General features: G+C 33.3%; 4 protein-coding genes and 1 pseudogene across 4 annotated transcripts; 4 read left to right on the top strand and 1 right to left on the bottom strand.

Moving 5' to 3' along the window:
* The first annotated feature begins 5,573 nt into the window (after positions 1 to 5,573).
* On the top strand, positions 5,574 to 10,980 carry LOC116116501 (probable disease resistance protein At4g27220). The gene is made up of 4 exons (XM_031402566.1): positions 5,574 to 6,998; positions 7,371 to 7,704; positions 9,264 to 10,573; positions 10,871 to 10,980. The coding sequence occupies exons 1-4, from the start codon at positions 5,730 to 5,732 to the stop codon at positions 10,901 to 10,903; spliced, it is 2,946 nt and encodes a 981-aa protein (XP_031258426.1). The 5' UTR covers positions 5,574 to 5,729; the 3' UTR covers positions 10,904 to 10,980.
* On the top strand, positions 10,950 to 22,504 carry LOC116116502. Its single transcript, XM_031402567.1, has 20 exons — positions 10,950 to 11,330; positions 12,484 to 13,176; positions 13,530 to 13,997; positions 15,693 to 16,400; positions 16,722 to 17,532; positions 17,875 to 17,990; positions 18,856 to 18,976; positions 19,062 to 19,219; positions 19,504 to 19,652; positions 19,762 to 19,846; positions 19,962 to 20,081; positions 20,208 to 20,346; positions 20,460 to 20,567; positions 20,822 to 20,890; positions 20,983 to 21,056; positions 21,139 to 21,251; positions 21,365 to 21,460; positions 21,605 to 21,732; positions 21,994 to 22,211; positions 22,316 to 22,504. Exons 1-6 carry the CDS (start codon positions 11,217 to 11,219, stop codon positions 17,931 to 17,933), a joined length of 2,853 nt encoding a protein of 950 aa, XP_031258427.1. The 5' UTR covers positions 10,950 to 11,216; the 3' UTR covers positions 17,934 to 17,990; positions 18,856 to 18,976; positions 19,062 to 19,219; positions 19,504 to 19,652; positions 19,762 to 19,846; positions 19,962 to 20,081; positions 20,208 to 20,346; positions 20,460 to 20,567; positions 20,822 to 20,890; positions 20,983 to 21,056; positions 21,139 to 21,251; positions 21,365 to 21,460; positions 21,605 to 21,732; positions 21,994 to 22,211; positions 22,316 to 22,504.
* A 29,315-nt stretch (positions 22,505 to 51,819) lies between these two features.
* LOC116116495 (probable disease resistance protein At1g61190) lies at positions 51,820 to 53,007 on the top strand. The gene is made up of 2 exons (XM_031402560.1): positions 51,820 to 52,882; positions 52,967 to 53,007. Exons 1-2 carry the CDS (start codon positions 51,820 to 51,822, stop codon positions 53,005 to 53,007), a joined length of 1,104 nt encoding a protein of 367 aa, XP_031258420.1.
* Positions 53,008 to 63,066: 10,059 nt separating this feature from the next.
* Positions 63,067 to 63,489, bottom strand: LOC116116494 (probable serine/threonine-protein kinase PIX13). Its single transcript, XM_031402559.1, has one exon. The coding sequence runs from the start codon at positions 63,487 to 63,489 to the stop codon at positions 63,067 to 63,069; it is 423 nt and encodes a 140-aa protein (XP_031258419.1).
* A 4,551-nt stretch (positions 63,490 to 68,040) lies between these two features.
* LOC116116504 lies at positions 68,041 to 71,815 on the top strand (annotated as a pseudogene).
* Positions 71,816 to 72,089: the final 274 nt, after the last annotated feature.

Genomic DNA, 72,089 nt, shown 5'->3' with positions numbered 1-72,089 from the left:
CTCCATAGTCCATCAAATATTCTCAATAATGAAATCATGGGGTCTCATGAACAGTAAATAAAGAGACATTGATGGAGTATAAAATAAAGTAAACAATTATATAAGAATGTTTTTTTTCTACAAACCATGAAACACGTTTTTTACAACTTATAAGAATATAATTTTACAATTCACTAAACACGTTCGATTATTAAAAATAATTATACTAGAGCCATTGATCACGTTATTAAAATAAAAAACTCATATTGATATTTTCAAGTATTAAAATTATATTAATCACTTCTGAGCAATCGAATGATTAGATAAAGACTTTTGAATATATTATTCAAAAAATTAAGTTATATCCAATCTCGATCACCAAAAATTGATCCCCAAAAAAAACAAAAATAAAAAAAAAAATCAACTTTAAAATAACTTTCAACTTTTAATTTGTGTACTTGAAGGTAAGTATAGGTGTATTTAAACTCTAGTAATATGTATAAGTAAGGTAAAAAGGAATAATAGTAAATGACATGTGCTTACACTTATTTTTCAGAACAAATCCAAGGTTGGTTACTGCATCAACAATCTGATCCATATATTCTTGGGATGCATTTTCTTTATTTACTTTGCACGTCAATTTTAAAATTGAAGATTTATTCACTACTCTCATGATCCCATCTAAGCTAATTCAATAATTATATTTCTTTTAAAGTTAATAACATTAATCTCATAAGGTTTGATTATATAATAAACTTTTGTTGAGATTTATAAAATTAAAACATTCTTTTATACTAAAGTTTATATTTTAAAATATAATTTAATAAATATTTATTAATTCATAATAATTTAAATTCTAACCATTTATATTTAATTAATGGTTGATAATACAATTTTTGTGATTAATTTTTTTTTGTTAATACAAGGTCTTTCTCTCGTTGTAAGTCCTCCTCTCCTTCTCCTTTTGGTTTGTCCGAACAATGTCTTGTCAAATTCTCTGGCCTCATAGCTCACTCCAGCTGGAAAGCAGTCAGCTAGCCTAAAAGAACCATACTATACTTACTCACCATCTTACTAATCATCTTACTATTCTTTGTAAATATAACGCATAGTACTGGTACTATACGCATAGTACGGGTACCATGTAAAATTTTAACAAAGGTTGTATGGCAGTTAGTACAAGTGGTGAGTAAGCATAGTGTTTTTCAGCCTAAAATGCCTTCACGTGGTGGGTCGCCATCGTCATCAATTATTCACTTACAATCAATTGATTGATGTTCACTGTATTTCTGATTTCTTCTACCATCCATCTCTTCAACTTCAGTTTTCTTCTCCCTCAATCTTTTAGAAACCACTCAAAAATACTTCTCACTCAGAAACTTCTCTACTCACCCCTTCAGATACCCACCAAAAATACTTTTACTTTCAGAATAATACTTTGGGTACTAATGGATGAGTACTAATATGTGTACTAACTAAATCATAGTACCCGTACTATGCGCATAGTACGGGTACTATGCTTTAGTTAGTACACATATTAGTACTCATCCATTAGTACCCATAGCATCACTCTTACTGTCAAACCAGACCGCTTTTGAATATAAATATTATAAGTTCTAATAATTTGATATAAAAAACTATAATTAGATAATGTAGCTGGTGGTATTACTGAAATTAATAACTGTAGAATTTTAAGCATGTGTCCTGTAAGTCTATGCATTTGATGATTATTTGATTGTTTACTTGACTGCACTATAAATGGTACGAATGAACGTAAAAACTTGTGTGCGTGTGTGTGATGAAAGGGAGAACGACTTATACATACCCAAGATTTATCGTAACGACAAGTTGGTACCCAAAAGGTTTTGAAATGACAAATAGGTACTTTCCGTCATGTTCTGTTAGTGATTTCTGTTTATTACTGTTTATTAATAGTGAAAAGACTAAAATACCCTTAAAAGTTTGAATTTTAGTTTTTTATAAATTTAAAAATTTCAAAAAACCCCCTAAGTTTACAAATTTCACTAAATACCCCAATATATAAAAGTTTTATAAAATAACAAAAACACCCCCCACCGGCAAGTGCCAGATTCCGGCCACCACCGCCGGAATCTGGCCGGAAAGTTGCGTTACGACACAGACCCGTCGGATCTGTGTCGTAACGCGCCGATCTGGCCTTTTCCGGCCAGATCCGTGGCTGATCTGGCCGGAAAAGGCCAGATCTACGGCTAGATCTGGCCGTCGACGCCGCAAAACTCCATCTGCGGCGTCGACGGCCAGATCTGGCAGTAGATCTGGCCTTTTCCGGCCAGATCAGCCACGGATCTGGCCGGAAAAGGCCAGATCTGGCTGCTGCTTCGACGGCCAGATCTGGCCTTTTCCGGCCAGATCCGTGGCGGATCTGGCCTGAAAAGGCCACATCGACACTTTACGACACAGATCCGATGGGGATCTGTGTCGTAATGCAGTTTTCCGGCCAGATTCCGGCGATGGTGGCCGGAATCTGGCATTGGGGTGGTGGGGGTGTTTTTGTCATTTAATAAACTTTTTATATATGGGGGTGTTTAATTAAATTAGCAAACCTAGGGGGTTTTTTAGAAATTTTTAAATTTATAAAAAACAAAAATTGAAACTTGGAAGGGCATTTTAGTATTTTCACTATTAATAAACAAAACTCACTAACAGAATATGACGGAAGGTACCTATTTGTCGTTTCAAAACCTTTTGGGTATCAACTTGTCATTACAGTAAACTTTGGGTATGTACATGTCGTTCGCCCGTGATGAAAATTAAAACTTATAAAAGTTTAGCTATGGCTAGGGCACTTAAAAAAGCTATTGGTAACTTTAATCTTCTCTTTTCACCACAAAGAATAATAAAATAATTAATTTTGAAGCACAAGATCGATATTCAAAGTCAGCAGCCCAAATAGTGGAACTTAAAAATAAAAGTTGATGGAAAATGAATAAGAAAATGCTTTTACAGAGACGTCCAGGAAACACGTTCTGCTCGATTGAACTTTGAAATAATCTTTACTTGGAAACTATATATGCTGAATTGATTTCTACAAATGGTGTCTGTTTGAGCATTATTTTCTCCAAATTCATTCATTGGGCCAAATTTTTCAAGAGGAAGAGATAGGGCATGGTCTCCATCATCAGAATTATTACCTATTTCTCTTATAGTTTTGAAACGTAGGGCACCATCACCATGTTTAAAAGCTAATTTTATGTGAAAATCTAATAATAGGAGTTGCTTAAATGACAATTCTTCTCCCTCAAGTATAAAATCCGCCTATCTGATCGTGTCATTTTCAGCATTTTATCAAGTCATTTCCAATTCTACAAAAGTGTCATTCACCACCTTATTGATATCTTGAATTACATTACCAATGATCAAGTTTTTTCTGTAATCTTTAAGCATTTTTAGATGTCACCTTCATATACTCCATTAAAAAAACCTCAAAACAATTCAAAATTTTATCATTCATAAGACAAAGCGGATCACCAAGATATCACAGTAGAGTCAATATGAAACTCTTGAAATGCAGTACGATATGTCAAAATATAATAATCTATATTTCAAAATCCATATCTAAACTAATATGATAACAAAACAAAACAAAAAACTACCATTGCTTTAACAGAACAAAAATGAGGAGAATATAAAATATGAACAATATTAAAGCATTTTGAATTGATCTTAATAAATTAGAGCAATACTATATATATAATATTTTTATATAACATTATGTGGCAAAATATAATTGATTGATTTTAAATTAAAATTAAATTTTCATCTAATTATTTTTTGCCCCATAATGTTTCATGAAAAATGTTGGATGAATGTGTTGTATACGTAGTATTATTTAAAAATTTTATTAGGTTTCTTAATCCTTGTAACAGTTGAAGTCAAATATTATAAAATGAATAATGATGTGCTTACTCATCATTTTACTAACCATCTTATTATCCTTTGTAAATATAACGCATAGTACGGGTACCATATGCATAGTATGGGTACCATACGCATAGTACGGATACTATATATAATTTTAACAAAGGTAGTAAGACGGTTAGTAAAAATCGTGAATAAGCATAGTATTTCTGTAAATTTTATTTTCTTTTGAACTAGGTGTCTCGATAATGACAATTTTACTTTTATCAAACTTTTTCTTACTTTATTAGTATAAATCTGTTCACACAGTAAGTTTCCATTGTCAATCAATTATTTTCAATAATCAAAACATCAAGTCCCGTAAACAGTAACTAAAGAGATATGCGTGGAGAATAATGATACAGATAGAACAATTATATAAGATTTCCTTTTTCACAAACCATGAAACAAGTTTTGGACAATTTTATAAGAAAATGATTTTTTAATCCACTAAATGCGTTCGATTATTAAAAATAATCATGCTAGAGCCATTGAACACATTATTAAAATAAAGCCCAAATTGATGTTTTCAGGAATTAACATCATACTAATCAACTTTGAGTGGTTAAACAAAAATTTTTGAATGTATTACTTAAAAGGTCAAAATATATCTGATCCCTTTCCATTCATGTCCACTTAAATTTGAGACCATTATATATATTCATTTCATTTATTTGATAGAAAAATAATTAAAAATCATGGAAAAGTCTCTTTTTCTTTTTTTCTTAAAGTACATGACACTGTGATTATACTTATTATTTTCAGAACAAATCCAAGGTTGGTTACTGCATCAACAATTTGATGATATTCCTGGGATGCATTTTTTTATCTCCTTTGCACATAAATTTCAAAATTGAAGATTTATTCAGTACTCCCAGTCTAAGCTAATTCAATATTTATATTTCTTTTACAGTTAATAACATTAATCTCATAAAGTTTCATTAAATAATAAACTTTTTTTTGAGATTTATAAAATAAAAAAATTTCTTTTATATTAGATTTTATATATTTAAAATATAATTTAATAAATATTTATTAATTTATAATAATTTAAATTCTAACCATTTATTTTTAATTAATGGTTGATAATAAACTTTTCCTGACTAAAAGTCACTCCAGCTGAAAAGCAGTCAGCCAGCCTAAAATGCCTTCACGTGGTGGGTCTCCATCGTCATCAATTATTGACAGTAAAGTTAAGATCAATTGATTGATGTTCACTGTATTTCTGATTTCTCCTACCATCCATCTCTTCAACTTCAGTTTTCTTCTCTCTTAATCTTTTAGAAACCGCTCAAAAATACTCCTCACTCAGAAACTTCTCTCACTCACGGACTCACCCCTTCAGATTCCCACCAAAAATACTTTTACTCTCAAACCAGATCGCTTTTTCATAAATCACGAAAACATATTCTCTCTCACTCTCAGTCTTTCATAAATCACGAAAACATATTCTCACTCAGAAACCTCTCTCCCCACTTCAGGTGCCACTACAAAAGTTTTTTTTTTTTTTCACTTCTCTCTTGTTCCTTTACTTCTCTTTTAAAGAAAAAAATCCCTTTTTCTTATTACTTCTTAAAAAAAAAAAAAAAAAAAATTTTGTATCAGTATTTGAGTTTCCATTCGCTTATATCTTGTTTAAAAAAAAAAAAAATTCATCTCTTATTTCTTTTTATCCAAAATTCCTCTTGTATTTTTCAAATTTGAAAGTTTGCGCCCTAGTTGTCCTGTTTTTAACTCTGTTTTACTTTCTTTCTCTTATTTTTTTCAATCTTAAAAAAAAATACAAGTGAAGGAGAAAGTAGAAAGTTTTGAAAATGGTCGAAATCGCGAGTTTTGTTCTCGATGTTGTCAAGTGCTTGGCTGCTCCGATTGGGCGTCCACTTATGTACCTGTACAACTACAAGAAGAACATTGACAATCTCCAAGATGAAGTTAAGAACCTGAAGAATACAAGAGACGAAGTGCAGGTTAAGGTTGAGGTTGCTGAACTGAACGGGGAAGAGATCAAACAGAGAGTTAAGGAGTGGCAGACTAAGGTGAACAATACCATTACGGAAGCAGAGAGGTTGATTGAAGAGAAAGAAGAAAACGCTCGATGTTTCAAGGGATTGCGCCCCAACTGTATCAACCGCTACAAACATAGCAAGAAGGCATTCAAATTAAAGCGGGATAATATTGGTCCACTCCTGCTGCAAGAGGAAAGATTCGGTGAAGTTTTCGATTGGTGTATACAACAATCCAAGTACGAGAAGAACTTTGTCAAATTCCTAGATGATGTTTTGAAGCTGAAGAATGCAAGACGCAAAGTGCAGCATAAGGTTGAGGAGGCTAAAATCAATGGGGAAGAGATTGAAGAGGATGTGAAGAAGTGGCTAGAGGATGTTGACTCTGTCATTGTTAAAGCAGAGGAGTTGATTGAAAACCAAAGTTCGATTGGCACTGACTGGCAGACGCGCTACCAAAATAGCAAGGCAGCATCCGAATTAATGGTGGATGATATTGGTCCACTCCTGCAGCAAGAAGAGAAATTCGACAGAGTTTCCTATCCTACTATTCCACTAGAGAAGAACTTTGACAAGCTCCGAGATGATGTTTCGAAGCTGAAGAATGCAAGACTCAAAGTGCAGCGTAAGGTTGAGGTGGCTGAAAAAAATGTGGAAGAGATTGAAGAGGATGTGAAGAAGTGGCTAGAGGAAGTTGACTCTATCATTATTAAAGCAGGGGAGTTGATTGAAAACCAAAGTTCAATTGGCACTGACTGGCAGACGCGGTACCAATATAGCAAGGCAGCATCCGAATTAATGGTGGATGATATTGGTCCACTCCTGCAGCAAGAAGAAAGATTCGAAAAAGTTTCCCATCCTACTATTCACAAGGAGATATGGCTTAGATCTGATGAAGATTATTTGGTTTTCGAATCAAGAAACTCCACTGAGAAGAATGTATGGGAGGCATTAAAAGATGAGAATATCTACATGATCGGTGTTTATGGGATGGGTGGTCTGGGCAAGACCACTCTTGTGCAGGAAATTGGTAGGAATGCTGAGAATAATAAGCTCTTTAATGAGATTGTTTTTGTTGAGGTAATGTTTAAAACAAGGGGTTTCACTTTTAATTAGCATATTTATTTTGAGTGATAATTATTAGTATTTAAATTTATATCAGTAATTTTATTTGAGTGAAATTAATTAGATTTTACTCTTCTATATAAGGATGTTTATAATTTACGAGAAAAAAGTATTCAACCGAATATTTTTTTCTTCGTTGTTTATGAAGAAATCCTTGTTTTTGTTATTTTATTTATAATTTTATATATCTTAATTCAGTTTATCTCTTAAGGTTTACTTTGTTGTTAGATTATTTTTTTAATAGATGAATATATATTTTTTTAAAGGCATAGTTATTCATTTAAGATTTTTTTTTCTTATTATATTTTGTGGTTCTTTGTCTTGCAGGTAACAGAAACTCCTGATACAACAAAGATTCAAACAGCAATTGCAAAGAAGCTAGGTCTTAGATTCGAAGATGAAAAGGAAGATGAGAGTGAAAGGGCAAGTAAGTTATATTCTAGAATGATGGAGAAGAATATTCTTTTGATTTTAGATAATATTTGGAAAGAGTTAGAGTTGAAGACAGTTGGAATTCCTTTCGGAGCTGATCGAGGAAGAAGTAAAATATTGATGACAACAAGAAATGTAGATGTGTTGGAGAAGATGGGTTCCACAAATAATTTCGGGATGTGCATTTTAAATGAAAAAGAAGCTTGGAGGCTATTCAAGAAAATGGCAGGTAATTGTTATAACTTATTATAATTTGATAACACATAAAATTTGTGGTATGGTTTGATGTGAATAAATAAAAAGTTAAAAGCAGTAATAACATGGAATATTTTCAAAATCTATATAATTACTCCATTGATAGAATAGTAGTGCCGGCTTAGGGGCAAAATTAACTGATCTCCGTAACATCACATTAAGAACAAGAAATCTAATTTAATTTTTTTTTTTTTTAAATTCCTTTGACATAAGTTTTATATATTCTCTAATTAAATATTCTGAAAATTAAATGTCTATGTTTAATTTCTATGGTTATCATACAAATCACCTACACTCTTTGGGTAGGGATTTGGTTGCGTAGAGGTTGGAGCTGATGGGGGGTTTGTAACTCATTTATATTTTAATCTGTTTTTTTTTTTTTTTTTTTTTTAAATATAATAAGTAATAACCATATTTTTTTTCTTTTTATTCAAATTCTTTAATCTGATTTTTTTTAAACTAATTTTATAACAGTAATTTTTTTCTTTTAAATTCGTAACCTATTATTATTTTTTTCTCTCTTTTTATTCATTTTTTTGATCTGATTCGTAACCACCACCGCACCTCCAAATTATTGCCATCTCCTCCATTGCATCCATGCTAGAGCTATCGCCATTGCATCCATAACACAACCATCGCCATTGTACCCACACCACAGCCTACCCTTTAGACCACCACCACAACAACCACAGCAAATCAGATGACGACCATTGCCGCACCCATTGGCCTCCAGCGCACCACCACAACACGCAAAGTGCAGGACACTTCCATTACACCCACACCACATCATATCTCCATTGCACCCACACCACAACACACCCCCATTGCAGCCACACCACAGAAAACCACCCCTTAAACAACCACCACCACCACATCAGCCACAACAAAACCAGATCACCAATCAAATCAACTTCACAAGATCAACAACAACACCATCCAGGTTTAAAACAACCTCCCTAGCCCAAATTGATGAATAAAAAAACCACCCAAGGTGTCGCTGTTTGGGTTTGAAGGTGAGGCGGCCAGGAAGAAGAAAAGGGGATTTGTTGCCCCTTGCTTGAGTTTTCTCGAGGCAGAGTGACGAAATTTAAAGAACATGGGTTTAATGGGAATGGGGTGGGGGTGTGGCGGTAAGAAAGAGTGAATGGGTTAGGAATAAGATTTTTAGGGTTATTTATCTTAATTAATACATCGTGTAAATACTTCTCTGCCGTTCACTCTAGTTTTTCAGGGTTTTATAATGGCTGTCTATCAACAGGGAATAATTGTTATTTCTAAAAACTCAAAGGGCTTGAGTGTTAACAAAAATCTCAGGGAATAATAGATATGGACCTAAACATTATTTTCTGACTTAAATTTAAAGTATATTCATTAATATTTGAATTAGTTTAATTAGATGGCGTTAGTTAATTATTTTCAGCCTCAGTTCACAGTAATGAGAATTGACTTGGAACACTTGGAACTTTTCTTGTTTCTAAACCAAAAGCATATGAATAGTAAATGCAATTAGTATAATCATAGCTTCTTGTGCAGGCAATGTTATTCAAACACCTGAATTGAATTTTTTACCAAAGAAGGTATGCAAAGAATGTGGAGATTTGCCGATTGTCATTTGTACTATAGCAAAGGCATTGAGGAATAGAAGAAAAAAATCTCAATGGGAAGATGCTTTGCGAATACTAAGAATGCCTTCCCCGGCAAAGTTCACAAGACTTTTAGAAAAGGAGTATTTAAAGATTAAGTTGAGTTACGATTATTTAGAAGATGATGAGCTCAAGAAAACTTTCATAATTTGTAGTCTAATGGAAAACAATACCTCCATTTTAGACTTGCTCAAGAATATTGTTGGCTTGGGTATACTTGAAGGAGCTAATCTTACAATAGAACAAGCACGGAATAGACTAGATTCAGTGGTCAAGGAACTCAAAGACTCTTGCTTGTTACTTGATGGTGTAACCAAAGGAAGATTTTCTATGCATGACGTTGTTCGCGTTGTTGCTTTAACGTGTGCATATACAGTTCACCATGTATTCACAGAGAGAAATGACATTGAAAGGGAATGGAAGGATAAAGATAAACTTAGAAAATGCACAATTATGTCTTTAGTTGGTAATAATATTATTACTCAACTTTGGCCTGAAGCATTAGATTGTCCAAAACTAGAATTTCTTAGGGGTTCTTCTTTCAAAATCCCTAAGGAGTTTTTCATAGTGATGACAAAGCTAAAAGTTTTAAATTTATTTAGAACACAACAGTCGTTGTTGTCGTCACTTGATCTTCTGACAAACCTTCAAACATTGTGTTTACATGATAGCAAAATTGAAGATGTTGATATTATCGGAAATCTTAAGAAGCTAAAAGTCCTTAGCTTGCAAAATACTGATATTGAGGAATTGTCTACACAAATGGGTGAATTGACTGGGTTAAAGATTTTAGATTTGAGCAATTGTCGGCAATTAAAAGCTATTGCACCAAATGTGATATCAAAGCTATCCCAACTAGAAGAATTGTATATAAAGGGATGTAGTATTCAGTGGAAGGTTGAAGTACTCAAGGAGTTGAAGCACTTATCTCAATTGACCAGTTTAGAAATTTATATTCAAGATTATAAGATGATGCCTAAAGACTTCTTTTCTAGAGAGCTTAAAAGGTATGATATATCAATAGGAAATAAATGGTTCAACAATTCTAGTTGGTATAAGGAGTTTTCAAGAATGTTTGAACTTGAATATGATTCTACCATCTCTTTAGAAGAATTACGAATTCTCAAGAATGTTAAACTCTTACGGTTGGCCGAATTTTCAGATGATGATAACAATCTCGAGCCATTTTTTAATGAAAAGGTATGATTCACGTTAACCTCTTGCACTTCTCTATTATATATTCTTATCTTTTCTTATGCTTATTCTCATTTGTTAACACATAGTTTTGATATTGAATTATTTGTTCTTCTCTTTTTGCCTTTTTTTTCTAGTGATTTTAATTTTATGTTAAATTTCATTACTTTTAAAAGAGACAAAAGGCACATTGTTTATATCAATGCCATATTCATCTATAAATCCATAAGAATCAATTATTAGTTTTTTTTTTTTTTTTTTTTTTTTGAGTAACTGTAAATCAACAATTAACTTTGGCTGTAGGTTTTTTTCTCCAATTTGATGGCCTTGGAATGAACAATATTAGTTCTAGAAAGATTTGGGACAACCAACTTCCACACTTTTGTCTTCTCCCTATCAGAATTTGACACGCTTTATCTTGGAGAGTTGTGGAAAAATAAAATATGTGTTTCCATTTTCCATTGCCAAAAGCCTCCAAACTCTACAAAGCCTTGAGATAAGAGATTGTGAGGTTTTAGAGGAGATTGTTGCGGAAGAAAGGGCAAAAACTGTTGTTAATTTTGCCTTTCCACAAGTTACCAATTTGAGGCTTAAGAATTTACCAAAGCTTACAGCTTTCTATCCTGGAATACATACTTGTGAATTGCCGATGTTAAAAAGGTTGGTGATCCAAGAATGTGAAAAATTCACTTCAAAATGTCTAAGCTTCCAAGAACATTCATTTCATATTTCAGAGCCAAAATCCATCTACTTGGAACATAAGGTACGTGTCTCTTGTTTACATAAATTAGAACTGAATAATGTGATTTTCAACATCTTTTTTTTTTTTTGGGACAAAAATTTGGAAAAGAAATAAAAATTAATGGTCAGTTGGATTTGGATGATTTTCTTACTGGAGTTTTGTCAAATAAACTCATTAGAGCACTATGTTTAAATCATCCAATATAATTCTAGAAATTATCAAATGTTTACTAGAAATTATCAATATGATTTTATTTTAGGATATTATCAATTGGAAGACAATCTTTTGTTATTAATATTTTAAGTTTATATTGGAGAAGATATTATCAACTGGTACTTCCCCAAAACCAAAGTCATTCTACTCACAATTTGCAGCTGCCAAATCCCTCCTCTCACAACATGGCTGGCTTGCAAGTGGTGCGGGGCTAGCCAGGCCCTTATTTAATTTACTTTTTTTTTTTTTTTTAAATTATTATAAAAATAATAAATCTTTTAATTATTATCAGTTTATATAAATTTACTTTCCAACTAAAAATATTTTAAAGTTGTATAAAATTATACCCTTACAAAATGTTAAATCTAACTATCTCTAATAACATTTTATCCCTTCTTAAAACTATTTTGGAGCTTGTCTTCTTTTTCTTATAGTTTCCTAAAACATTATCCCTCTCACTGTGATCCTTCTTATGATTGGAAACCAGATCACAAATTCAAAATTATTTAACAAGATGAGCAAAAAATTAGTTCAAAGAGGAAAAAATTACGTTAGTTACCATTAAATTTAAGAGAGAGATAATGTAAAATAGTCCAGCCAACATAAGAGAAGAAGCAAATCATATGTAAAAGAGAGAAAATTACGTTAGTTCTCAAGCCCAAAATCTAAAAGAATCCAACCAACACAAGAGAAGGAGCAAATCTTTAAAATGATATAATGTCAAAGAGATTCACGAAAACCATAGGGTGACTGTGACTGTACATTATCAAATTAATTAACTTTTTAAGTTTTTCCTTCAAAAGGAGATTTAACACTTTTTCATATTCTTCTCTCTCACCAATCATCTAATTTGTTACTGTTTGAAGATCCAAAAATCTTCATTTATAATGAAAGCAGATTTTTTCATTATTTGAATAATGATTAAAAAGCTAATTAGATTTTTGTTTCAATGGATTTGTAGATCAACTCTAATTTGGAGGATTTGCATTTAAAGGATAAGTTGAGACAAATTAGATGGCAGAGTCGATTTAAAAATCTAGAGATTGCATATGATAAGTCAGCAAATATTCCACTTGGGCTTCTTCAGAGATTTGGAAATTTGGAATCTCTTCAACTAGCTTGGTGTAGATATGAAGAAATGTTCTCATTTGGAAAGAATGAGAAACATATGCAGATCACTCTAGGACCATTCTTAGCTTCTTTCCAGAATCTTAAAGTTCTGAATGTAATTCGGTGCAGAGAGTTGACGAAGTTAATGACACCTTCAACGGCTAGGAGCTTGGTGCAGTTGAGAGAATTGAGCGTAGAAGGATGTGAAATGGTGATAGAAATAGTAGAAAATGAGGGAGATGCAACAACAAGTACTGAAATTGTTTTTGAAAATTTGAAGAAGTTGTTATTTAGAAGGTTAGAAACTCTCATATGTTTTTGTTCTGGGAATTACTCTTTTAATTACCCATCTTTGGAAGAGTTAATTATAGGAAAATGCCCCAATATGAAGACTTTCTCTCAAGGAATCTTAAGCACACCAAAGTTACACAAAGTCAATTATGAGAGCTTCGATAAGACTAACAACAAGTGGGAGAAAATAAAGGAGGTAGAGAATGAGGGGAATGATCTTAATAAAAGCGTACAAGGAGCATACAAGAAACAGGTATGTTTAAAAGTAATAAGTTTAAATATTTACTTATTTTTGCATTTTTTATATATTTTAATAATATTATATTTTACTACAAGATTGCAAGTAATAGTAGGATGAAGCAAGTTTTGTTAGTTTATCCGTACAAGTGCATAACACTAAGAAGACAATTTTAGGTATTGACCTTAGTTGAATAAATGGTTGTAGGTTAGGGGATGACATTATTATATTATTATTTGTTTAGTTTGGGCTAGGCCTTTCAGAAATTATTAAGAGTAGCAAAAAGACACATTTTTTTGATCCATTAGAAACAATAATTATTATTTTTAATTACTTTATATTTAATCAACTATTAACTTTTATTGCAGGACATTTCCCTTGATTCGAAGTATAAGGCATTCAAAGATGTCAATTCTACAGAGATTTGGTACAACCAACATCCAAATTTCTTTTATCAAAATTTGACACACTTGTTCTTGTGGAATTGTAGAAACATAAAATATGCATTTCCGTCTTCCATAGCCAAAAGCCTTCACCAACTCCAACAACTAAAGATTAGAAATTGTAAAGTTTTAGAGGAGATTATTGCAAAAGAGGAGGAAGCAAATGCAGTTATCAATTTTGTCTTTCCGAATGTAGTCTTATTGAAGCTTCAAAATCTACCAAAACTTACAGCTATCAGTCATGGAATACATACTTCTAAATGGCCAATGTTAAAAGAGTTGGTGGTGATAAAGTGTGATAAATTCACTTCAAAACATATGAGCTTCCAAGAAAATGGTGAGGAGGGTGAACTTCATATTTCCGAGCCAAAATCTCTCTTCTTGGATGATAAGGTACGAATGTTTATTTCATTCTTTATTGAAAAAGAAAATTAACTTACTTCATATATATTACATTTATTTCAAAAACTTTAATTATGGAATTATTAACATCTCTATTTTTCCTTGGAAAGAAAATTTAGAAAAATTAATGGTTATTTAATTTGAACAATTTTGCTTTAGGACCTTATCATTTAAAGTCATTTACGTCCTAGATTTAAAAAAAATAAAAATAAATCATCCAATATAATTATAGAAATCAACAGTGAAATTTTATTTTTACTAGAAATTGTTTATCAGGTGATTCATTTTATTATTGAAGAAATTATTTACAAAAAGTTTGCAAGTTGAAAGCCTCCTAAACAGGATCATAAATTCAAAATTATTTTAAAATGATTTGGTGGTGGCCAAGACTAATAAATCAATTAAATTTTGAATCAAATTATATTAGGGTAACTATCAATGAATTATGTACCGATTTCTTTTCAATTATCACATCTATTTGATAATGTTATAGGCCACATTTTTTAATTAATTGCATTAAAGGCTTTAATAAATAAATAAGTAAATGTCCAAAGTCCAACTTATAGTCAAGGAGGATAAAATTGACATTTCATACCAAAAGGTAAGATTAAACAAGAATATTTCTAAAATAGAAGATAAAATTAAAAAATATAAAGAAAAAAATATTGGCAAATTCTGAAATTATATTTTTAAAGTTGTAACCATTAAATACTAAATTTGAAAACTGAAATAATAGAAATTTGGAAAAAAAAAAAAATACTTTTTAAGAAATTCATATTTATTTAATTTCTATAACTGTTTTAAAAAATAAAATAACATTATAAATTATTCTTAAAATAATTAAGAAAAGAATAATACTACACAAACATTATTCTCATACAACATTTCTCATACAATATTATATGACAAGATATGATTGGGTGAAAATTAAATTTTAACTTTAAATTAGCCAATCATATCTTGTTATATAATATTGTACGAGAAATGTTGTATAAAAATGATATATGAGTAGTATTACTATTAGGAAAATGTAAAAAAAAAAAAAAAAAATTGAAAATGGTTGTAGTGGTGCCTACAACCGTTAGATCGCAGTTTGCAATATGGGGTTGAAGTCATAGCCATCAATCATGTCTACAATCTAAGGTTGCGTCACAGTCATGCGATTTGTGGCTATGATTTGCATCTGTAGCCGTTTCCATTAGATTGTAGCTTAAATTCAAATAACTTAATAGACAATAGGAGGAGATGTATACTGTAGTTTTCCAAGTTAGTGGCGGCTGAGTAGCTTTTTGGTTTCAAAGGGTGTAATTGGTTAAATCACATAAATGAAACATTTGCTCACAAATTTGATTCATGGTAGCCCTTTGAAGAATAATCTAAATTCATTTGAAAAGCATGTTTCTATTTTCTATTTTCCAAAATAATGTAAACAAAAAAAAAAAAAAAAACAAAAAAAAGTATGTTGAATCTGTAGTTTACAAAAATAGTTTTTGAGTGCAATTTTTAATATTGATTTTAAATTTTAAATATTAATAAAATATAATTTACTAGTTTTAAAATAGATTGTAGTTGATTTGTCAAAATTTGATTGGGTTTGGCCTATGACTTTTGAACCAATAACTAAACTTTTGTTTTAAGTATATAATTAAGAAGCTAATTGGATTTTGTTTTTGATGAATCTTGTAGATCAATCATGATTTGGATGTATTTGAATTAAAGAATGACGTGAAAGAGATTATCTGGTGGAGTCAATCTAAAGCTCTTGAGATCAGCTATGATGACTCAATAGATTTTCCACTTGGACTCCTTGAAAGATTTGAAAATCTGAAAGAGCTCAAACTATTTTTTTGTTTTCAATATAAAGAGCTATTCTTTCCAAGTCTTCCAAATCTTGAAGTTCTAGATTTATTGGGTTGTAGAGATTTGATGAGTCTAGTGCCATCTTCAGCTTCTCTCCAGAATCTTGAAGTTATGAGAGTTGGCCATTGCAACGGCTTTATGATGAAGTTAATAACACCTTCAATGGTTAGAAACTTGGTGCAATTGAGAGAAATGAGCATAAAGAATTGTGAAATATTGATTGAAATACTAGAAAATGAGGGAGAAGGAGATGCAACAACGAGTACTGAAATTGTTTTTGATAATTTGAAAAAGTTGTCACTTGAAAACTTAGAAAGTCTCACATGTTTTTGCTCTGGGAATTACTCTTTCAATTTCCCATCTTTGGAAGAGTTAATTATACAGAATTGCCCCAATATGAAGACTTTCTCTCAAGGAATCACAAGCACACCAAAGTTACTCAAAGTTAATTATGTGAGATGGAGTGAGACTATAATGGTGGGGAATCGGGGGAATGACCTAAATACAACTATACAACAAGCACACAAAAAAGAGGTATATATATTCAATTAATTAGTTTAAATATTTCTTTTATAATAATATTATGTTTTTAGCGTTAATTATAATAAACTGTTTTTTTTTAAGTTAGTTTGTGTATAAGTATTGTAATGCAAATTTTGCATTAGAATAAGATACACATATTTCCTTCCAGCATTGGAAGCTTTAATATAGTGTTATGCAAAACTAGGCTTATCCTAGCATAAGGCTCATCAAAAAGTCAATTTGTTCCAGTGGCTGGGCTAATTCTGCGTGTCATGTTCTTGTTTTAACTATCATATTTTACAAATCAACATTAATTAGAGGTATCAATTTCAGCCCTCAGGTTATTGGTGGCCCGATAAAGTGGAAAGATTGACATTAAGCGGAAGGGACATCATGTCAATTTGGGAAGGAGAATTTCAAGAGAGCTTTGGCAAAGTAAAAACTCTTCGATTGATTAATGATGCACATGCAAACATTCCAATTCAAATCCTTCACAAATTTAACAGTCTTGAATATCTCATATTGAAAATGAGTTCATATGAAGAGATATTCTCATTTGAAGAGGATGAGGAATACATTGGAATACTCACAAAATTAAAAAATTTAGAATTGTTTAGACTTTTAGATTTAAAGTGCTTTTGGAAACAAGACTATCGATTGAACTCAATTCTTCAAAATCTTGTTTATCTGAGGGTGGAATCTTGTCACAAATTGTCTACTCTATTGCCATCCTTAACATCTTTTGAAAATCTAACGACTTTGATAGTATGGTATTGCAATGGAATGCAAAACTTAATGTCATCATTAACAGCCAAAAGTTTGGTGCGACTAGAAAAATTGTCAATACAAAGCTGTGAAATGATGATAGAAGTATTTAGAAATGAAGGAGATATAGAGAAAGGTGAAATTGTTTTTGAGAAATTGAAGGAGTTGATATTGAGTAATTTAGAAAGTCTCACATGCTTCTATTGCTCCGGGGATTACACCTTAAAATTCCCAAATTTGGAAGAATTATATGTGAGTGAATGCTCCAAGATGAAGACTTTTTCTGGAGGAGGCTTAAGCATGCCAAGATTAAAGATGTTGAACTATATAGATTGTTCGGAGAATGACATTGATATAATCATACAACAAATACAAAACGGTAAGTATTCATTTGCTTAAAAATACACTTTTTCCTTATACTTCTTCATTCTTTTTTATTGAATTAATACTAGTCAATCCTCAATGGTCTTTATTATTGATTTTGTCTTTAATTAAATTCTTCTAAGTGAATCAATTATAGACTATCAAGTATATATAGAGAAGCTACAATATTATAATTTATGTTTCCTTAAAGTTAATTGATACGTGTTTTTGAAGTAGTTGTTGAGGAAATTCCTCATTTTCTTGTTTAATTGAAAAATTATGATCAATTTAGAATCAGAAAATAACATTTTCTACAGTTTTTGCTTTTACTATTAACATGTTGTCTTTATGATTACAGATGGTTCAGAGTTCGTTGAAAGATTTTCAAGACAAGAAGATGACGACGATGATGATTAGTTAGATAAGACATTATAATGGTCATCAACACACAACAGAGCACAACAAAGTCACCTGGTAAGTAGGTGGTGTTAGATGAATTGACATTTCTTTTTAAACACAATTATAGTATAAGTTGCCTTGGAAATTCAATTGATTACATAGATTTGGGGGCATATATTTTAAGAAATTATAAGGTTAAATATGATATTAATTAAACATTTAAGGGATTGTTCAGAGTTTTGTAAAAGATTCGCAAGAGAAGATTAAGAGTTTTACTTGGTTCATCAACTTACAGTAAAGTCACGTGGTAAGTGTGTGGCATTAGATGCGTTGGCATTACTTTTTAAATATAATTCAAACGCATATATACGCATTTCTCTTTCATATATACCATTAATATTTATTAATTTATTTAATTCTAAAGTTAGTGTAAAACAAATAAACTAAAATATCCGCCTACGAAGGCCTTATTTGGGGGCGGCAAAGCGGTCTTGGCTACTCAAAGTCCGGCCGAATCTTCGCTTGAGCTGCGCGGTTTGGTCGGGTCTTCGCCTCAGCCGTGAGGCATGGCCACACATTTTCAAGCCAAATCTTGACCTCAGATGATGTCACCACCTCCCATAACCTGGTATTATGCTGAAAATTTTTCCTTTGGGCACATGAAATGATCAGGCTAATCCTTCAATGACCTTTCCTATACTGGTTTATTCTTGGTATTTTAATATGAAGACGATGAATGTTCATGGAGCCTTTTGTAAGATTTTGTTTACTCTGCAGCCTTACGAATTGTTTACCCAAAGCAATTTTTTAGCTCTATGGTTTGAAGAGTATATTTAAAAGTTAATGGTATTGCCATTCATTAAGAGGGAAGTAGTTATGTTTTCATATGTAGAGTTTTAACACATATGTGCCTAATAATGTTCCATTTTGTTTGCTTCAGTTATCAGGCAGGATCGAGCAAAGGCTTTTGAGATTCTTATCTAGGACCTTAAGGTTTTTTCACCCTTCAATGAACCACTTTTCAAGGAGATTACCCAGCTTCTTACTCTTGATAACTTTAGGTGACTACTCCACCATTCTGTTTAATTGGTATGGTGTGCCATGAAAAATTTTAGTTGATTTTTTCTGTTGGAACTTCGTGATCAGGCAAAATGGGCAGCTTTCCAAGTATGGAAACACAAAATTGGCTCGTAATATTATGCTTGTAGAACTTAAAAAGCTAATTGAAGCAAACCCCCTTTTCATGACAAGCTTACATTCCTAGCCTTCAAAAGTTCACAACTCAGGACATTAATAAACCAGAGGTTATTCTTGAATCTTTTCATATCATCAGTTGAATTTTTTGTGCCAGTGTGCTGCAGCGAGGTTTTTTGGTATAACAATACCTAGAGGATGCATTTTACAAATATTTATGTGTATTGGTATATTATATATTAGTTGATTTCTACTTTGGGTTTACGCTTTTGCTCTTATATTTGTAAGGTGATGAATATCATTTACACTTGCAGATGATATTAACTCCTCTTGATGAGACTTAATTTCTAGAGCTCACTTTTTTTTTTTTTTTTTTTTTTTTTTTAAAATTCAGTTTAAATTGGCAGCGTCAACTTTGCAAGAATCCTCGTCCAAACCCTGATATTAAAACACTCTTCACTGATCATTTTTGCAACCCTACAGCTAACAGAGCCCATCCTCCTCCTACAAACAGCCCCCTCGTGAGACCAATTCCTACAGCTGGTGCATTTCCGCCTATTGGTGCTCATGGTCTAAGTATTTTGCATCTATCTGCCATATAAAAACATTGGTGCATACTTAAATAATAATTGTAATGATTCTTACTGTGCAGCCATTTCAGAGTGTTGTTTCCCCGTCTCCTGGTGCTGTTGCTGGTTGGATGCCAAAAAATAGTCCTTCCTTACCTCACCTTACTAGTAAGGACGTTTGTAATTGTGTAGCTTGCATTGCTTTTTTCGCTCTTTAGGCTTAATATGTTTGGTTGAATTACTCTAATCTTTTATTTATTTACTTTTATTGGGATGTCTACAGCTGCATTCTTGAAACATCGAAGGATGCCGACAGGTATGACCGGGATGGATTATCAATCAGCTAATTCAGAGCATTTGATGAAGTGTATCCACACTGCCCAATCTGATGATGTGTGGATGAGTGAGATAATCTGTTGTTTTTTCAAGATTGATAGTTGCTATAAATTTCTAAATGGCCTTTATATCAACTGGGTGTAACAACTCTCTTGTTCCTTTCTTACCTCTTATTATCTTTTGGTCTTTCTAGGTGTCTGTTGCTGGTGTAGCACATACTCCCAATGTATATTCTCAAGATGACCTTACTAAAGCCCTTGTGCGAACCATAAATCAAGGATCTAATGTCATGAGCATGGACTTCCATCCACAGCAGCAAGCTATTCTTCCTGGTAAAAAATTAGAAAAAAACCACTGTTTAATGTCTGGTCACTGAAAAATTTATAAAACTTTTTCAAGAGATTATTTATTATTGATTGAAATTTCTGTTCTTCTCGGTCTGTAGTGGGACAATGTTTGTGACATTAGCCTTCGGGAGGTGGGATCCTGGGAAAGGCTGGCGCATAAATCTTTCAAGGTTTGGGATATATCAGCTGCTTCAATGCCATTGCAGGTATTCACCATCTTAACTTCCTAAGAGTACAATGCATAAAATCTTCATCCTTTATCAGTTTGATATTGACAGTGAATTTAATAATAGTGGGTAGTAACTCATACTTCTGTATTCACCTAGTACTTATGAACATTAAAATTTAGTATACTTGCTGGCTTGACTGGCAAACACTTTCATATTAACCGTGGCCAACAATTTAGGAATATAAACATGGACTGATTCTTGTCTCTTCATTAATTAACTTGTACTACCAGAGGCTTTGTTGAATGATGCTGCAATATTGATGAATCGGTGTGTTTGGGGGCCAGATGGACTTATGCTTAGTATGTATATGCATTCTTCGCTTGTGAATATGAATCATATCCTTAGTTCATTATATTTATCTTTTCTCTTAATAAAATTATGCTTTGTCTAGGTGTTGTATTTTCGAAACATATAGTTCTGATATATACTTACAATCCAACCAGAGAACTAAGACAACACTTAGAGGTAAATTATGTATCCTAAATATCAGTTCTTCCTTAAAAATGGCTAGGTAAAGTTTATTGATCGCTTGTCTCTTTTTTTTCAGATCGATGCCCATGTTGGTGGAGTTAATGACATTGCTTTTGTTCATCCCAACAAGCAACTGTGTATCGTTACATGTGGAGATGATAAGACTCTTAAGGGTATCATCTTAAAAGGGTGTGACCTGCTTCTCAAGGGAAAACATAATTGATATATCATTGCTGTAACTTTCTCCCTATTAATGAGTTTGACTTGTTGGGATACTTAAGAGTAAGTTTCTTTCGTGACAGGTATGGGATGCTGTAGCTGGATGCAGGCAGTATACGTTTGAAGGCCATGAAGCTCCTCTATATTCAGTCTGCCCTCACCACAAAGAAAATATTTGGGTCAAAATTTATTTAACTCATTTATGTTGTGATTGGTGATCTGAGTCAGCATCTTTTTCTATATGCTAACTAGCTGATAGGAACAAGATGTGTACCATCACTTTGAATCTCATATTATCCATCTTCCTATCTTGAAATGTGTAGTTTATTTTCTCTACTGCCATTGATGGAAGGATAAAAGCTTGGCGATATGATTGCTTGGGATCTAGAGTAGACTATGACAATCCTGGACACTGGTGCACCATGATGGCATATGGTGCAGATGGAACCAGGTAAAGCTTTGTTAATTTTAAGATAGACACAGGCTAATATAATTTGGTGATTTTTCATATTTTTTGTGCACACGATACTTTATATAATGACTCATTGAAGTTTTTGATAATATTTCTTGTACAGAGGATGTATATCAGTTTGGTGACAAGGATCCTTAGTTGCTGGACTTTTTAGCACTTCTTTGCCTTTGATGTACCATTATTTTGTAACCGTTCTTACATCATCTAAATGGAAAGAGACTTCTATATTTTTTGTTGCAGGCTCTTCTCATGCGGAACAAGTAAAGAAGGCAAATCTCATTTAGTTGAGTGGAATGAGAGTGAAGGAGCTATCAAAAGGATATATTCTGGTTTCAGAAAGCACTCTTTAGGTGTTGTCTAGATTGATACAACACGGAATTGGTTCTTGGCTGCTGGTGATGAATTTCAAATTAAATTCTGGGACAATACAAAAATGTTGACAACTGTTGATGCGGAAGGTGGGTTGCCAGTTGCCGGTTTGTAGTCATACTGTTTACTTTTACACCAATGGTATTTAACAGTAGATGCGTAGCAGTTGCTCATTCAAATCTATTCTTTGCAGGTTAGTCTTAGACTGAGATTCGGTAGGGAAGGATCTCTGCTCGCAGTTACGAGTAACAATGGTATCAATTTTTAATATTGTTCCTTTGCAGCAACTATTTCACATCAATTTTCTTTGCAGCTCATGTTCCTTCTTTTCTGTCAAGTCAGATGATTAAAAGGCCATCTTTCATCTTTTTCATTTTCAGTAATCAAGTTCTAATTCTTTTTCACTTTTTTAATTCGTTTAATTCATTCTTTTTAAGTTAAGAAAGTTACTTTTTTCATGACTAGGACAAATTTCTTGAGCTCGATCACATAATAACCTTATAACATATTAATTATTTGAATTTAAGTCTTATAATCAACAAAAATTAAAAAAAAAAAAACAAAAAAAAAAAAAAAAGGAATCTAATGTCCGGCAATTAAGGCCTTATTTGGGGGCTGCAAAGCGGCCAACGACTAGTCTACGTCTGTATACTTTTGATTATACTAGTTTAGATGGAAAACAACTAGAATCATGAATGGAAACTAGGTTTAGATATGTATACATACTTTTAACTATTGTTAATTTTACCTTCTAAAATATTGATTGATCTTCTTATTATGGTAAACAAAACATCTTAAGATGATACAAAATTTAAGCCAAATAACAACTACCCTAATGAATTCATGGCTAAGAGGAGAGATCATAGAGTTTCAAATTATCCCCTAAAATAGATAATTCGAACCAAATCTGCAATAAATAGAGAACTTCCAGTAGCATTAAACTTTCATAACTCTTGAATCTCAGGCTTCAGGATCCTATGAAAGAGTACTTAAAACTATCAAGCACAACATAAATGAACTCCAATAAGATTCTCACGCCCAGATTGCTAAAGGTTGAACCGATTTGAAAAAGGGCATCATAAAAGCATCACACAGATAATATCTCTGTAAGAACTTGGATATTAAAAAGAAAATTAAATCTTATATACAAGAGGTCTGTAAATTATTTTGTCCAATGTTTTCCATTTCCTCAATTCTTATGCTTCCAAAACACCATTAAAAATCCTCAATTTAGGAAACAAGTCTGAATCCAACAAAGACTACATATGGATAACTAAACCGATAAATATGTTATTGCTTTCAGATTAAGGCAAAAAAACAAACCATTAAACGATGCAACTAAAAAGTGCTTGGTGTTCTTTTCTCATATATATACAGGGAACATAATAATATGGATAAGACTACCAAGAAAAGATGAGAGCCACTTGGTAGAATGGGCTCGAATTTAAATTGTAACATCCCTTATGTGATATAGAGAACTTCACGGTAATTCTTTCTACCAAATATAGAGAACTTTTTTCCCACACCAAAACAAAACTTTATCCTTTCAATCCATGCATCACCTGATCCAATCATTCTTCTCCTCATCAAGCTTAAAAATGCTCAAACGAACTCAACAACATTGATTATTAGAATTCGCTAAAAACCTATTTTACTAGTGCACATATACCAAATATCCATCTTAAGCTTAAAAAATATAATTTATTTTGCCATGGTAGTTCTTATAACATATATCTACTCCATCTCATCCCAACACTCAACAATTGCAATTTAAATTCAGGTTAACCTAGTTCATCACGAACTCGTTCACTGTTTCCATCTTTTCTAAGATCGCCATAATTGACATCCTTTAAAGGTTAAATAAGTTTACAAAGGAGGAAATAGAAACTCTAACTTAATACACATAATCTTCGCATTATGAGAAATGTGAACCATACTTGACACCGAATCATTTAATAAGATGTCTAGTTTGTCACACTGACAGTAAAGTATCTTCAAGTAGCTAACTTGCAAATATCAGGTTCTTAGGTGAATCATGTACAAGAAGACAAAAGAAAGCGAGAAATAACATCTTAAGATCATGCAAGATTTGAGTCGAATTAGACAAATCAAACAATGAAAACAAAAACACTACCCTAATGATCATAAATACTTCTAATAGGAGTAAACTTCCATGTCTCTCTTGAATCTCATACTTGAACTATCAAGCACAACTATATCCAATACAAAATCTTGGGCATACAAAAGTGAAAGATAAAATATGTGCTAAAACCAAAATTAGATTTGGACATGCTTCTTCAATAAGATGTTGGAAGTCCTCGCATGGATGCAAAAAAGCTCTCCAATCAGCTAAACTGTAATAATCAGAATAAAAAACAAGGCAGTTTCCAGAGAAAGAGAACGAAAAGTTCTAATAAACATAACTCGTCACAGTATTGAAAAATCTCTAAGGCAAATCAGACAGTTAAGCCTATCCAATAAGTTAATGTCAAAACAAATTCATAACTCCATTGTCTTTGTCACAATTTAGTTTCAATAATATCAACAAAGTTCCTTGGTTTTAGGGGCACTGCAATACATTACAAATCTAGTACCAAGAGTTTGATGTAAACTATTATATTTGAATTATTCTGAAAAGGCTTCATTTTAATGAAACGTTGATAATGTAGGAAATTCAAGCATCAATCAACTAAACACAAGGGAAAACCAAAATATAACTTCAAATTTGAAAAAGAAGATCGCGAAAGATCCAAAAACAATCAACTCAACGTATTAAAGCTATGGCAAACTTAAGAATCTTCCACCAGGCAAAACATAATCAGTGATTAGATACAAAAAAGTTCATTTTGGTCCCCGAGGTTTAGCCTAAGGTCCAGTAGGATCTTCGTTCAACAACAAAGCCTATATTCCCACCTTATATTCCCACCTTTTCAGATAAACCCACCGTTAGATCCCATTTTGTACACCATGGAGAAGAAGACAAACCAATGTAGAAGCAAAATGAATCCCAGTGTTAATGTATTAATTGAATTTACTTATAAGGTAAGTTCAGACTTTAGGAAGAATATATTTGGTATAAGTGACAATTAATTTATGAATTCAGTATATCACATGAATCAGAATTTAACAAACAGAAATATTCTGCCGCTCAGTTAACCAAGCCTATTAAAACAACCAATTATGAGAATCATTAGTACCATAACTTCTCTCCACCACCACTTGGTCTTCAATTAACACCATGTGGTAAATCAATCACCATAGTTTGACCGTAAATAAAGCAGGCTATTGGGGAGTGAATATCCGGTTTTCGTGTTGACAGAATCAGTTACAAATTGATTGAATAACGGTTTAGCTCTAGCTGTAATGCAGAACAACAATATAGCAAATGCTGTTTAGTTATAAGTTTAAAATGTTTCCATTTCAAGCATGGTGCCATTTTTTCCTTTGCAGAGTTCAAAATGTTGCCTATACTGGAATAGGAAATCCTTATGCAGACATGCCAAGCCTTCTCAGACCTTTGATTATTCAATTCTCATAATATAGTCCAAAATTAATATTGATATTCAGGATAGTTATGGCATTCTTTTTTCTTAACATTGATATAACAACTAAACATCCATAAACTATATACAAAATCCTTGCATGCTCAAAACACCATTTAAATCGGTTAAAAAAAAAAAAAAAAAAAAAAGATTGTACCAAAAGAGATTTTAGATTTGTACAAGCTTCTCCAGTAAGATGTTGAACTCTTCAAATTGATGCTTTTTTCAGCTCAAAGTATTGAAGCTAATGCAAACTTATTAAGAATCTTCCACAAGGCACAACATAATTGAACAGATATAAGAAAGTTCTTGCGCAATATTATGCATAATTAAATCACAGATAAAGGGCAAGCACTGGAATGCTGATTATATTAAGTGTGAAGATGGGTAGTGTTCTGCAAATGAAGAAGGTAGGAACAAGAGAAAGCAAATGACTTGTATTTTACCTACATTAACTATAAGAAAGGAAAATTCCAGTAGTTGGCTTTCCAGATTTGGGGCAAATTTTAAAATTTATTTTCAAGGATTTGTGTCTGCTAATTTATCATTAAATTTATTATAAAAAAAGGGGAAAAAAAAAAAAGAGGAAGAAGAAGAAGAAGCACCTGTGATAATGAATTTGAGAGAAAAGAGATTATGAAATTCAGAACTATACCCTAATATATGATTCGAAACTACATAACTCTTGAACTTGAGAATACTTTTACTATCCAACACAACATAAATGGAATATAACCAATAAGATTCTCTTGCACAAATGGCTAAAGATTTAAATTGTAAAGAAAAATGAGCATCATAGAGGTAATTATGCAGCGAGTAGAGACAATAAGGACAGAGCAAATTAATTCTAAACCGACTTACAAACAAGCAACAATGAATAAAATTCTTATAAGCACTTGCACATTGAAAAAGAATATTCAAGTTTATTCACAAGCGGCCAGTATATTCTTTTGTACAATCAAAGATTCCCTTACTAACAATATCATGTAGCATTTATTCTGGATACAACACAATTAAATGATAATTAGAACCTCAAACAACCTATGAGGGGAAAAAAGGCTTACATCCAGGGAAGAGCCAAGGTGATGGAGGCCATAAAATCACAGAATAGCAACGAAAAGATAAGAGCAACTCAGTAGTACCATCCTCCAAGTTAAAAATCACTGCATACTTCTCCGCACAACCACTTGGTCTTCAATTAACACCATGATGGCAAATCGATCATCATCAATAGAGACAACCACGGTTTGAGAACAATAACTCCCCAGATCTGCTGAGTTCCCTTTTGCTGTCTTTAGCTAATTCAAGTATGAACTTATCATTATTTAATTCCTTATCCTTATAAAGACGGGGACTTCATCAGAGTCACTTTGATGAGTATTGAAGGTTTCACGAGGGTTTGACTGTAAACTGAGAGCTCAGTATGGATTGAAGTTGGTGAGTTGTTGACACCATTGCCAAAGGGGGGTTTGAATGATTTTCAAGGACAAGGATATTATCATAGGAGTCGGACTCTACCGAGTATTGGACAAAAATACGAGTAGGGCAATGAGAGTAGACTCATGTTGTCCCTTTAAAGGCGCACATAATAGCAAATTCATCGAAGATTGAACAACGTTAAGCTCACTGCCCTGTCCATGAAAAGCCTTCAGTATTATCGTGAAACAGAGTATATTCTATGAAAATTTAGGTAATTAATTATACTATTTAATTACAAGAATCTTTTCCTTGATTCTTCGTGTTGGCTAGAATACATTATAAGTAGAGAACATTATGAATGACATACAGCAAATCTAGGGAGGAAACAATCTTACCTTGTAGTGGAGAAAAATAATATGATAATAGACCAAACTTGGAAAAGAGAAGAACAACTCAGTAGCAGCATCATCCCTTCCGGATAAATCCGTGAGACAATCCAATTTGCCAAAGGAATCGATCATGGCGAGTAGGTGTTTTGGTAAAGTTTAATCTGACGCTTCGTTATCAGGGATCTTTCATAGAAAACGAAAGAGAAAATTTTTTTACAAAGTTTTTTAAGCCGCTAGGGTTTTATAAAGTTACCCTGAAACCCCTTTGTTTCAAATGTTAAAAATATTGCATTTTTTTTCCTTATCTTTTAACAATGAAATTATAATTATATAAAACAATTTTAATATTTAATATTCTTTATTATATTTAATTAATGAAAAGCACATTAAAATCTTTTTTTTTTTACTTTTTTACATTATTTTTTAAAATTTAAGTATTAATATATTAACTTTGTATTGGGTATATTGGCATATTTTTAGATTACAAAGATAAATTGATTAAAATTATATTTTTTTTCCCAAAATTTTAAAATAAAATATGAGGATCTTACTGATAATTAAACCATAAAATCAAGGCAACTCCTTAAACACACAAATAACAATTTAACTTTCAAGAAGTTTTTGTGTTGATAATTAATCAGTCCCCTCACTTTTAGTGCAATTACATGAACACCTCATTAATTGAGAATTATAGCTTACCTCTCTATGAGGGGTAGGGGTATTAGCCAAGCTGAATTGCTCGTGAGTGGTTAGGGCTTGGCTCGAGCTTGAGCGGCTCGACTCAACTAATGAGCCAAGTTCTAACGCCCGGATACTCAACTCGTTAAGCTCATGAGCCGAGCCGAGCTCGACATATATATATATACACACACACAAGGGGAGATGAGTGATACTTCTCAAATAACAAATGGTTTTTTCAGCTCAAAATGTTGCCTATATGGAAAAAAGTACTCAAATTCAATGAATCAACTATGCAGAATTGTTTTTCATTGCTCATGATATATCTTGAGACCCTGAAGCAAAATTTGGTTAAAAAAATGTACCAAAAGAGATGTTAGATTTGTTCAAGCTTCTTCAATATGATGTTGAACTCTTCATATTGACGCCAAAAAGCTCATCAAGTAACTAACGCTTAATGATCTACATAATCGAAGTATTGATAAAGAGAACACACAAGTTTAACTTGAAGTATTGAAACTACAGCAAACTTAAGAACGTTCCACGAGGCACGACATAATCAATCAGACATAAGAAAATTGTCATGCAATTATTATCATAAGTAAATCACACATAAAGGGCAAGGACTTGAATAGTGACTATATTTAGTTTGAAGATGGTAGTGTTCTGCAAATGAAGAAGATGGGAACAAGAGAAAGCAAATGAAAACTGTTTTACATACATCAAGAATCAGAAAGGGAAATTCCAGAAATCGGCTTTCTAGATTTAGGACAAATTTTCAAATTTATTTTGAAGGACTTGTGTCTTCTAATTTATTATTAAATTTATTTAAAAGAAGAAGAAGAAGCACCCTGTGATAATGAATTTGGTTAAGAGAAAAAAGATTACGGAATTCAGAACTATTCCCTAATATATGATTCGAAACTACATAACTCTTGAACTTGAGGATACTTTTACTATCCAGCACAACATAAATGGACTATAACCAATAAGATTGTTTTTGCACAAATGGCTATAGCTTTGAATTGTAAAGAAAAATGAGCATCATGAAGGTAATTCTGTAGTGACTAGGGACAATAAGGAACAGAGCAAACTAAATCTAAATTTACAAATAACGATGAATAAAATTCTTATAAGCAGTTGCACATGGAAAAGAATATTCAAGTTTAGTCACAAGAGGTCTGTATATTCTGTTGTACAATCAACAATTCCCATGCTAACAATATCATGTAGCATTTATTATGGATACAACACAACAAATGATAACTAAAACTTAAAACAACCGATGGCTTACATTAAGGGAAGAGCCAATGTGGTGGAGGGCAGAAAATCATAGATAAGAGCCACTCAGTAGTACCATCCTCCAAGTTAAAAGTCACTGCATACTTCTCCGCACAGCCACTTGTCTTCAATTAATACCATGATCTCAAATCGAGCATCATCAGTGGAGACAACCACAATATGAGAACAATTACTCACCAGTCCCTTTGTTGTCATTATGACTTTTTATTATTTAATTCCTTATCTCAGAGTGTGCCTATTCAACTTTATGAGTATTGAAGATTTCATGAAAGGTTTGACCATCTGGATTGAAGAATATTAAAGATTTCAAAAAGGGTTTTACCGTTTGGATTGAAGCTGGTGAGTTCTTCACACCATTGCCAAAGCTGGGTCTGGATGATTGCCAAGGCTGGGTGGAAGGAGATAGTTGGAGCCAATTAACTGCCTTCGAACGGAGTGTATCCTCGGCTTTCAAAGATAAAACTGGATTGTAGTGAAACAGTAGGTTCTGGTCTTACAGCGATTGTGGGAGAGGTTTTTCTAGAAAGAAAAGGATGCTAACCAAGACAGATATGTTAATCATGCGAGTCTGACTCTACCGGTGTTAAGAAAACTGTTTTATTCACAGGACGGGTTGAAACTCAGCTTTCCTAAAACCCCTAACATCAAACAGGATGGGACTTTTCCACAAACTCATGGAGAAAAAAGATATTATAATAGACCCAGCTTGGAAAAGATAAGAGCAACTCAGTAGGAGAAACGTATCTTTGCAATGCATATAATTCACAAAAGGTTCAAACATGGCGAGTTAGGATACTTATATTCCATACTGTGAGCAATAAATCTCATCAACGATCTTTCAAAGTCAGCTACAATCACAAGTGTTGTAAATGTAGTATGCTGTTTTCGTGCAATTACATTCCACACCAGAGTAATAGTATTTGAGTGAAAGAGACAGATATTTACTTATATAAATCTGGAGCAGAGGAGATTCTTATAAAGGTGGAAGTCGGGAATCAGTCTGAGCGCGATTTGGATTGAACTGCCTACAAGTGTATCCTCGGCTATCAATTATGAATAATCAGAAGAAGAAGACTCTTCTCAGTGCTTAGGGGAATTGTGTTTGGTTTTGACTCTAACCTTTTAAGGTCTGCCTCAATGGCACTGATTTTTTTCTAAAGTTTCCAAGACTTGATCAAGGGAAGGGTGACTTTTGGGGTCAGATTTTTACTATAAGCTCACCAGCTTGGGACGTTGCTTTTGCAGGGTACTGCCCCTCTAGCCTCGAGTCCAATATCTTCTTCAGCTTTCTTTTGTCTGAAAGAGGTGGCTTTGCATACTCCACCAAGTTGTGCTTGCCGGAGGGACAATTAGTGTCAAGAGCCCGTAATCCTGTCAACGTGTCTAGCAAGACGACGCCGAACACATCACTCCTAACATATAGATGTCCTGCTAGCCAATTTCGGTTCAAATTGCTATCAATTGTTCAATAATCATAAGAAAAAAGATATGTTATTTTTATTTATTTATTTTTGGTATAAAAAACAGTTAGGAAGGTATATTATACCTGTTGCAACATATTCTGGACCTGCATAACCATAAGTGCCCATAACACGTTGTCACGTGTGAGTTCCCATTTATCGGTCTGAACTTTGCTAGTCCAAAGTCCGAAAGTTTAGCATTATATTCCTGGAAAGTGCAACATGTTATAAAGTTATTATAAGTCCCAAAGAAAAAAAAAAAAAATTTCAAGAATGATTTAGGTATTTAGCCATAAAGAATAATAAAAACTGATCGCTTTACCGCATCCAACAAGCTTACCTCGTAATAGGCCCAGGTTGGAAAAGATAAGAGCAACTTAGTAGGAGTGTCATGTCTTTCGGATGCGTCTTCATCCGTGAGACAATCCAGTTTACCAAAGACAAGAGACTAGTCCTGCAATTCTTTAGTAATTGAAGCCATTAGGATGCCACCATACAACTGATTGGAGTCTTAAGAGATTCTTTGTTCCTTTCCATTCAAAGCACAGATCGGAACCTAATTGTTCTAGCAGTCCGAAAGCCGCTCTCAAATGCTTGTATGCGGCATTGTTTCCAATACTCCAAATCCCAACTTGTGAACCATGTCAAAGAGTAAATGGGAGTAGAATATGAATGAGAAATCTCTTTATCACTTCATCGTCTTTGCACATCACATAAATTCGATCAAACTGATCGAATCGCTCTTTCATTGGCAGATTTTCTTTGGACAAACCTTCCAGATTTTCTTTGGACAAACCTTCCATAGAAAACCTAGATGTTCTAGCCATCCGAAAGCAGCTCTCAAATGCCTGTATGCAACAATAGTTAAATTTAAGGAGATGTAATTTATAGCATCCTAGCTATTCATAATAAATTTATCAAATAATTAAAAGACGTCTTACATGGTGGGTGCAGTGCTTATACGCCGAGGTCCATATGGAGTACTGTTCAAATACTAGTAAACAAACACAGAGCGTCAACAAAATAGGCATCTTAAACAAATGAAATGGGAGAGGATGTCTATAGAATGAGTTAAAAGACTTCAATTCGAAGCATCCTTTGCATTCAAACACGGTCTATAACAATGTCTAAATAGAATCTGTTATGATACAGAACAAGTGCTAATACCATATGTTAAACCAATAGAGAATGAACGGAGAGCTTATATTGTGATGAAGCCCAGGTGAGAAGACGAAAAGATATCAGAATATCCTAATCTTGGAAAAGCTGAGAAACACCCACTGGCACTATTTCTGGTAGAATAATCAATCAACTTCATCCACTTCATCTTAATTCAAATGTATTCTACCAATAGACTCCTTGCAAGATTAATATTAATTTAACGTTTAAACAAGAAGATGTTGTTATCCTTCATCAATGCCATTGTAAACCAAATTAATATTACTAATATCCACATTTTGGCATGGGTTTACTTGACTACACACAAGATTAACTACTGTATGAATTGATGACTGGGAGAGGTTGACCATGACTAGTACAGCAGAGTTTTTGGTTATTAAGAAACTTCAAGTTTGTGAATTGACTACTGAGTGTAGTGAAGGTGAAGATGTTGAAGGTGAGCAATGGCAAGATTATAAATTTTGGATTATAAGGTTAAATATGATATTAATTATAGATAAAGTAAACATTGATGATGATTTTCACATGCTTTGTCCTTTAGCTGATTTATAATTTTTTAAATCTTATATGTTCTCCATGTTGCTTTTATAGCTCAAATACCAATTGTTGAATAGAAAATAGAAAATTTTAATGCTGTTTTTGAACATGTAAAGTATAGAGGAGCTTTTTCTTAGTCTTCTCCTATTAATACCACAAGGAGGTTATCATCTCCTATAGTTATGAACGCACTTATTATCTCCTTTACAATATAAGAGCTTATTATCTCATTTCTAAATGAGCTTTAAATATGACTTTTATCTAATCACTGAATCTGATTAGGAGTTTTTGTGTAGTAGCTTTCTCTAATCCCAGAACATTAGAATTGTTACAAATGAAGGACGCACTACGCTCTTTATAGGCTTCAGAATTTGGCTAACACAAGTCAGCTACATGGCTTTTGATTTATCTTTTAACGCTGAAACTTAAGAATTTGTAAAATAGTATAGAGTCACCACAATATGGGAATTGATGCCCTTTTGGTCACAGAGAGAGGTCACTTGTCTAAATATGACCATGTAAATTATCATTGGATCAGTCTCAATAGCAAGGTAAAATCATAGATTTGATGTGAGGTTCGTTGTTTCATTTAAACCTTTAAAATCGCTTTTTTTTTGCTATTCTACGCAGGTTTTTGTTGCTTCTGGTAGGAAAGTCAGGTTTTGTTACTGTTCTCGTTTGTTCAGTTAATTTGCTTAGGAAAGAGGTCAGGTTTTGTTACTGTTCTCGTTTGTTCAGTTAATTTGCTTAGGAAAGAGGTCTTCATAATGTAAATAATTCTTAATTTTCCATTTCTGGTCAAATTTGTCTTTTGGTCATATTCTTGTCCACTTTTTATTTGGCAGCTATGTAATCCTTTAAATTGGGTTCTGGTATGAATATATTTTGGTTGAAAGTAAGATTCAACTACAGTTTCATAGTAAATTACCTTTTTACTTATTAAATAGATTTGATTTCTGAAGGAAAATCCACCCTGTTTTGATAGATTTTGTGGAGTTTCTCAGTCTATCTTGAAGTCATTGCCATCTTGCCGCAACTGGTGTCGCTGCAAAGGTCAAGCATTTTTCTTCTTTGGTAAGCCATTATATGTTCCCAAAACTGATAATTTCTTTCATCCAATCGATCATATTGTTCCAATTACAGTTCAGTCCTCAAAATTATATATAGATGAATGTTTCTGTGATATAACTATTTTTAGGTTTAACAAACCATTAACAGAAACCGGTTTCAACTTGGCCACAGTTCCAGAACTAATCAATCAAATCAAATGCCTTGATGGCTACAATGCAAGTATCAAAGCCATCCAAAATCTACAATGTTATTCCAATTTTAAGCACTGGAAAGTGAGTGTCTTGAAAGTTTTATGTGACCAAGGCCAAAATCTTCTATTACTTCTTCCCAGATTTTCCCCCAAAGTCCAAAACAAAAGATTTCCATAGAACTTTCGTCTCTATATCCTAAAGACTGATAGAATCTGTGAAAATGAGTTTCGCTGGGCTGGAATAGCCCAAAATATTATTAATGCCTCAATTATATGGAACCACTTCTAATAAAAAAGTAATATATACACAATCTATTATTATTAACGTAGTAAAGTTGGTTTATATTTTTCATATTCCTTTTGCACTTTCTTGTGCTGTGAGAAGTGGTTCTGGTTTTTATTACGGTTGTGAGACTAAAAGTGCTTCCTGTTGTTCTCAAAACATGTTATGTCAACAAAAAAATTGTATTCATATCAGTATTGCTGGAAGAGGATCCCAAGATGGCTGAACAAGATTAGCCGTAACCATTCATACCATAAGAAAGTGAATGGGCCCATGGCAGGGTCCTGGCATAAACCAGTTTACTCTTGATTGCGCATTTTTTATGCAGCAATAATTCTCATTAATATAGTAAGTAATAATTGAGTTCTGTAATAATTAAAAAGGGAAATTAAGGTTGGAAAAACAAGCTCATAAATGATTTTGGCAAAGAAAAGAAGAGAAAAGCAGTTATTAGTTTGGACTTTCCATTCATTTATGCATCTCACTTATTTATACAATTACCATTTCTTGTTTTTATAGGTATTAAGCATTTCTTATTAGTAAATTTTGATGCTGATGTTTTTAATGGGAGTTTCTGTAATGTTAGAGGCATATAATAGTTAGGGATGGTAGCGTCAGTCTCTAACGCTGATTGAGATAATGAAAAGGGAGTATGCTTTACCCACCAAAATTACAAAACTTGCTATTCAACAAAAATCACTTGATATCAGATTTTGAATTTGATTTCATCTTTATTTCTCACTGTGTTTCAATGGCTTTTACAATTAAACCACCTGTGTTTTATTTGATACACTGCATTAAAAAATATATTTATATCAATTACTCGTGCTAGAAAGTTGGACAAGTATTATTATGTATAATTAATAATTAATTATAAAGGTTTAGCTTTTGCAAGAGCACTTAAAAAAAGCGAATGGTAATCTTCTTTTTTTCCACCACAAAGAATAATAAAATAATTAATTATGAAGCAAAATCAAAGTCATTAGCCCAAATGGTGGGTTTCCACTTTTAAATTCAATTGAAACTTAAAAGAAAAGTTGATGGAAAATCAATAAAGTGGGCAATATAATAGGACAATCATATAAGAAAATGGTTTTACAAACGTCCATAAAACACGTTTTGGTTAATTAAAAGAATCTTTACTTGGAACATGTTACAAATTCTACATTTTCAATTTGGTAAGTTCAAGCAACATCTTGTCATGTCACTCCAGCTAAACTCAAGTGCTTTCTTCATTTTTTCTTTTCTACCTCCTTTCAATCTTTTGAACTTTTAAAGATGGAGGGGGAAAGGAGGGCCGGTGTGGATGAGGAATTGGTAGAGAATAGGCGATGTAAAGAAAGAATCGATTGTTATTAGGGGTGACTGGGTGTGTTAGATTTTGGGGATTTTATTTTTTATTCTTTTATATTTGAATCAATTATTAATTAATATATAGATTTATTATTTCATATAATTAATAATTCAACATTTTAAAGGCCTAAATTCAAATAAGAGAGTTAAATCCATAAGCCTAAGATATATATATTTTTTAAAAAGCCCAAATAACAGTATCTTTTACAAACTTACAGGACAAATTTGTCATTTTACTAACCCATAACAGCTTGATAGAGTTGACTTGCCATAAATTAATAAAAAAACTATAATATCAAACTTCTAAGCTCTTCTAACTCACTCTCATGCTCACTCCAGCTGGGAAACAGCCAGCTAGCCTAAAACTTAAATGCCCCTTCATCTTTCCTTTCTCTTCGTCCATTTTAATCTTCAGACTTTTTACTTTTTAATTTTTACTTTCATCGATATTCACGTCTTGGTGGGCTCCACCGTCACCAATTATTCACAGTAAAGTTAATATCAATTGATTGATGTCACTGTAGTTCTGATTCCTTCTACCATCTCTTCATCTTCAGTTTTCTTCTCTCTCAATCTTTTTGAAACCACTCAGAAACCTTTCTCACCCCTTCAGATACGCACTAAAAATATTTTACTCTCAAACCAGATCGCTTTTGAATATATTATAAGCTCTAATAGTTTGTTATAAAAATAATTAGAAAATGTAGCTTGGTGGTATTACTGAAATTAATAACTGTAGAATTTTAAGCATGTGTCCCTTAAGTCTATACATTTGATGATTATTTGATTTGAATGGACTTTGTTTTGATTGTTTATTTGACTGCACTAGAAATGGTACCTATGTCCGTTAAGTCTATAAGCATGTGAGAGATGAAATCTGAAATTATAAAAGTGTTGTTTTTGCTGGGTTTTTAGTGAGTTATGAGTCAAGCAGAGGAGAGGTGTTCAGGCAGGGATTCAACGTCTGTTTAAAGCCTGTGTTTCTTTTGTAGTCTTGCTCATTTTTAAAGCCTTTTGTTTTTTTGGTTATTTTTCACTTTAGTCAACGCAGCTTTGTACTTCAGAATGCTAGAAATGGCAATGCCTGTTGCATAGTGAACTTATATATTCATATACAATGTACAAATGTTTGAAGTTTTTTGTTGGTTTGGTTCTTTGATGGGTACTGGTGGTGAAACCCTTTATCTTATGAGTGTTTCTTTTGGGTATTGTTGAGAATATGCATAATTCTTATCATTAAAGTTTAAGGATCTTCGTTAACCATTAGAATGTGGCTCATGATTTCACATGATGCGTGTACGAAAGCTGACTATGACTGGGAAAACTGAAATATTAAAGCTTCTAATAAGTTTCAGTTATAAACTTAAGTAAAACAGCGGAGAGTTTTATTATACTTTAATTCAAAGAAGAAACTTTCTCAACAATTTCAGATCAAGATGAGAATTGAGAGGGTTGCTTTCTTTAGGAAACATTGATCATCAATCTGGGCTCGTAATCAACGGCCAGTTTGTGACTGATTTTTGTTTCTTGAAGTCACTTCTGAGTTCTGATTGTCGATTTGTAATGTCACACGGACTGCTAACCTGGCATGTATTACAGGTTGTATAATTAATGAAATCATTTATCAATTTGTGCCATAAACTATGGCTATTTGAAGGTAATTACCACTTTTAATATGGGATGTTTTAGCTAAGTTTTTAAACTGAAGAGTTATAAATAATAATATCTAATAAGAGGATAATTTAATAATTTAAATAACGTACTCATCAATTTATTCTTTCTAATTAAATACATTAATTTAACATTTTTAATCATCTTTCAAGATTATTTATCTTTTCATTAATATAATATTTCTAATAATATAACATTAACCAAATACACCCTTATAATTAAGATTTAAAATTGACTTTAAATATATATTTTTATCAATTACTAATGGAAACCAGCTCATGTTTGAAAGTTTATAATAAAGAAACGGATGTATAATTAAAAATTTAGCTTTAAGCAAGAGCACTTAAAAAAGCGAATGGTAACTTTAACTCCTTTAATCTTCCTTTTCCACCACAAACAATAATAAAATAATCAAGCGAATATTCAAAGTCAGTAGCCCAAATGGTGGTGGGTTTCCTGAGTCATCAATTATTCACAGCAAAGTTAGAATCAATTGTTATTGACTTATTTGTCAGATAATATTACACCAATAATTTTTTTACAAACTCTTTCTCATGCGAAGAAGTTGATAGGCTGAAGGAGACGAAAGACAGAGTGGAGCGTAAGGTTGATACTGCTGAAAGAAATGTGGAAGAGATTGAAGGAAATGTGAAGAAGTGGCAGAATAATGTGAAGAGGACCATTGTTCAAGTAGAGAGGTTGATTAATGTGTTTGAAAGAAAGGGATTGCTATTCCCTCCCTGCCCCATCTCCGATCCCCGAAGGTGAAAGTATTAATTTATAAAATAATTTCTTTTAATTTCGTATTAAAAATATTATTTAAAGAGTCCTACTCCAACATTACCAATTGATGGGGAAAAAAAGTAAAAGTTTTAGAAATTGTCATTCTAACGTATTAAAAGCAATCAATTATGATTAAAATTTGTATCATTCTAATATTATACATTTAGTAAAAAATGAATTCTTATAAACGCTTTTTATAATCACACTATCAATTATATTCTTAAGTTGAATAATTCAATACAAAATCAATTATTAATTTTTAATATTATATAAATACACTTTCAAAATTATAAGATATTAAAATAAAAAAAATATATATATATAATTTATATTTTTTTTATTATTTGAGGATAAGATCTCCACAAGGATCCCCCTCCCGTCCAGTATCGGTCAATTCAAGGATGGAGTTGTTTTACAATTCAAGGATGGAGTTGTTTTACAGTAACTATCAGTTTGACAAAAGTAATATATTTATATATATCAGTCCTCCCAAAAAAAAAAAAAAAAAAAAAACCTTTCTTAATGTGTTTCTATTTGATGAAGCTTCCTCCACCGTCGAGATTGCCAATTAAAAAAAAAAAAAAAAAGGTCCTTGAAACTATACATTAATGTCGGTAATTTAATATGTATGATAATATAAAATCAGTCCTTGAAAGAAGAGTTCCCCTTGATAATGGGTTTTTTATTTTCTTTGTAGTAGAGCCCCCTCGTGCCGTCGAGATTCGCCAAGGAACGGCTTTTTTTGGCTAGAATTCAAGAACCCTGAAGCTTTTCAGCCAATATATAATAATGTAATTGTTCAAGAAGGCTGTCTACAAATGCCTCCTCAAGGTTTGAACAAAGTAATAAACACACTCACGGTTTTGGATAATAACAAATGCATCCGAAAATTTTACTTTACCCTTTGTATAATTATATTTTTTTTTCAGTTTTATTTTTAATTTCACTAACTAAATAAATATTAAAATTAGTAATATTTATTAACCAATTTTGTAATCACTACAATTAAAAAATATATTAATTGGTGAATTATTTTTTAATTTTATACATAAACTAAAAAAAAAAATCTGAGTAAAGTACATACTTAAAACAATTAATAAATAAAAATCTGAGGAAGTATACTAGATAACGGATACTAAAATCTATTTAAAACAACATTTTAGATTCTTTCCGGTTTTTATTTCTTCATAAAATAAAAATTGAAATATTATAATTTAATTAGACATGGGTAATATAGTTTTTTATGAAGTAGTTTTTTTTTTTTTTTTCTTTTTAATGCATTTGTTATTGTCCAAAACCTTGGGTGTGTTTATTACTTTCCTCAAAGCTTTAGGAGAAAATTATTGTAAACCCTTCAAGAAGAGTTTACAATAAATCAATAATATCCAACAATTTAAACCTCTTTTAAAGAAAATTTTGAGGGGGAAAACTCATCGTAAGGCACATCTAAAAGGATACTATGAATAACATTTATTAAATAATTAATCTAATTTATTAATTCTCAATAAAAAACACAATTCTCATACTCTATACAGTATTATCATTAGATTGATGATGGGATGGAAAATCATCCCGAATTACTTTGGGTTGGGGTGGGATTTGCTATCCCATCACCATCCCGTTCCCCATCCTCTGAAAAAATCAATTATAAAATAAATTCTTTTAATTTAATTTTAAAAAATATTTTCAAAAATCCTACTCTCACATAACACATTTAAGGAAAAATAAAAGAATCAAGAGTTTGTGTATAATAGTAATCTTCATTCAACATTATATTAAAAGCAATCATTCAATTCATTATTTATATTATACATTTAGTAAAGAATTGATTCTCATAAAAGCTTTTTATAAAATCAATATCAATTACATTCTTAAATTGAAATAAATCATAAAAAAATATTGATTATTAGTATTTAATATTGAAAAAAATACAATTTCAAATTATCTTATTAAATTATAAAATTAGAGAAATTTATTTAATTTTATTTTTCTAATATTCGATATCTAGGCCTCGCCGGATCCTCCACTCCCCATCCATTTCCATTTGGGTATCAATTGTCATCCCTCACAAACACTACCAACTTGACATGAGTGAAATAAAAATAATTTATCCTTGAAAGTTGAAACTAAGCTCCCATTTATCGAAGTATTATTCTTATTGTTTTGTGATAAGTTTCCTCGTGCTTTCGAAATTCGCCCATAAAAAAAAAAAAAAAAAAAAAATTTCCTTGAAACTACCAGGATGTTTGTAACTTCCTGGAAATTGCTCTTAGCCTAGAATTCAAAAACCTGTGAAACAATGTAATAATAGTTCATAGAAATGCTAAACATTGTCTCAATTAGATTTAACCCTTTACAATTAAGGTTTATATATAATCAAGTTTGTACAAATTAATCTAGCAGTATTGTATAAATAAAGCAAGTTGACAGATGACAGATTTTTATAACAAATTCTACACAATTTTCGTGACAAAAGATAAGTAGCTGACAATTTCTTCAGTTAAAATGAAAAATAAAAATTGCAGAATATTTAAAAACACATGGCCACTCAAAATGGCAGTAATCGATAGTTTTATAATTACTCTTTTGGAAAATAAAATGTAATATGGCAGAACTTATATTATATATATTTAATGGGTTCTATATGGGAATACGGTATTATTTACAGCTGAAAGCTTTAAGTTGATGACTTTTTATAACTCAAATCAACAGCTAAATTACAAGATATAGCATAATAGTATATGACGAGTCATTCTTTATAGCAAATAGTTTTCTTGATGTCTTTTATTGTTGCTTTTTTTGTGATTAAATTATTAATCACGTCACAGGCTGTTGAAATAATATTTCTTTAGAAGGGTAAACGATATGTTCCCACCCAAGGTTTGGATATTCTGCAAGCTCTCACCCTTGGTTTCATAACTTGCAGATTCTCATCCTTAAACACACTAGAATGTGTTATTACCAAATTACCTTTAATTTTTTCTTTTGATTGTGACAACTAAATATCAAAAACCTCCCTAAAAGATGGAAACTTATCCATCGCACCCCTATAGCTAGGCAAATCCTCGCACCACAATCGCCACCATAGATCAACCAAAGCTACACTAGTGGCGCGAACAGGAGTGGCTTCCCTCCCCTTGCCTAACCCTACCCACCAGGGCGGTTGGATTGCTAATTTCCGCGATTTTCTCTCACCCCCGTCGCTCCTAGCCATTTTCGGCTGATGCCGACGTCACCAAGCTCTCTCGTCACCACCATCGAAACCCCCCTCCACAATCACCAAAACCCCTCACACTCCCACCCTAATGCCCTCACAAATCACCGGCCGTCACCCCTACAATCTCGCACGATTCTCCAAGTTTACGATCAGATTCCAATTGGTTTTACGTCTAAAATACCCCCTTCACAACCACGAACCTCCATCCTCTCCTCAAACAACACACCCTAGCCTCCCACTTGTTGTTATTGTCCACAAGTTGCCAGTCGCATTTCTATTGTAGGGTGCGATCATCATATATATCAAACTTGAGATGTGGAGGGTTCTTTAAATTTTATTTTCAAATTAATGTAGTATCTGATAATTACCCTTTAACCTTAATTTAAAGGTGAGAATCTAATTTATGAAATCATAGTCTCAGGTGGAATGATACATTGCGTCGTACTTTGTGGTCATGTTTTATTTACCTCATTAAAAGACGATAAAGTGGGCTATTGTTACTCTTGAACATGTGGATGCACTATGGATTCTAACCTAGCGCGGTTGTATAATTAATGAAATCATTTATCAATTTGTACCATAAACTTGGCTTTTTGAAGATAATTACCACGTTAGGCCTACTCTAATCTCATTCTCCCAACATAACGAATAATAATAATATTATTATTATGCAGTTCGATGCAACGATTGGTAAATGGCTTTGTACAACTGAAATTTGAGTCTTCTTGCGCGTGCAATATTTAGCTCTTTTATTTTTTATTTTTATGAAGTAGGTGATAATCATGAGCATGTGCATGTGCGTGCACGTGCCTTTTAAGTTTATATTATTCTCAGTAAAGATAGAATCAATTCTTATTCAGTTTTCTTCTGTCTCTCAATCTTTTTGAAACACTAAAACATACTGCATTCAGAACCTCTCTCACCCTTCAGATACCACTACAATATTTTCACTCTGAAGCCAGATCGCTTGATTTTCACTTCTCTTTCGTTCCTTTATTTCCTTTTAAAGAAAAAAAATCCCTTTCTTGTTTTCTCTAACCCAAAAAAAAAAAAAAAAAATCCTTCACCATTTCCTTATTTCTCGTTTAAAAAAAAAAAATCTCAATTATTGCCTATTCCTCTACATTGTGATAATCAAGCTAAAAACCATATAGCTTCTAATCCCATATTTCATGAAAGGACAAAACACATTGATCTTGACTGTCAAAGATCAACTCAAACTTGGTCTCTAAGACCACCTTATCCCTACTGTAGAGCAACCAGCTGACTTGTTAGTTTACTCTAAGTCGGTTAATTAACTTGAGTTAGTTAACTAGTTTTAGTTAATTTATTTTAATATAATATAAAACATTGTACAGTAATGTGTGGCTGTATCAATGAAGAAAAGTTTTCGCAAATTTCCCTCTGTTCATCGACATTCAATCTCTTCAACGTCTAGCATATTATACATAGCATCCTGTATCATTGAAAAAAAAAAAAGATTCTAAACTTAAGGAAGATAAATTATATTAGAATATGTTTTATGGATTGTGTACGGGGATATAATATGATTTACAGCTGGAAGCTTTAAGTTGATGACTTTTATAACTCTAACATGTCTTAATGCAGGACTTAATTACAAGACTTGCATACAAATTTAGAATTTATTGTTGATTTGAATGTTATTTCTATTTATTGTTCCAAATTATCAGAATATGATTATGTTTACACTGCTTAATTACTGAAATTGTCCACCACTTGCTATTATAAATCATTTTTCAACACCTTTGCCTTAATATTCAGCACAAAGTTTAATTACCAATAAGTTTATTTTATTTGAATATTGATGAATACTTATTTTATAGCATCTCCAAATGACTCTTTATATGAATCAAACTCTTTATATAAGAGTTTATCCATAAAAACAAGAGTCCAATAGACTCTTTGTCTTTAAAATATAATTAAAGAATGAGTTTGACTTTCCACATCTAAAGTATCAAATTTCGTCATCTATCCTAATTTTAATTAATAAACTACAATTTTTTATGCATTTTATTATTAATCTCTCTCCCATTAAGTCTTTTTCTTGAAAATAAAAAAAATCTTCATAAATTTAAAGGGTTTATTTATTGATAAAAATTGTGTTATTTATATTTAGAAATTAATGAAGATGAACTTTATTTATATGAAATATGTTCTTCAAAATAAAGAGTACTATTAGAGATGTTCTTATTATTTATTTCTACGCATATTTTGTTCTTTAAATTGATCTCATATAATACTGTAAGAGGCCATCTCTCTCTCTCTCTTCTTTGTTCCCTTTTTTTAATTTTTTTTTTAATAATTAACCATAAACTCAGGGATTAAATTCTAAACTAAGGAAGATGAATTATAATATACGTGCTAGTAGGTTGTGTGTGGAATAAATATTATTTACAGCTGGAAGCTTTAAGTTAACATATTATAGTTATATCATAAGTGCCTAGCATGTGCCAAAGTCAATTTTCATAGTCCACAACTGCGTTATGGAGCATGAAAATTGGAGTTCACTTCAAATCGCATGTATTCTTGGTCCACTTTAACCGCATCATGTCCTCATTATAAAGTACGAACATGGGCAATCTTTATATGGTTTGTTTACCATAATTGGACAAATCAGGATAATTTTTATTTTAATAAATTCTTTAACTTTTCTCTTTTATATTTATTTATTTATATATTTATAATAAAAAATTATAATTAATTAACTTTTGGGGTATTTTTACAATTAACCTCCCAAAGCAATTTTTTAATCTAAAAACTGTAAAATACTATTTTAAATCTAACGATCTAGGATCTTGAAATCGAAAAAACCCCAAATCTGACAAACCCTAATTTTAGAATTTGTACGAAGACCAAACGATTTCTAACCCTAGACCCCCTTAGAACTTTCTAGCTCTGATACCACTGTTATAACCTAAGCCTAACAAGCAATTCACAAAAAAATAATCACACACAACAAGATTAACGATCAAGAATCACACACACAGCACAAGGCACGATTTTACTGTGGTTCGTCTATTCAATCTTATAGACTACATCCACGTTGAGCTCCAAATACGGACACTCACAGCACTAAGAAGATATTCAAGGATTACAAGAAGGATAAGACTACAAATCTGCCAAACAGACTAACACCCTACCAAGGCTTAACCCACTCACTGATCTTTCTATAATCGCAAGAAACAGAGACAAACACTAGCCTCTGGAAGGAACCGCAACCCTCTCTCAACTACCCAGATTAACCCAGAAAGATTCAGACAGAGAAAACCCACCTCAGTATTTCCCTCCTCTCTCAAACCCTAATACCCCGATGACAATGAACGACTCTACCTCTGATCACTGTTGCTCTTCTTTATAATGTCTGCGTTCGTAATTCTCAGCCATTGGATCTGTTCTTGATCTGACGACCCAAAAACGGTAATGGCTTAAACAAAACGACCCCGTTTGGCTTGAATATACTTAGTGAAACGGCTTCGTTTTTGCTTCATAATACTTTCAGTCTCCACCTTGAAGCCAACTTTATTCCTTTAGTGCAGTAAGTTATTCCATATTCTCTCAGCTCTGAAGGGCAGTACTTACTTAATGTGAAGCAGGTTCAAGCAATGCTTGAACTTGGCTGTGGTCACCACTTTTGTTCCCAGTCCGCTGGATTTCTTCAGTGGGTACCTTCAACAGATTTATCTCTCCCTTTGCAATCAGGTCTCTGACAAAGTGATGCCTCACATCCACAGTTTAGTTCGTTCGTGATACACTGGGTTCTTGCTCAAATGAATGGCACTTTGACTATCAGAGTAGATTGTTGCTGTGCCATTCAACAGATCAGCTTTCTTCAGGATTCCTTGCAACCAAGTTGCTTCCTTGAATGCATCTGAAACTGCTACATACTCAGCTTCAGTAGTGGATAATGCAACCAGAGGTTGCAACTGAGCTTTCCAACTAACACAGTTGCCTCCCAGTGTGAAGTAATAGGCAGTTGTGGACTTCTAGAGTCTCTATCACCTGCAAAGTCTGCATCTACATACCCCACCAGATCAGTGATGCATATCTTTTACAGAACATTAAACCAATTTGAACAGAACCTAATATATCTCATAGCCATTTTAATGCATTCTAGTGTTCATTTCCAGGGTTTGACATGAATCTGCTTAATAGTGATATTGCATATGCTAAATCAGGTCTGGTGGATATCATGGAATACATTACAGAACCTATGGCATTAGAATAAGGGACATCTCCATTTTTAATCTTTCTGACTCTGTTTTTGGAGACTGTGACTTACTAAGTATGAAATGGTTTGCTAAGGGCATTGTCACAGCTTTGGATTCATTCAGACCAAATTTTAAAACTAGTTTTTGTAAGTATGAGGATTGATGCAGTTTAAGAGTATGTGCACTTCTATCTCTATCATCATCATTCCTAGTATTTTCTTTGCCTTTCCAATCTTCATATCAAATTCAGTATTCAATTTGGCCTTTAATGCATTAATATGAGACATGGACTTGCAAATTATTAACATGTTATCTACATTAACAAGGAGTATTGGCATGTTATTCATACATGCAAATAGAAACAGTTATCATACATGCTTCTAGTGAATCCATTTCCATTATGAATGCATCAAATCTCTTGTACCATTGTCTAGGGGACGTTTAAGTCCATACAGAGATTTATTCAGTAAGCATACATAATCAGGTAGTTTTTTATCCTTAAAACCTACAGTTGACTCATGAATATTTTCTCATCCAACTCACCATGCAGAAAGCAGTTTTAACATCCAGTTGTTCTATCTCTAATCATGTTGAACTACAATTGCTAGCATGAGTCTAATAGTTTTAAATTTAACTACTGGAGAAATATTTCAGTGAAATCAATACCTGCTCTTTGAGTGTAGCCCTTAGCCACTAACCTTGCTTTGAATCTTGGAGGGTCAGACTCATTTACCCCTTCTTTCAATTTGTACAACCACTGCACTCCACCAATTTTTGATTCTTTGGCTTTGGAACTAGTGTCCAGGTTTTGTTTGAGTGCAATAACTCCATCTCTTCCTCCATAGCACCCAGCCATTCTTTTCTATCCCTTGAACTCAGTGCCTTATCATAGGTGTCTGGTTTCTATCGATGTATTTCTGACCCAGCTATGAGTGCTGTGTAAATCAGGTCAGCATAGTTGTACCTTGCAGGGGGTCTGATTTCCCTTCTGACTCTGTCCCTGGCTAACGATATTGGGCCAGGTTATCCTCTGATCCTCCTCAGCATGTCAGTAGGTAATCTTCACCCTCCTGCTCTAGATTATGATGTGGTTGATCTTCAACAAGGTCAGGGTCATTTATTTGGGTGCATTGATCAGGGTTGGTCTCAGGCTCCACCTCAAACTGAGTGGTCCCAGTTTGTCCTGAGGTTTCGACTCTCTTTTGAGCTACTTGCACTGTTAGTACCAGATTTACAAGGAAAAACTGTTTCATTGAAAATCACATCCCACTAACAATTACCCTAACCCCTGGGGCAGCCCTTTCCCACACCTATAACCCTTTGTTCCCTATTATTATTTTTTTTATATTTTCGAACTTCAGGAAAGTGAAGGAGAAAGAAAGTTTTAAAATGGCTGTAGAACTTATTGGGGCTATCGCCAGTGCCGGAGTTTTGTTCTGGATGCTGTCAAGTTCTTGGCTGCTCCGATGGGCGTCCATTTAAGTACTTGTACAACTACGATACCAATTTCAGAAATCTCGAAAAGGAAGTTAGGACGCTGAAGAATACACAACGACGTGCAGGTTAAGGTTACTGATGCCGAAGTAAATGTGGAAGAGATCAAACAGAGCGTTAAGGACTGGCGGACTACGGTGAACAATACCATTACTGAAGTAGAGAGGTGATTCAAGAGAAAGAAGACAACCCTGGATGTTTCAGGGATTGCGCCCCAACTGCATCACTCGTACAAACATAGCAGAAGGCATTCAAATTAAGCAGGATATGTTCTGAAGCAGAAGAGAAATCGACAGAGTTTCCTATCCTACTATTCCACTAGAGAAGAACTTTGACAAGCTCCAAGATGTGTTTTGAAGTTGAGGAATACAAGAGGCAAGTGCAGCGTAAGGTTGAGGAGGCTAAAAACAATGTGGAAGAGATTGAAAGGGTGAAGAAGTGGCTAGAGATGTTGACTCTATCATTGTTAAAAGCAGGATTTGATTAAAAGCCAAAGTTCAATTGGCACTGACCGCGAGACCCGCTGCAAAAAGAGCAAGGTAGCATCCGAATTAATGGGGATAAGATTGATCCACTCCTGCAGCAAGAAGTGAAAATTTGAACTTATAAAAGTGTTGTTTTTGCTGGATTTTTAGTGAGTTATGAGTCAAGCAGAGGAGAGGTGTTCAGGCAGGGACTCATCCATAAACTTGCTGGGTTTGGTCTTTGATGTGAACTGGTAGTACAACCCTTTAGTATTAGTAGTGTTTATCTTAGGTATTGTTAGAACATGCATACTTCTTTATCATTAAAGTTTAAAGGATCTCATTAACTATTGGAATGTGCCTCCGGTATTCACATGAGTGTATGAAGGCTGACTACGACTGGGAAACTGAAATATTATAAGCAATGATTTACACCTACCCAGAGTTTGCTTTAAAGATAAATTGGTAATCAAAATGTTTTGAAATGGCAAATATCCATTTGGTTCAAATTTGGGGGTTTTGGGAAAAGTTTTTTGAAAAAAGTTAAAAAAAAGTTGAATTGGGCGGGTATTACGATATAGATTTATAAATTAATAAAATACCCTTTATGTTTGTTTTTTTACAAAATACCCCTATAATAAAACATTAAACAGATCTACGGTCAGATCTGGCCGTCAACGGCCAGATCTAGCCGTATTTGCTCTCAACGCGGCCAACAAACGGTCGTCGTTGATGGTCAACGATGACCGTTTGTTGGCCGTCATGACCGGATGTTCGGCCAAAGATCTGGCCGTCAACGGCCACATCTTTGGCCTTAGATCTGGCCTTTTCCGGCTAGATCCCCGGAAAAGGCTGATCGGCGCACTACCAGCCGGCCAGATTCAGCCGTAGTGCGTCATCCTACCAGTCCGGCCATTTTTCGGTAGTGTTGGCCGGAATCTGGTAAATGTGGATTGTTGGGGTGTTTTGTAATTTAAAAAAAAATATTTAGGGGTATTTAATTAAATTAACAAATTTAGAGGTTTAAAAAAAATTAAATAATATTAAAATAGTATTCCCAAATGAGAGATTTTGGGTATTTTACTGTTTAACTTTTTTGGGATACCAAGAGTGTATTCCAATCTTAAACCAAACGGAGCCTTACTTTCCCTCAAAATCAGTTAATAATCTTTTAACTAAAATGGTATTATCGGCTGCGTTGTTTCAGTTTTGGGAATACTACTTTTAGTATTCCTAAAAAAGTTAAATAGTAAAATATCCAAAACTCAGATTTTTGGGAATACTACTCCCAATATTATTCAACTTTTTTAAACCTCTTAAATTTGATAATTTAATTAAATACCCCTAAATTTTTTTTAAAATTACAAAACACCCCTAATCCACATTTACCATTCGGCCACCACGACCGGAAAATGGCCGGAATCTGTAGGATGGCACACTACCGGCTGAATCTGGCCGGTGTGCGCCGATATAGCCTTTGCCGGCCAGATCCACGGTGGATCTGCCGGAAAAGGCCAGATCTAAGGCCAAAGATCTGGCCGTTGACGGCCAGATCTTTGGCCGTAACAGTCGGTCATGACGGCCAACAAACGGTCGTCGTTGACCATCAACGACGACCGTTTGTTGGCCGTCGTTGAGAGCAAATACGGCTAGATCTGGCGGTTACGGCCAGATCTGGCCGTAGATCTGGCCTTTGCCAGCCAATCCACCGTGGGATTTGGCTGGAAAAGGCCATATCGGCGCATGAACCGGCAAGATCCAGCCGGTCATGCACCCATAAGGTGACTTCGGGCACCTCCGTGGTGGTGGCCGACTGGGGGTGTTGAGGGTGTTAGGGGTATTTTATTAACTTTATGTTTTATTATAGGGCGTATTTTGTAAAAAAATAAATATATAGGGTATTATTAATTTATAAATCCTACATCGTAATACCCGCCCAATTCAACTTTTTTTAACTTTTTAAAAAAAACTTTTCCCAAAACCCCCAAATTTTGAACCAAACGGAGCCATCAATATTCTTCATTTCTGTGGGGTAATTTTGATTTTTTTGTTTTAAGTTTGTGCATAAAAAAAAAAAAGTTAAAAATTGCATTAAAAAAATATTAAAAAATCTGACCAAATCTCTTATCCTTTGTCTTCTTCTCCCCCTTTCTCTTTCTCTTTACTTTCTCTGACTATCTCCCTTCTCTTTCTTCCCTTCATTCTCCCTCTTTTTCCTCCAGTCACTAGGCAAGAACCTGACACCGAAATATGGCCAAATCGAAAGCCTCTCTCCTCTCTCCTCTCTCTCTCTCTCTTCCGTCTTTATCTTCTTCATCCCTCCATAAAAGGGCAAAAAAATGGGGTCTTTTGCAAAGCTGTGGCACCCCCACCATTTTCCGGAAGCCCGTCACCGAAAATCTTTCCTCTCCCCGCCAATCGTCTTTTCGGTGTGCCCTCTCCAAAACCCCCATTTTCCCGTTGTCGTTTGCTCACATTTCACCGCCCATTGAATTCCTAGGTTTTGTGTGTTTTGTTGAATGGGATTGATTGGTGTTTTTCGGAGTTTTTATAGGAAATGATGGTTGGAGATTAATTGGGAGTGTTTTTTTTTTTTTTTTTGTTTTGATTTTTGGGATTTCTGATCGATTTTGGCATTGATGATTGATTTTCCAAGTTTTGGCACACCACTTGTTTGAGGTTTTGCCCCAAACCTTCTGTGCCTTGCGTGTCTTGGTCTTTTTAGTGTTTGAGAGCGATTCTTTGGGATTTTTGTATTGAATCTTTGGTGATTTGAGTGAGGTTTTTTGGGGCTTTGGTCTTTTTGCTGCTAGTTGTCCTGTGGTTCAGGCGAGAGATGAAGAAGATGAAGACAAGATTTTAATTAAAATTAATAAAAATAAAATATAAAATTGAGAAGAATTATTTTATAAATTAATATTAAAGAAAGAAATTGGGCAGAATGATATATTTTTTTGTTGGATATAAATTACCATATTATCTTTTTTTTAACTAACTTTACTATCAGTTGGACGGAAGGTAGGTAATTGACTTTTTTCAATCTGTTTGGGTATCACATTGTTTTTATAGCAAACTATGGATGTTATATGTTCGGCCTTGTTGAAAAAAAGGTGTTATTGTCTAAAAATTTAAATAGTTAAAGGTAAAATTATATAAAATTAAGATTATCAAGTAATCTTAAAATACTTAAGAAAATAACAGTATTCATATTACTACTATATAATCAAACACAATTTTTAAAGATTACTAAAATCTTAACAGGGGAATAACCTCTAACCAAACAACCCCTCGTAATATTTGATTTGCTTTGTGAGGATCTTACATCATAAGGCTTACTTCCACAGGAGGCCACCCTGCTCCAGCCTCCAGCTGGAAGCTAGTGCTTTTTTCATTATTCTTTTTCTTGATCCTTCATCTTTATACTTTAGTGAACGGTACATTTTCACCGTCCTTTACACCATTTTTATTACATTTATTAATATATTTTATTATAATATAAAAATTAAAATAATTAAAATTTATGTGAATGTGACATATACCACATCATGTTTAATGAAAATAGTGTAATAAATAGTGTAAATGTAGCTATACTTTAAGTCTTAACTTTATTTTTTATTGATGCTCAAATAATTGATATATTTGCCATTAAATTATTCGCAGTAGAGTAAGGATACCGAAAAAAAAAAAAATTAAAAATTAAAGTAAGGAATCGAATAATAAAATAATAAAGAATCGAAAAATATGCATGAGTTTATATTTAGGCGTATGCTTTGTTTTGGTTATTGTTTGATTGTCATCATCCTTACTTCTGATTTTTAAAGCAATCTCTTCATCCCTTTCTCTCCACTTTCACTTACCACTCAAAAATACTTCAACTCTGAAGCCTCTCTCACCCCTTCAGAGACCACTAAAAATCCTGTTACTCTGAAACCAGATCGCTTGATTTTCACTCCTCTCCCGTTCCTTTATTTCTTATTTATTGTTTTAAAAATAAAAAATCCTTTCCCATTTTCTATTTTTCGTTTAGGAAAAGAACAAAAAGATCTTTATTTTATTCAGTTTGCAGTTGCCCTGTTACTTTTTCAGTTTTATTTTCTCTGTTTTTCCCCTTTCCTTATTTAAAAAAAAAAAATTATTTCATCATTTTCAGTTTTGTTTCACTCCTCTTCCTTTGTTTGAGTTTGCATCATTGTTGTCTTGCTGTTATTTCTGAACTTTTCTACCTTTTTTTTTTTTGTGTGTGTTTTTCAAATTTGAAAGTTTGCACCCTACTTGTCCTGTTTTAAGTCTGTTTAATATCTTTTACTTTCTTTCTTTGTTTTTTCTTTTTTTTTTTTTTTTTTAAAAAAAGTGAAGGAGAAAGGAAAAAGTGTTGACAATGGTTGGAAACTATCTTAAGTGCTGTTGTGGAGGTTGTCAAGTGCTTGGCTGCTCCGATGGGGCGTCAATTTATGTACTTGTACAAATACAACACCAACTTTAGCAATCTCCAAAAAGATGTTGAGGGGATGAAGCTTGCAAAAGACAAAGTTCAGCGTAAGGTTGATGCTGCTGGAAGAAAGCTGGAAAAGATTGAAGAGACCGTGGAGAAGTGGCAGAACGAAGTGGATTCCAAAATTGATGAAGCAGAGAAGTTGATTCAAGCAAAAGAAAACAACCCGCGATGTTTCAAGGGATTGTGCCCCAACTGGATCACCCGCTACAAACATGGCAAGAAAGCATTCAAGTTAAAGGAGAATGGTATCAGTCAACTCCTAGATAAGAATAATTTTCCATTCCTACGGCTAGAAGATGAAGTTGCCCATCCTACTATTCCTCAGGAGATATGGCTTAGATCTACCAAAGATTATGTGGCTTTGGAATCAAGAACTTCCACTGAGAAGAATGTTTGGGAAGCATTGAACGATGAGAGTATCTACATGATCGGTGTTTATGGGATGGGAGGTCTCGGCAAGACCACGCTTGTGCAGGGAGTTGGTAGGAAAGCCATGGAAGAACAACTCTTTGATGAGGTGGTTTTGATAGAAGTAACAGAAACTCCAAATATAGAGACCATTCAATTAAAAATTGCTAAAAAATTGGGTCTCAAATTGGATAATGAGAGTGATGTAGCAGATAAGGCAAATAAGTTATATGAAAGATTGAAGATGACTAAGAAGGGTAAGAAGGATGAGAAGGGTAAGGAGGATGAGAAGGATATGAGGCCTGTGGAGATGAATAAGAAGGATGAGCAGGATGAGAAGGGTGACGAGGGTGACGAGGGTAAGAAGGATGAGAAGAATATGAGGCCTGTGAAGATTCTTTTGATTCTAGATAATATCTGGAAAGATCTTGATTTAGATGCTGTGGGAATTCCTTCCAAAGATGATCGTGGTGGATGTAAACTACTGCTCACAACAAGAGACCTTGAGGTGTTAAATAGCATGAATTCTACCAAGAATTTCCAGATGGGTACTTTAAATGATGACGAAGCTTGGAGCCTATTCCAGAAGATGGCAGGTAATTTAAGTTATAGAATTTTCACTTTTTTTCATATATTATAATTTTATTGATTTTCGTAATTTCTTTTTACTCGTACTATAGTCTTGGCCCTTCTACAAAATCTGTGTTATGGTTTCATGTGAATAAATAGAAAACTTAGACTATTAGTCTTAAGTAACGTTTAGACTAAAGGTTCAAACAAGTAACATTTTAAACTCGATTACTCATTACTCGATTGATATCAGTTGCCAGTTACCTGTTACCAACCTAACTAGCCTCCAAATTTNAATTTAATATGTATGTATATATATAAAATCAGTCCTTGAAAGAAGAGTTCCCCTTGATTAATGGGTTTTTATTTTTCTTTGTAGTAGAGCCCCCTCGTGCCGTCGAGATTCGCCAAGGAACTGGCTTTTTTTGGCTAGAATTCAAGAACCCGTGAAGCTTTTCAGCCAAATATATAATATAGTAATTGTTCAAGAAAGGCTGTCTACAAAAATTGCCTCCTCAAGGTTTGAACAAAGTAATAAACACACTCAACGGTTTTGGATAATAACAAATGCATCCGAAAATTTGATTACTTTACCCTTTGTATAATTATATTTTTTTTTTCAGTTTTATTTTTTTAATTTTCACTAACTAAATAAATATTAAAATTAGTAATATTTATTAACCAATTTTGTAATCAACTACAATTAAAATAAATATATTAATTGGTGAATTATTTTTTAATTTTATACAATAAACTAAAAAAAAAAATCTGAGTAAAGTACATACTTAAAACAATTAATAAATAAAAAATCTGAGGGAAGTATACTAGATAACGGATACTAAAATCTATTTAAAACAACATTTTAGATTCTTTCCGGTTTTTATTTCTTCATAAAATAAAAATTGAAAATATATATATTTAATTAGACAATGGGTAATATAGTTTTTAATGATAAAGTAGTTTTTTTTTTTTTTTTCTTTTTTTAATGCATTTGTTATTGTCCAAAACCTTTGGGTGTGTTTATTACTTTCCTCAAAGCTTTAGGAGAAAATTATTGTAAACCCTTCAAGAAGAGTTTACAAATAAATCAATAATATCCAACAAATTTAAACCTCTTTTAAAGAAAATTTTGAGGGGGGAAAACTCATCGTAAGGCACATCTAAAAGGATACTATGAATAACATTTATTAAATAATTAATCTAATTTATTAATTCTCAATAAAAAAAAAACAAATTCTTCATACTCTATACAGTATTATCAATTAGATTGGATGGGGATGGAAAATCATCCCCGAATTACTTTTGGGTTGGGGTGGGGATTTGCTATCCCATCACCATCCCGTTCCCCATCCTCTGAAAAAATCAATTATAAAATAAATTCTTTTAATTTAATTTTAAAAATATTATTTCAAAAATCCTACTCTCACATAACAATTTAAGGGAAAAATAAAAGAATCAAGAGTTTTGGTATAATAGTAATCTTCATTCTAACATTATATTAAAAGCAATCATTCAATTCATTATTTTAATATTATACATTTAGTAAAGAATTGATTCTCATAAAAGCATTTTATAAAATCAATATCAATTACATTCTTAAATTGAAATAAATCAATAAAAAAATATTGATTATTAGTATTTAATATTGAAAAAAAATACAATTTCAAAATTATCATTATTAAATTATAAAATTAGAGAAATTTATTTAATTTTATTTTTCTAATATTCGATATCTAGGCCTCGCCGGATCCTCCACGTCCCCATTCCCATTTCCATTTGGGTATCAATTGTCATCCCTCACAAACACTACCAACTTGACATGAGTGAAATAAAAATAATTTATCCTTGAAAGTTGAAACTATAGCTCCCATTTATCGAAGTATTATTCTTATTGTTTTGTGATAAAGTTTCCTCGTGCTTTCGAAATTCGCCCATTAAAAAAAAAAAAAAAAAAAATTTCCTTGAAACTACACATGATGTTTTGTAACTTCCTGGAAATTGCTCTTAGCCTAGAATTCAAAAACCTGTGAAACAATGTAATAATAGTTCATAGAAATGCTAAACATTGTCTCAATTAGATTTAACCCTTTACAATTAAGGTTTATATATAAATCAAGTTTGTACAAATTAATCTAGCAGTAGTGTGATAAATAAAGCAAGTTGACAGATGACAGATTTTTTTATAACAAATTCTACACAATTTTAAGCGTGACAAAAGAGTAAGTAGCTGACAATTTCTTCAGTTAAAATGAAAAATAAAAAATTGCAGATAATATTTAGAAAACACATGGCCAGCTCAAAATGGCAGTAATCGATATGTTTTATAATTACTCTTTTTGGAAAATAAAATGTAATATGGCAGAACTTATATTATATATTATGTTTTAATGGGTTCTATATGGGGAATACGGTATTATTTACAGCTGAAAGCTTTAAGTTGATGACTTTTTATAACTCAAATCAACAGCTAAATTACAAGATTTATAGCATAATAGTATATGACGAGTCATTCTTTATAGCATAATAGTTTATCTTGATGTCTTTTATTGTTGCTTTTTTTATGTGATTAAATTATTAATCACGTCACAGGCTGTTGAAATAATATTTCTTTAGAAGGGTAAACGATATGTTCCCACCCAAGGTTTGGATATTCTGCAAGTTCTCACCCTTGGTTTCATAACTTGCAGATTCTCATCCTTAAATTAACACTGTTAGGGTCAGACACACTGTAGAATGTGTTATTACCAAATTGCCTTTTAATTTTTTCTTTTGATTGTGACAACTAAATATCAGAAACCTCCCTAAAAGATGGAAACTTATCCATCGCACCCCTATGAGCTAGGCAAATCCTTGTCACCACAATCGACACCATAGATCAACCAAAGCTACAACAGTAGTGGCGCGAACTAGGAGTGGCTTCCCTCACCCTTGCCTAACCGCTACCCACCAGGGCGGTTGGATTGCGTAATTTCCGCGATTTTTCCTCTCACCCACCGTCGCTCCTAGGCCATTTTCGGCTGATGCCGACGTCACCAAGCTCTCTCGTCACCACCATCGAAACCCCCACTCCACAATCACCAAAACCCCTCACACTCCCACCCTAATGCACTCACAAATCACCGGCCGTCAACCCCTACAATCTCGCACGATTCTCCAAGTTTACGATCAACCACCCATTTTCGGCTCTATAACAACACCCTGCCTCATCTAAGGTTCCTAATGAGATAAGGTTCCTTTTTAGTTCAGGAATAAACCTAACATGTGTGAGTTTTGTCAATTTTCCACTACAAAGTCTAAGGGTTATGTTTCCTATTCCTTTCACCCTACAAGCATTATTATTCCCCATGAACACAGTATCCCTATCATAGTCTTCGAAATCTTGAAACCAGACCCTGTTAGGGCTCATATGGAATGAGCACCCTGAATCTACCCAATCTTTTGTATTATCAAAAACAAAAACAGTCAGTACTTCTGTTTCTTCTCCTAAGTGTGTGGTAGAGGCTAGGTTGCTCTCTGTGTTTCCCTATTTTTGTTTCTTAAGCCACTCAAAATAGTTCTTTTTTAGATGGCTAGTTTTGTTATAGAAAAAACATTTTCTAGACTTAGTCTTTTGTCTATTATTCCATTTACCCTTGTTCTTGTTTTTGGACCCTTGGCTATAATGGTTTCCTTTAGCAGGTTGAAAATTATTAGGTTTTCCCCTCACAAACAGGTTGCTTCCATTTCGTTTTTGAACTTTTAATTCTAGTTCCCTAGCCTTAAGACCTGCCACTATCAAGTCAACAGTAGGTACAGTACCGGAGTACTGAACTACATTTTTGACTACTTGGTAGTCATCATTTAAGGAATTCAACAGTATCATAGCCAAACTGATTTCCCCTAATTCTTGATCTGTTCCCTTTAAAATTAGTGTCATTTTTAGGAATTAATCCAAGTTTTCCTCTATGGTCTTATTGTTATCCATCTTATATGAAAACAGGGTACCTTTAAGGAATGCTAAATTTGGTGCAAAATGAAGAGCATACAAGGATTCGAGCTTACCCCACAACCTCAGAGGGGTTTTGATTCCATCAACCTTTCTCAGTATGCTGTTTGATAGGTTCATCACGATCAAGTTGTAAGCTTCTTCAACAATCTCCTCATTCTTCTTTAGTTTTTCTTCGGGCCACTTCTTGGGATCTTTCTCCAGTGCAAGGCCAACTTTGTTGTGCGAAAGTAGGGCTTTCATTTTCTTCTTCCAACTCCCGAAGTCGATCTTCCCATCATATTAGGAGATCTCCATTCGGGTGGTGGTGTTGGTCATGGTTTTGTGTTTGATTTTGTGTTTGGGAACTGTTAGGGCCAAAAATCATCTTAGGCTTGACAATGCCCAATAATGAAATAAACATGTCACGGCCTAAGGCCTCAACCCAATCCCGATTGGGCCTACGCTTAAAATCACCTTGCGACCTACCCACTCTATGAGTTGGGCTATCCTATAAATTAAGCTAAACTGGGTTTCAGTTCATTAGTCTGCAACAGTCTATAAATAGGAAATCAGAGTCCTATTCTATTTCCTCTTCTACTAAGAGTCCAAATCTTACTCAAACTACTAAACTTGATTTGATAAGGTCAAGAAATCATATCTCTTTCATGATAGAGATTATCTCCCAAAATAGGACTAAATGTCCTATTAGGATTCCAACCCCTTGGGTTCACTATAAAAAGAGAGGTTTGCCCTCTCATTAGGCATGCAATCTCCTATAGTCAATCTACGCTACTCAAAACCATCTATTTGCTCCTAAAGTTCTTGCTCCCAAGAACTCGACGCCTCCGCCGTAGTCCTAGCCTCCGACAAGACTTTTGGTTTAGCGGATTGTCAGTGGCCTCAACCTCACAGGATCAGACCCTATTTTCATGATGGTAGATTTTTTGCATCTACAGTTTGGTGCCCACCGTAGGGCCCTGACAATCATACTTACTACAAATGACTTGCTACACAACTGGAAGCAAGGAGCCTCTTTCGATTGACGTTGGAGACCAAGTCGCCACCTCACCAACAAGCACTTAACTCACGGTTCTAAGTCTCAGTCAATCCAATGCAAAATCTTATAACACCCATGCATAGAGAATAGCCAAACTAATTGTTGTAGGAATTGCCAAAAGCATCACTCGGACCAACCAGCCTAGAACCTTCTCACATGGCTAGATCACCAACTCCTACAGTCTCCCTAAGTATTCAACAAAGATCACTTGACTCCACCAAGCCTCTTCCAACTCTGCCCGGTCCCTGTTAATTAAGTCCTCGAAGTTGGAGTCAATGTTCCCANTATTTGTATAAAGAATACATATGTTTAATAAAGGAAAATTTTGGGCCCAACTTTTTATGTTATTTTACATGTACTTTTACTATGCATATTTTTATGAGAATAAAGTCGTTACAGTCCTCCAACCCAGTGTTTCATGCTAGAACAAAGCACATCGAAATTGATGTGCATTATGTGAGGGAGCTGGCTGCTGAAAAAAGACTGTCAGCCTTCAGAATATCAAGTTGCTAATGTTCTGACCAAGGCGCTTGCAGCACATAGGTTCCACACTCTTAAAGAGAAACTAACTGTATTGCCTTTCTTACCTGAAGAAGAGTTACAGAGCTGATGGATTGGTTAAGACTGCTGTATAACTACTATTATGTGATGCTTTTCTAGCTTTGTGTGGAGATTTATTTTTCTGGGTTTCTTAAAGCTGTTGTGTAACTGGTGAACTCTGGGAAAGCTGGTGTATTTTTTAAACTATTATTTCATCCTCTGTTGAAGCTGCCTTATAGCTGGTGTGATCTGATGTTGTTGAGCTATTATGTGGTGCCCTGCTGTGTAACTAGTGGATTGGTTAAGAGCTAAGTTTGTTGCTATACTGATATATTTGAATTGTTGTAGCTATTATGTGATGCTTTTCTAGCTTTGTGTAGAGATTTCTTTCTCTGGGTTTCTTAAAGCTGCTGTGTAACTAGTGAACTTTGGGAAAACTGGTGTGTTTTTAAACTATTGTTTCATCCTCTGTTGAAGTTTCCTTATAGCTGGTGTGCTCTGATGTTGTTGATATTGTGTGGTATTTTTTTTTTTCTTGGAAGCTGCAGTATGTTAAAACTGGCTACTGTGAAGATTCTAAGTGTGGTTTGAGCTTTGGTGTGCATATTCGGAGAGCTAGAGTGTAAAAGTGTAGTGGAGTTTTGTTGAATAGTCTAGGAGCTGGAGTGTAAAAACAGATTGGAGTTTTGGTATGAGTAGTGAAGTTTTGCTTAAAGGGAGATAGGGAGATATTGAGAAGAATGTGTAATGTGGATTGTTATTGGATGTTTTGGTAAGTGTAGTGGATTTTTGTTGAATATTCTGGGAGCTGGAGTGTAAAAACAGATTGGAGTTTTGGTATGTGTAGTGAAGTTTTGTTTAAGGGGAGATATTGAGAAGAATGTGTAATGTGGATTGTTATTGGATGTTTTGGTAAGTGTAGTGGAGTTTTGTTTAAGGGGAGATGTTGAGAAGAATTTGTATAAAGGGATCTGTTTGTATTCTTTACAAGTTTGCAATTTAGTCAAAATTAGGGTGTATTTTGTAATCTTTACAAACAGCTAATACGCTGCGTTTTTGTATTAAGGGTAGTATAAATTAGCCTGCCTTGTTTCTGTTTTGTCAGTTAGTAAAAATAAAGATTCCAGAAACAGTTTTTCACTTTACTCTTTAGCTCGTTCTTGCATTGTTCTTTCTTGTTCTTCGTTTCTTCAATAAGTCTAAAATTCTTCAGAAGGTTTCACAAGGGTTTGACTGTAAACTGAGAGCTCAGTATGGATTGAAGTTGGTGAGTTGTTGACACCATTGCCCAAGGGGGGTTTGAATGATTTTCAAGGACAAGGATATTATCATAGGAGTCGGACTCTACCGAGTATTGGACAAAAATACGAGTAGGGCAATGAGAGTAGACTCATGTTGTCCCTTTAAAGGCGCACATAATAGCAAATTCATCGCAGATTGAACAAGGTAAAGCTCACTGCCCTGTCCATGAAAAGCCTTCAGTATTATCGTGAAACAGAGTATATTCTATGAAAATTTAGGTAACTAATTATACTATTTAATTACAAGAATCTTTTCCTTGATTCTTCGTGTTGGCTAGAATACATTATAAGTAGAGAACATTATGAATGACATACAGCAAATCTAGGGAGGAAACAATCTTACCTTGTAGTGGAGAAAAATAATATGATAATAGACCAAACTTGGAAAAGAGAAGAACAACTCAGTAGCAGCATCATCCCTTCCGGATAAATCCGTGAGACAATCCAATTTGCCAAAGGAATCGATCATGGCGAGTAGGTGTTTTGGTAAAGTTTAATCTGACGCTTCGTTATCAGGGATCTTTCATAGAAAACGAAAGAGTAAATTTTTTTACAAAGTTTTTTAAGCCGCTAGGGTTTTATAAAGTTACCCTGAAACCCCTTTGTTTCAAATGTTAAAAATATTGCATTTTTTTTCCTTATCTTTTAACAATCAAATTATAATTATATAAAACAATTTTAATATTTAATATTCTTTATTATATTTAATTAATGAAAAGCACATTAAAATCTTTTTTTTTTTTTTCCTTTTTTACATTATTTTTTAAAATTTAAGTATTAATATATTAACTTTGTATTGCATATATTGGCATATTTTTAGATTACAAAGATAAATTGATTAAAATTATATTTTTTTTCCCAAAATTTTAAAATAAAATATGAGGATCTTACTGATAATTAAACCATAAAATCAAGGCAACTCCTTAAACACACAAATAACAATTTAACTTTCAAGAAGTTTTTGTGTTGATAATTAATCAGTCCCCTCACTTTTAGTGCAATTACATGAACACCTCATTAATTGAGAATTATAGCTTACCTCTCTATGAGGGGTAGGGGTATTAGCCAAGCTGAATTGCTCGTGAGTGGTTAGGGCTTGGCTCGAGCTTGAGCGGCTCGACTCAACTAATGAGCCAAGTTCTAACGCCCGGATACTCAACTCGTTAAGCTCATGAGCCGAGCCGAGCTCGACATATATATATATACACACACACAAGGGGAGATGAGTGATACTTCTCAAATAACAAATGGTTTTTTCAGCTCAAAATGTTGCCTATATGGAAAAAAGTACTCAAATTCAATGAATCAACTATGCAGAATTGTTTTTCATTGCTCATGATATATCTTGAGAGCCCGAAGCAAAATTTGGTTAAAAAAATGTACCAAAAGAGATGTTAGATTTGTTCAAGCTTCTTCAATAGGATGTTGAACTCTTCATATTGACGCCAAAAAGCTCATCAAGTAACTAACCCTTAATGATCTATGTAATCGAAGTATTGATAAAGAGAACACACAAGTTTAACTTGAAGTATTGAAACTACAGCAAACTTAAGAACCATCCACGAGGCACGACATAATCGTTCAGATATAAGAAAATTCTCATGCAATTATTATCATAATTAAAAATCACACATAAAGGGCACAGACTTGAATGGTGACTATTTTCAGTTTGAAGATGGTAGTGTTTAGCAAATGAAGAAGATGGGAACAAGATAAAGCAAATGAAACCTGTTTTACATACATCAAGAATGAGAAAGGGAAATTCTAGAAATCGGCTTTCTAGATTTAGGACAAAATTTCAAATTTATTTTGAAGGACTTGTGTCTTCTAATTTATTATTAAATTTATTTAAAAGAAGAAGAAGAAGCACCCTGTGATAATGAATTTGGTTGAGAGAAGAGATTATGGAATTCAGAACTATTCCTTTATATATGATATGAAACTACATAACTGTTGAACTTGAGGATACTTTTACCATCCAGCACAACATAAATGGACTATAACCAATAAGATTGTTTTTGCACAAATGGCTATAGCTTTGAATTGTAAAGAAAAATGAGCATCATGAAGGTAATTCTGTAGTGACTAGGGACAATAAGGAATAGAGCAAACTAAATCTAAACTTACATACGAGCAAAGATGAATAAAATTCTTATAAGCAGTTATACATGGAAAGGACTATTCAAGTTTAGTCACAAAAGGTCTGTATATTCTGTTGTACAATCAACAATTCCGACGCTAACAATATCATGTAGCATTTATTATGGATACAACACAACAAATGATAACTAAAACTTAACCGATGGCTTACATTCAGGGAAGTGCCAACGTGGTAGAGGGCAAAAAATCACAGATAAAAGCCACTCAGTAGTTAAAAGTCACAGCATACTTCTCCGCACAACCACTTGTCTTCAATTAATACCATGATCTCAAATCAAGCATCATCAGTGGAGACAACCACAATATGAGAACAATTACTCACCAATCCCTTTGTTATCATTATGACTTTTAATTATTCAACTCCTTATCCCAGAGGTTGTCTCTTCAACTTTATAAGTATTGAAGATTTCACGAAAGGTTTGACCATCTGGATTGAAGAATATTAAAGATTTCAAGAAGGGTTTTATCGTTTGGATTGAAGTTGGTGAGTTCTTCACACCATTGCCAAAGGTGGGTGGAAGGAGATAGTTGGAGCCAATTAACTGCCTCCGAACGGAGTTTATCCTCGGCTTTCAAAGATAAAACTGGATTGTAGTGAAACAGTAGGTTCTGGTCTTACAGCAATGGTGGGAGAGGTTTTTCTAGAAAGAAAAGGATGCTAACCAAAATAGAGATGTTAATCATGCGAGTCTGACTCTACTAGTGTTGAGAAAACTGTTTATTCACAAGACGGCTTGAAACTGTTTATTGGACGGCCTTCCTAAAATCCCTAATATCAAACAAGATGGGACTTTTCCGCAAACTCATGGGGAAAAAAGATATTATAATAGACCCAACTTGGAAAAGACAAGAGCAACTCAGTAGGAAAAACATATCTTTGCAATGCATATAATTTACAAAAGGTTCAAACAGGGCGAGTTAGTATACTTATATTCCATACTGTGGGGAATAAATCTCATCAACGACCGATCTTTCAAAGTTAGCTACAATCACAAGTGTTGTCAATGTAGTATGCTGTTTTCATGCAATTACATTCCACACCAGCGTAATAGTATTTGAGTGAAAGAGACAGATATTTACTTATATAAATCTGAAGCAGAGGAGATTCTTATAACGGTGGAAGTCAGAAATCAGTCTGAGCGCGATTTGGATTGAACAGCCTATAATTGTATCGTCGGCTATCAATTATGAATAATCAGAAGAAGAAGAAGACGACTCTTCTCGGTGCTTAGTAGAATTGTGTTTGGCTTTGGCTCTAACCTTTTTAGGGTCTGCCTCAATGGCACTGATTTTTTTTAAAGTTTCCAGGACTTGATCCATGGAAAGGCAACTTTTGGGGTCAGATTCCAGACATTTTACTATAAGCTCACCAACTTGGGACGCCGCTTTTGCAGGGTACTGCCCCTCTAGCCTTGGGTCCATTATCTTCTTCAGCTTTCTTTTGTCCGAAAGAGATGGATTTGCGTACTCCACCAAGTTGTGCACGCCGAAGGGACGATTGGTGGCAAGAGCCCGTAATCCTGTCAACATTTCCAGCAAGATGCTCAAGAACTTATACACATCACTTCTAACATATAGATTTCCTGCACCCACATGATTGTTATTCATTTTGCGATTCTTCAACTTGATTGGACTTATCTAAAAAAAAGTATTCTTTGGACCGTAATTTTTTTAAAAAAAAAAAAAATCCGTATAAAGCTCTACATTATGAACAATTATTTAAATCTGCATAATAAATTATATACAGCAAATCTAGAGAGGAAACAAGCTTGCCTTGTAATAGGCCCAGGTTGGAAAGGATAAGAGCAACTCAGTAGTAGTATCATGTCTTTCGGATGCGTCTTCATCCGTGGGACAATCCAGTTTACCAAAGGGTTCGATCATGGCGAGTTGGTGCATTGGTAAAGTTTAGTCTGATGCTATAAGGATTTTATAGAAAACGAAAGAGTAAAGTTTGGTAGAATTTTTTTACACCACTATATTTTTCTTATATTATTTAAAACCCCTTTGTTTCAAATATTAAAAAAAAAAAAATCCATTTTTTAAATTATATAAAACAATTTTTAATACTAAAATATTAAAATACGTCTCAAAATTTTGCATTATTCCTTGATATTTTAAAATTAATCAAAATAAGATTTAATAGAGTTATTTCTTGAGTATATACTCAAGTATGGGTCCTAAGAAACTGACCTTGGTTCGAATCTAAGTGCGCTTCAGTTTACGTGGAGGGTTTTTGCCAAGCTTACTTTCAACTTAATAATAATTTAGATTTTACTCAATTAAATTTTGAAAAGTAGCATTTTTGCAATTTCTGGAAAATTCAGATTTAATATTATATCTTAGATGTAGTTATTATTTTTAGTTTGTCTTATTTAGTAATTTTTAGAGGATAAAATTAGAATTGAAAAAAAATTATAAAGATAAAAAGTGGGAGACTAATTACTCTTTATGAAATGAAGAAAAATCTAGAAATGATGGGTCACTTTCTAATTTAATCTTAGATCTTAACACCAACGGCGACATTGACATTGAGAGAGAAAGCTAGGATAGTGAATGGGATTAGATACCCCAGTAGTCCTAGCCGTAAACGATGGATACTAGGCGCTGTGCGTATCGACCCGTGCAGTGCTGTAGCTAACGCGTTAAGTATCCCGCCTGGGGAGTACGTTCGTAATGAACTATGGCTCGGAGAAGAGAGAGCTCATGGCGTTTGAAACTAATCCCTAAAATATATAATTTGAAACAACACTAAACAGAGAAATTGCAAAAAGCATACATACTAACAGTCCAATACAATATAATTGAACCATATCCAAGAAGATTCTAAAGCAAAAATGGCTAAAGAGCGAAGTAAATCACTAAATCTATACCAACTTTTTTTTTTTTTTTTAATTCTTTGAAATGAAAGTTCAAACTTACAAACAAAAGATATATGTATGTTCTTTTATGCAGTCAAACATTCTTTATCTTACAAATCTTGTTAAAGAGTCCTTAAAACAATGGTTTAAACCAGTTCCAGAATAAAGACAAGAGACTAGTCCTGCAATTCTTTAGTAATTGAAGCCTTTAGGATGCCAGCATACAACTGATTGGAGTCCTAAGAGATTCTTTGTTCCTTTCCATTCAAAGCACAGATCGGAACCTAATTGTTCTAGCAGTCTAAAAGCCGCTCTCAAATGCTTGTATGCGGTATTGTTTCCGATGCTCCAAATCCCAACTTGACAACCATGTCGAAGAGTAAATGAAACAAAATGGGCGTAGAATATGAATGAGAAATCTAGCTTTATCACTTCATCGTCTTTGCACATCACATAAATTCGCTCTTTCATTAGCAGGTTTTCTTTGGACAAACCTTCCATAGAATACCTAGATGTTGATTGTGTGGAAGTGTTCTCTAATCTCATTTTATTAATTTTATCCTATGCAAAAAGAAAGTCAACTTCTTCTACTTCCCTTCTTTTTAGTAGCATATACAACAAAAAAGTTGGCTTTTATTGTACACCTACAGTGATGAAATAACAAATCTCATTTTTAGAATGCTTTCAACAATTAAGCAGAATTTAATTTCAGAGCATAGATAAAACTAGGCACAAGTGGTTGGCATTTGGTTTCCGCTCTGGATTGCTTCAACGTTTAAACAAGAAGATGTTGCCAGTCCTCCATCAACGCCATTGTAAATCAAATTAATATCACTAATATCCACATTTTGGCATGGGTTTGCTTGACCACACACAAGATTAACTACTGTATGAATTTATGACTAGGCGAGGTTGACCAAGACTAGTAAAGCAGAGTTTTTGGTTATTAAGAAACTTCAAGTTTGTGAATTGAGGGGCATTGGGTTTGGTCGTTGAAGATGTTGAAGGTGAGGAATGGCAGAGTATAAATTTTGGATTATAAGGTTAAATATGATATTAATTATAGATTTAAGGGACTACTTAGTATTCTGTCAGGAGAAAATTGAAATGATATAAGCATATGAGGGACTTTTACAACATTATCCAACCATGCAAATTTATATGAAGAAAATGCAGGGTGGTGAATCATAGCAGCGGCTACAGACTTAGGCCGCGTCTCCTTCCTTGGTGGCTAACAGCGATATGACTCCTGTCAAGTCTGCTCTAGTATCTGGCTGTGTGGCTTCAGTTTAAAGTTAATTCAAACGAGCCGTATCAATCACGCATGTCCTCTCCCTTCCGTTCTCCGTCGACGGTCCCGCCTGCTCAACCGCCGGCAGTCTAGGTCATTTTTGTCGTCTCAAATAGTTAATCATTAAAATTAATAGAACATTTGTGTTAGTATTTGCTAATTTTTTTAATTTCACAGATGAGATTGCCAGGTTGTTACCGAATCTGTTCGGCAACTATCGGCGAAATTGGTATCAAATGATGTCGATACGCTTCAAGCGGATCAGAAGTTGAAAATCGTCATTTTTGACTGGGCTCTAGGCGGCAGGTGGATACAATGTGATCTCAGGACTTTGGGGTGAGGATCTATATGAAGCTGTAGTTTTAAAACGTGGTTCGCTTGAAAAGCTGTTTGAAAATGTGATTTTTTTGTTTCATTGGTAATGCTTTGTATGGGTTTAGGAGAGGCAATTATGAAGTGCAAATACATTGAATTACTCCTGAATATTTTTATCTCTACAGAGACGAGGTATGTTTGTTTCTTTTGGGTGAAATTTATGGTTTTCAAAGTATTCAGATTTTAAGGCATTGAGTAATGATTGTTAGATTAATTATATTTTATGAGATTAATTAAGTTGTTAAAAGTGTATTATCCAACAAGTTTAAATTGTATTTCAATTTGTGCTACTATAATTTGAAAGTGTATTGATATGGAAATAAAATGTTTATATACACTGTTAAAGCTGTTGTTTTTGTTGGATTATCAGCAAGTTACGAGCCAACAAGAGGAGAGGTGTTCGGCAGGGACTCAATGTATGTTCAAAGCCCGTCTTTCTCATGTAGTCTTTTTCCTTTTTAAAGCCTTCTTTTTTTGGTTGTTTTTCATTTTGGTCACTGCCACTTTGTAGTGCATAAAGCTAGAAATTTGTTGTTTTACCATTGTGATCGAAATGGCATAACAAATTTTACTAAAGATGAGTTTGTGGTTACATTTTGCGCTCTTCGGACACCTGATTTAAGAGCTTGTTAGTTCACTTTATGCAGTTATTGGCTATAAAACTTAGTTTCCAAACTCTTTAAGTACCTCTTCATAAAAGCTTTTGTTGTTTGTAGAATTTAATGCCTGATCGAAGGTTGTTGGTCTTGTGCATTTGCAGCATTTGAACCATAAAATCAGTTCTCATTTTCAAAGCTCTTGTTATTCTGGTTCTGTTTATTGTGTTGTTTACATTTTTGCTTATACTTGAACGAAATAGAGAAGCAACAGGAACAAAATAATAATAGTTAAACAAAACAAACAGCAAACAAAGAATGTAATACGTGCGATTTATCCTGGTTCACCCAATGTAGGCTACGTCCAGCTAAGTCAATATTATTGTAATATACCTCACCTCTCTTGTTTACAATGAATGAATTGTTTTTACTCACATAACAAGAGAAAAGTATGTTTATATACTAGGTTTAAGAGATTAAACCTAGTTTTACAAGAATTCCTATTCCTAAGCCCAACCCAAAAAGGAATTAATAACTTAAAAGGAATCCTACAGCGGGACCCCCGAGTGCGTCTCCGTTACCCATTAATGCTGAAGTAGTCGACAACTCCAACAATACTTATTTGAATTAATTTTTTATCCATAGGGAATAAGACTTTCTTAGATAATCCGTAATGTTCAACCTGCAACTAAAATCTTGTTACCTCAAATTATCCATATTCCCACTTTTTGTCTTTTTTATTTTCTTGGAAGTGGTTCAAGTATTAGTAGTTTAGGACTTTGTTAGCTTCAGACTGGGAACAAAGAGATTTTTGGCTTTACATGTTCTCTAAATTCAATGTTCTTTAATGTTGCCATCTTTTAAATTTTTAGTAGATTTGTTAATTAATTCATATATTTGAAAAGTATTTGTGCTATATAGTTCTCTATGAGGGTCCTTACTATTTGTGTGCTCAGGAATTTCACTTAAAACTCAAAAACTGTATGTGATAATCTTTGTCATTCGTTACCTTGACCTGTTCACATGGTACATCTCATTCTACAACTCTGTAATGAAGCTAGTCCTTCTTGGAACTTCAATTGCTATTGTTTGGTATATGCGGTACCATAAAGTTGTGAAGCAAACATATAACAAGGATGAAGAAACCTTTAGACATTATTTCCCGATTCTCCCATGTTTTGTTTTGGCCTTGTTGATTCCCCATGAGTATAATACTATTGAGTTATGAAACTTTCTTGTCTTCTTCTTCTTTTGTTTCCCATTCAATGTATTTTTGGCTAAAGAAAATGACCTATTTAAACTGTGCCAAAGTGAAAGCAATTCTTATTGACAAATGCTACAACTTATGGTTCAAAATGAATCCATGGTTAGGCATGATAAAGCACATGCAATTTTCTGTAGTTTATGCCAGTCGTAATTCACTAGTCTGAATCATATATGCTTGAACTTTCACATTTTATGCCATATTAGAAATTTTATACTGGAATGCTTATAGATGTAAATAGTTCAACAATATTTCATTTTCAAGTGCCTAAAATGTTAGGTTTTGGTGTTTTGATCCCCTCTGGAACTGAAATTTTGGAGACTAACTTGATATTTGCTACAGATAGATATCACCATAAATATATAGAATAATAATATCAGTCACCATAAAAGACTACATGTGAAAGCTGGTTCATCCTCCAATAGCATTTTTTCTCAAGTAAAGATTGATGATTATTTTCACATGTTCTGTCCATTGGCTGATTTCTAATTTTTAAAATTCTTATATGTTCTCCATGTTGCTTTTATAACTCAAATACCAATTGTTGATTTATAGAATAGAAAATAGAAAATTTTAATGTTCTTTTTGAGCAGGTAAGGTACAGAGGAGCTATAGTATAGGAGCTGTTTCTTAGTCTTCTATTAATACCTAGCTTATCATCTCCTACAGTTATGAAGGCACTTATTATCTCCTTCACAATATAGGAGCTTATTATCTCGTTTCTAAATGAGCTCTAGATATGAGTTTTATCTAATCACTGATTAGGAGTTGTTTAGCTAGGTTGAAAACAATTGGATTCATTTGCTGCTCTAGGTGTAATTTCTTCATGACATAGTATCTAGAATTTGTGGTGGTATATATCATGAACCCCACTGATTCATGTGGTGGTATCTACTGCGTGTAGTGATGTTTTTCTACTTTTGGTTCTCTATATAATCTAAGAATTTGTAAACTAGTGTAGAGTCACCACAATGTGGGAATTGATGCTCTTTTGGTCACAAAGAGAGGTCACTTGTCTAAATATGAGCATGTAAATTATCATTGGATTAGTCTCGATAGCAAGGTAAAATCATAGATTTTATGTGAGGTTTGTCATGTTTCATTTAAATTCTACTGTTTAAACCTTTAAAATCGCATTTTTGCTCTTCTAGGCGAGTTTTTGTTGCTTAATAACTTCTAGTAGGAAAGTCAGGTTTTGCTACTGTTCTCGTTATTTAGTTTGCTTAGGAAAGAGGTCTTCATAATGTAAATAATTCTGGATTTTCCATTTCTGGTAAAATTTGTCTTTTGGTCATATTCTTGTCAACTTTTTATTTGGTAGCTATATAATCCTTTAAATTGGGTTTTGGTATGAATCTATTTTGCTTGAAAGTAAGACTCAACTACAGTTTCATAGTAAATTACCTTTTTATTTAGTAAATAAATTTGATTTCTGATGGAAAACCCACCCTGTTTTAACAGATTTTGTGGATTTTCTTAATCTATCTTGAAGCAGTTGCCATCTTGCCCCAATTGGTATCGCTGCAAAGGTCAAGCAATAGTGACAATGTAAGACTATGTTTTCCTTATTGGGTAAGCCATTATATGTTCCCAGAGCTGCTTACTTTCTTTCATCCTATTGATCATACTGTTCCATTTGTTCTAATTACTGTTTAGTCCTCAAAATTGTATTTAGATGAATGTTTATGTGATGTAATTGCTTTTAGGTTTAACAAACTGTTAGAAACTGGTTTCAACTTGGCCACAGTTCCAGAACTAATCAATCAAATCAAATGCCTTGCTGGCTACTCTGTAAGTATCAAAGCCATCCAAAATCTACAATGCTATTCCAATTTTAATCACTGGAAAGTGAGTGTCTTGAAAGTTTTATGTGACCAAGGCCAAAATCTTCTATTACTTCTTCCCAGATATTCCCCAAAAGTCACAAAAAGGAAAAAAAAAAAAAAAAAAAAAAAAAAAAAAAAAACAAAAGGTTTTCATAGAACCTTTTTCTTTGTCCTATATCCATAAGATTGATAGAATCTGTGAAAATGAGTTGCGCTGGGCTGGAATAACCCAAAAATTTTATGCCTCAATTATATGGAACCACTTCTAATAAAAAAGTATATATACACATCTATTATTATGTACAATGTAGTAAAGTAGGCCAATATATTTCATATTCCTTTTGCTCTTTCTGTGGTATGAGAAGTGGTTCTGGTTTTTATTACGATAGTGATACTAAAAGTGCTTCCTGTTGTTCTCAAAACATGTTATGTCAACAAAAAAAAAAAAAAAAAAAAAAAAAAAAAAAAATTTATTCATATCAGTATTGCTGGAAGAGGATCCCAAGATGGCTGAACTAGATTGGTTTTAACCATTCATACCATAAGAAAGTGAATGGGTCCATGACAGGGTACTGGCACAAACCAGTTTACTCTTGACTGCACATTTTTTGTGCAGCAATAATTCACGTTAATGCAGTAAGTAATAATTGAGTTCTGTAATAATTAAAAAGGGAAATTAAGGTTGGCAAGAGAAATTCATAGATGCAAGTTTATAGATGAGTATTTAGTGGCAGAATGTTTTAGAGCAGAATGCCAATACCAATGGTTGAGGAACTAGTTCCTCAATGATTCGAGATGATGATGGTTCTATTGTTAATTAATTGTTTCTTTTTTTGTATTGGTTAAGGTAACAATAGTTGTCACTGTTTAGAAGTAGTGTTTAGTACTGTCCACATTCTGATATTTACTTTTAAACTACTTGATTCATTAAAGCATTATGGAATTACATTGTACAAATTTGTTTCGTATGAAGGTCGGGCGATTAATTTCTTTGCACAGTGCATCTAGATGCCCCCAAGCCAATCTTCAAGACTTTTTTAGCATATGATGTTGTTCATCTTTTCCCCTTTTTGTGCGTAAATTAGTTTTATATTTGGGAGAATTTTGTTCTGGATTTTACAGAATTTCATCATGTTCTCTGGTGTGGTTTGCTCCCTTTCTCTAGGGGTTTCCTTCAATTAGATTACTGGTGGTGATACATATTTTTTTTTTTTTGGTTTGATTTCCTATGTAGTGCTTACCGAGCTTTACATATCCTCAACTGGGTCTATCGTTTCTTCACGGAGAACAAAATCAGATGGATACTTAAGTTTTCTCTGCTATTTATCTCATTATCTTGTGCTTCCGCTTGTGGAGATCATTACTTACGAGCACGTCTGTCAAAATGCTGAAAGCAGCTTGGGTTTCAGGCCTGATTCAGACTGCCCTCCATGCTGCCTTTTTCTACTACTATTTTAAACGGTACATTTCCATGTTTCTTTTTTCTTTTATATTCCAGGCTTTGCTTGTCCTAATGGGAAGCAATCAATTCATTTCCTGGAAAGAAGAAAACATATTAGATTGAATAGAAACCGATTGGTTCTTGGCTTTGTTAAGAAGCGATCAATTGCTTCTGAAACTTGGGTCTTGCCAACATAATTTGCTTGCTTTTACGCTGTTGGAAGAACCGCGAGAAGCTGAAGCTGCCTGCCTGCATTGATCAAGTCTTATTTTGTTAAATGTTGAGGCATATAATATTTAGGGATGCTAGCGATAGTCACTTAACGCTGATTGAGATAATGAAAAGGGGCTATGCTTTACCCAAAATTACAAAACTTGCTATTCAACATAATCACTTGATATCAGATTTTGATTTTGTACTTTTTCATCTCTATTTCAGTGTGTTTCAATGGCTTTTACAATTAAACGACCTGTGTTTTATTTGGTACACTGCATTATAAAATATCAATATTAGAGTACATAATTGCAGCTAATATTCTTTATGATTAATTTATA

This window comes from Pistacia vera, unplaced genomic scaffold (genome assembly GCF_008641045.1).
Source record: "Pistacia vera cultivar Batoury unplaced genomic scaffold, PisVer_v2 Contig778, whole genome shotgun sequence".
In the NCBI taxonomy this organism is placed as follows: Eukaryota; Viridiplantae; Streptophyta; class Magnoliopsida; order Sapindales; family Anacardiaceae; genus Pistacia; species Pistacia vera.
The sequence above is the reverse complement of the archived record's forward strand: the minus strand, read 5'-3'. Positions and strand labels throughout refer to the sequence as shown.

Coding starts and splice junctions, on each gene's coding strand:
- LOC116116501 (XM_031402566.1), top strand. CDS start 5,730: ATGGTCGAAATCGCGAGTTTTGTTCTCGATGTTGTCAAGTGCTTGGCT. Junction 6,999..7,370: donor ATGAGATTGTTTTTGTTGAG/GTAATGTTTAAA, acceptor TTTGTCTTGCAG/GTAACAGAAACTCCTGATAC. Junction 10,574..10,870: donor AGCCATTTTTTAATGAAAAG/GTATGATTCACG, acceptor CTTTGGCTGTAG/GTTTTTTTCTCCAATTTGAT.
- LOC116116494 (XM_031402559.1), bottom strand. CDS start 63,489: ATGAATAACAATCATGTGGGTGCAGGAAATCTATATGTTAGAAGTGAT.
- LOC116116495 (XM_031402560.1), top strand. CDS start 51,820: ATGGGGCGTCAATTTATGTACTTGTACAAATACAACACCAACTTTAGC. Junction 52,883..52,966: donor CCTATTCCAGAAGATGGCAG/GTAATTTAAGTT, acceptor CTCGTACTATAG/TCTTGGCCCTTCTACAAAAT.
- LOC116116502 (XM_031402567.1), top strand. CDS start 11,217: ATGTTAAAAAGGTTGGTGATCCAAGAATGTGAAAAATTCACTTCAAAA. Junction 11,331..12,483: donor CCATCTACTTGGAACATAAG/GTACGTGTCTCT, acceptor ATGGATTTGTAG/ATCAACTCTAATTTGGAGGA. Junction 13,998..15,692: donor CTCTCTTCTTGGATGATAAG/GTACGAATGTTT, acceptor TGAATCTTGTAG/ATCAATCATGATTTGGATGT.